Source organism: Ovis aries, chromosome 5 (genome assembly GCF_016772045.2).
Source record: "Ovis aries strain OAR_USU_Benz2616 breed Rambouillet chromosome 5, ARS-UI_Ramb_v3.0, whole genome shotgun sequence".
In the NCBI taxonomy this organism is placed as follows: domain Eukaryota; kingdom Metazoa; phylum Chordata; class Mammalia; order Artiodactyla; family Bovidae; genus Ovis; species Ovis aries.
In genome coordinates this window covers 72,688,888-72,760,358 of record NC_056058.1, presented here as the reverse complement: position 1 = coordinate 72,760,358, position 71,471 = coordinate 72,688,888, and the positions used below count along the sequence as shown (strand labels likewise).

General features: G+C 38.0%; 3 protein-coding genes across 7 annotated transcripts; 1 reads left to right on the top strand and 2 right to left on the bottom strand.

Moving 5' to 3' along the window:
- Nucleotides 1-14,635: 14,635 nt before the first annotated feature.
- Nucleotides 14,636-46,044, bottom strand: LOC443128 (hyaluronan mediated motility receptor). Of its 2 annotated transcripts, none has more exons than XM_012178900.5 (18): nt 45,962-46,044; nt 42,851-42,949; nt 42,284-42,366; nt 39,854-39,901; nt 34,382-34,570; nt 33,254-33,340; nt 33,069-33,169; nt 30,750-30,824; nt 30,441-30,619; nt 29,667-29,815; nt 28,026-28,240; nt 25,698-25,814; nt 20,384-20,530; nt 19,977-20,129; nt 19,790-19,889; nt 18,796-18,972; nt 16,540-16,702; nt 14,636-15,574 (listed from the first exon to the last, which is right to left on the bottom strand). In XM_012178900.5, exons 1-18 carry the CDS (start codon nt 46,005-46,007, stop codon nt 15,555-15,557), a joined length of 2,148 nt encoding a protein of 715 aa, XP_012034290.2. In that variant the 5' UTR covers nt 46,008-46,044; the 3' UTR covers nt 14,636-15,554. The 2 variants fall into 2 exon arrangements, with proteins under 2 accessions (XP_012034290.2, XP_004009096.2); XM_004009047.6 differs by having other exon boundaries at nt 42,284-42,363.
- Nucleotides 46,045-46,358: 314 nt separating this feature from the next.
- On the top strand, nt 46,359-56,903 carry NUDCD2 (NudC domain containing 2). 2 transcript variants are annotated; one of them, XM_027970477.3, is made up of 4 exons: nt 46,359-46,510; nt 48,722-48,770; nt 48,989-49,140; nt 52,182-56,903. In XM_027970477.3, the coding sequence occupies exons 1-4, from the start codon at nt 46,412-46,414 to the stop codon at nt 52,263-52,265; spliced, it is 384 nt and encodes a 127-aa protein (XP_027826278.1). In that variant the 5' UTR covers nt 46,359-46,411; the 3' UTR covers nt 52,266-56,903. The 2 variants fall into 2 exon arrangements, with proteins under 2 accessions (XP_027826278.1, XP_004023346.3); XM_004023297.5 differs by lacking the exon at nt 46,359-46,510 and adding an exon at nt 46,593-46,820.
- A 5,218-nt stretch (nt 56,904-62,121) lies between these two features.
- CCNG1 (cyclin G1) lies at nt 62,122-69,366 on the bottom strand. Of its 3 annotated transcripts, none has more exons than XM_012177580.4 (7): nt 69,154-69,366; nt 67,696-67,959; nt 65,540-65,793; nt 64,912-64,987; nt 64,733-64,831; nt 64,312-64,515; nt 62,122-63,352 (listed from the first exon to the last, which is right to left on the bottom strand). In XM_012177580.4, the coding sequence occupies exons 2-6, from the start codon at nt 67,957-67,959 to the stop codon at nt 64,324-64,326; spliced, it is 885 nt and encodes a 294-aa protein (XP_012032970.1). In that variant the 5' UTR covers nt 69,154-69,366; the 3' UTR covers nt 62,122-63,352; nt 64,312-64,323.
- Between the last annotated feature and the right edge of the window lie 2,105 nt (nt 69,367-71,471).

Genomic DNA, 71,471 nt, shown 5'->3' with positions numbered 1-71,471 from the left:
GGTAAAGTTCTCCAGTGGTTTCTAATTAATTATTTCAAAGGACGGGTAAAAGGCACTTGTGGTAACAATAGGCACATGTTAAAAACCAACAGGTTATTTCCATTAATCTGTCCTGTACCGTTTGAGGAAATGGTGGGTGGAGTAGCTTTAAATTTGGCTTAGCTTTAAGGACTGCTATTTCTGTGATTTCCAGACCTACCAGCCCCATACATCTATGAAACAAAATCAAGTGAAGCCTGGCAATCTTATTTTTAAAGTTTAAAGGGTATTGAATACACTCAGTTAAATTTTGAACCACTGTTCTGGATTAAGGCTTTTTAACAGTTTAACAACAACCAACAAAAAAATTGCCATTCAGGTACTTCCTGGGTGGTCCAGTGATTAAGACTTCAGATTTCCAATGGAGGGGTTAAGAGTTCTTAGCTACAGTTTAGCATGTAGCTCTGATCCTACATGCCTCACTGGTCAAAGGACCAAAACATAAAAACCAGAAGCAATATTGTAACAAATTCAATAAAAGCTTTTTAAAAAATTGCCATTCATGTAGAGCTTTAGAAAAAGACAACTGTTTATATTCTACTCCTATGAAGCACCTGGTAAACTGTCTGAGGCATGTAGAGGGTCTGTAAGTGAGGAAGAATATACAGTTTTTAAAAACTGATGAATTAAAGTTCATCCAATACTTCGGCCACCTGATGCAAAGAGCTGACTCATTTGAAAAGACCCTGATGCTGGAAAAGATTGAGGGCAGGAGGAGAAGGGGACCACAGAGGATGAGATGGTTGGATGTCATCACCTACTCAATGGACATGAGTTTGGGCAGGCTCCGGGAGCTGGTGATGGACAAGGAGGCCTGGTGTGCTGCAGTTCATGGGGTTGCAAAGAGTCGGACACGACTGAGCGACTGAACTGAACTGAAAGTTCATCAAAATTTAAAACTTCTGTTAATCAGAAGACAATATTTAGAAAATAAGTACAACACAGACTGGGGAAAATGATCTTGATACATTTATCTAAAAGTACTTACATTCAGAATACTTAAACTCCAACTGAAAGTTTTTAAAAAATCATTTTTTAAATGGACATAAGTTTTGAACAGATGGTTTACAAAGTAAAGATAACATTTGTTTTGCAGAAAGTTTTACTTTCCTTTTAGGTTCCAAGGATTCACTAATAAAAGAAACCACTCGTTACACACACAATAAATAATCTTAATATTTAATAGATTATCTGACTGAATTTCAATGAGAAGTGAAAGAATCGCTCAGTCATATCTGACTCTTTGGACTGTAGCCCACCAAACTTCTCTGTCCATGGAATTTTCCAGGTAAGAATACTGCAATTAGTAGCCATTCCTTTATCCCAGGGGATCATCCCAACCCAGAGATCGAACCTGGGTCTCCTTCATTGCAGGCAGAATCTTTACCTTCTGAACCACCAGGGAAGCACAGTACTCAGCTACAATACAGTCAGTATGCAATCCAATATATATAATTTCAATAAATGGTTATTAAAAGAAGAGAAATAGAAACAATAGAAGTAACAGCTTACATATCACCAAATTGGGAAGACAACCTATATTCAGACTTGAACAGCACCAGGAAGTCCCCAAATAACAGCAATCTGGAGTCCCAGTTGGAAAAAGGGTCCTGGGTGGTGTGTGCACCCTGTGGGTGAGACTTCAAATTGCACCTTCTGGGAGCTCTTGCTTACAATCCCAGGCTGCAAACTATCATCAGTTGATATGCAAAAATGCAGCTCTGTGTGTTTTTTAACTTTTACAATGGTATTTGTTTCACCTTGTGAGTCATAAGACTTCTTTGTGGGGGGGCAGGCGAAGGGGGAGGGCCATTTGGCCAAGCCCTCAGTGGCTTAAGAAATTTAAATATCTACTCCCTTTCTTATCTAAAGTGCCCCTAGACTAGCTGGTAACAATTGGTGTGCTGGAAACCAGACAGAGTCCAGGCAAGGTCAGAAATTGGTCAGAGGCCTGCTCCCTGACTTCTGAAGCCTGAACAAAACTAATTCCGTTTTAATTTCCCTAACATTATACTGTAACAAGCATTTTGAGCAATTAGAAGGTTCACTCATTCCTGGTGGGATACAGCATTACACAAACACTTCAGAAAACAGGCAGTTTACTATAAACTCAAATAAACACCTACTGCATGACCCCAAATTCCACATCTAGGTGTTTACCCATGAGAAATGAAAGCACCATATTCATAAACTCTTGCACAAGAATATTCATAGCAAGAACTTCCCTGGTGATTCGATGGTGAAGACTCCATTCTTCAAGACTTCCCTGGTGGTCCAGCAGTTGGCACTTCACACCTGCATTTCAGGGGGCATGGGTTCCATCCCTAGTCAGGGAACTAAAATCCCCCATCCCTTGCTGCACAGCCGAAAAAAAAGAATATTCATAGCAGCTTAATTCAAAATAACCTAAAACTGGAAACAACCGAAAAAGCCATCAGTGATGAATGGTTAAACAAATTATGGTATATCCATACTGTGGAATATTACTCAACTAGTCAAAGAAATGAAATATATGAATGCAATGAAATAAAATTTTATATTTTAAGGCAACACAAGAAAAATTAAACATAAAATTCTGTGTCCACTTGGCCTCCTCCCCCCACCTTAATGTGCAGTGTGCGTCTGTATTACATAGTAACCAGAGCTTGTCAAAGATGGGAGTATCTGATCACTGTAAAGATCAATTTTTTTCCCCCTGTCCTCTGTCAGTAGCAATACAGTTCTTTCCCAGTTCTGTAAAGGGTCTAGTAACTTATTGTTTGCTTTCTACGTGCAAACCTGGACTAGATACCTTTGGTGAACTTTATGTAACCATCAGTATGTCATTTAGTTGTATGAGCCTTTTTCTCAATTCTGACTGGCAGAACAGAGTTCTCAAAGCTTTATGAGAATCTGTTTTCCAGGTTATAATCCTCAGTTTGGCTCAAATAAAATTCCCCTTTTTTCCTTAGCTTGTTAAATGAATTACTGAGAAATAAATCTCAACATCATTATACTAAGTGAAAGAAACTAGACACAATATAGTACAATTTCATTTATATGAATTTCTAAAATAGGTGAAACTAATCTACGGTGAAAAAAATTATCTTGCCTTAGAGGCTTCTCAGGTGGCATTAGTGGTAAAGAATCTGCCTGCCTGTGCAGGAAACTAAAAGAAACTGGTGACTTCTCTTGTTGCGGACCATGGGCTCTAGGGAACACGGGCTTCAGTAGTTCTGGCCCATGGGCCCTGTTGCCCCATGGCATGTGGAATCTTCCCAGACCAACGTGTGGAACCCATGTCCCCTGCACTGGCAGGCAGAATCTTAATCTCCGGACTGCTAGAGAAGTACAACAATCCTCTCTTGTCAGTAGTGTGGGACACAGACAGCTTACACACTATTCAAGGTTCAGTTCAGTTGCTCAGTCGTCTCCGACTCTTTGCAACCCCATGAATCACAGCATGTCAGGTTTCCCTGTCCATCACCAACTCCCGGAGTTCATTCAAACTCATGTCCATCCAGTTGGTGATGCCATCCACTCATCTCATCCTCTGTGTTCCCCTTCTCCTCCTGGCCCCAATCCCTCCCAGCGTCAGGGTCTTTTCCAATGAGTCAACTCTTTGCAGGAGGTGGCCAAAGTATTGGGTTTCAGCTTCAGCATCAGACCTTCCAAGGAACACCCAAGACTGATCTTTAGGATGGACTCGTTGAATCTCCCTGCAGTTCAAGGGACTCTCAAGAGTCTTCTCCAACACCACAGTTCAAAAGCATCAATTCTCCAGCGCTCAGCTTTCTTCACAGTCCAATTCTCTCATCCATACATAACCACTGGAAAAACCATAGCCTTGACTAGAGAGACCTTTGTTGGAAAAGTAATATCTTTGCTTTTCAATATGCTATCTAGGTTGGTCATAACTTTCCTTCCAAGGAGTAAGCGTCTTTTACTTTTATGGCTGCAATCACCATCTGCAATGATTTTGGAGCCCCCCAAAATGAAGTCTGACACTGTTTCCACTGTTTCCCCATCTATCTGACATGAAGTGATGGGACCAGATACCATGATCTTCGTTTTCTGAATGTTGAGCTTTAAGCCAACTTTTTAACTCTCCTCTTTCACTTTCATCAAGAGGCTTTTTAGTTCCTCTTCACTTTCTGCCATAAGGCTGGTGTCATCTGCATATCTGAGGTTATTGATATTTCTCCCCGGCAATCTTGATTCCAGCTTGTGCTTCTTCCAGCCCAGTGTTTCTCATAATGTACTCTGCATAGAAGTTAAATAAGCAGGGTGACAATATACAGCCTTGATGTACCCCTTTTCCTATTTGGAACCATGTCCAGTTCTAACTGTTGCTTCCTGATCTGCATATAGGTTTCTCAAGAGGCAGGTCAGGTGGTCTGGTAATCCCATCTCTTTCAGAATTTTCTACAGTTTATTGTGATCCACACAGTCCAAGGCTTTGGCATAGTCAATAAAGCAGAAATAGATGTTTTTCTGGAACGCTCTTGCTTTTTCGATGATCCAGCGGATGTTGGCAAGTTGATCTCTGATTCCTCTGTGTTTTCTAAAACCAGCTTGAACATCTGAAAGTTCATGGTTCATGTACTGCTGAAGCCGGGCTTGGAGAATTTTGAGCATTACTTTACTAGCATGTGAGATGAGTACAACTGTGCAGTAGTTTGAGCATTCATTGGCATTGCCTTTCTTTGGGATTGGAATGAAACCTGACCTTTTCCAGTCCTGTAGCCACTGCTGAATTTTCCAAATTTGTTGGCATATTGAGTGCAGCACTTTCACAGCATCATCTTTCAGGATTTGAAATAGCTCAACTGGAATTCTATCACCTCCACTAGCTTTGTTCGTAGTGATGCTTTCTAAGGCCCACTTGACTTCGCATTCCAGGATGTCTGGCTCTAGGTGAGTGATCACACCATCATGATTATCTGGGTCATGGAGCTCTTTTTTGTACAGTTCTTCTGTGTATTCTCGCCACCTCTTCTTAATGTCTTCTGCTTAGTCCATACCATTTCTGTCCTTTACCAAGCCCATCTTTGCATGAAATGTTCCTTTGGTATCTCTAATTTTCTTGAAGAGATCTCTAGTCTTTCCCATTCTGTTGTTTGCCTCTATTTCTTTGCATTGATTGCTAAGGAAGGCTTTCTTATCTCTTCTTGCTATTCTTTGGAACTCTGCATTCAGATGCTTATATTTTTCCTTTTCTCCTTGGCTTTTCGCTTTTCTTTTCACAGCTATTTATAAGGCCTACTCAGACAGCCATTTTGCTTTTTTGCATTTCTTTTCCATGCTGATGGTCTTGATGTCTGTCTCCTGTACAAGGTCACGAACCTCCCGCTCATAGTTCATCAGGCACTCTATCTATCAGATCTAGTCCCTTAAATCTATTTCTCACTTCCACTGTATAATCATAAGGGATTTGATTTAGGTCATACCTGAATGGTCTAGTGGTTTTCCCTACTTTCTTCAATTTAAGTCTGAATTTGGCAATACAGAGTGATCTGTCGCTCATGATCTGAGCGACAGTCAGCTCCCAGTCTTGTTCTTGCTGACTGTATAGAGCTTCTCCATCTTTGGCTGCAAAGAATATAATCAATCTGATTTCAATGTTGACCATCTGGTGATGTCCATGTGTAGAGTCTTCCCTTGTGTTGTTGGAAGAGGGTGTTTGCTATGACCAGTGCATTCTCTTGGCAAAACTCTATTAGCCTTTGCCCTGCTTCATTCTGTATACCAAGGCCAAATTTCCCTGTTACTCCAGGTGTTTCTTCCTACTTTTGCATTTCAGTCCCCTATAATGATAAGGAGATCTTTTTGGGGTGTTCGTTCTAAAAGGTCTTGTAGATCTTCATAGAACTGTTCAACTTCAGCTTCTTCAGTGTTACTGGTTGGGGCATAGGCTTGGATTACCATGATATTGAATGGCTTGCCTTGGAAATGAACAGAAATCATTCTGTCGTTTTTGAGATTGCATCCAAGTACTGCATTTCGGACTCTTTTGTTGATCATGATGGCTACTCCATTTCTTCTAAGGGATTCCTGCCTGCAGTAGTAGATATAATGGTCATCTGAGTTAAATTCACCCATTCCAGTCCATTTTAGTTCACTGATTCCTGGAATGTTGACATTCACTCTTGCCATCTCCTGTTTGACCACTTCCAATTTGCCTGGATTCATGGACCTGACATTCCAGGTTCCTATGCAATATTCCTCTTTACAGCATTGGACCTTGCTTCTATCACCAGTCACATCCACAGCTGGGTATTGTTTTTGCTTTGGCTCCATCCCTTCATTCTTTCTGGAGTTATTTCTCCACTGATCTCCAGTAGCATATTGGGCGCCTACTGACCTGTGGAGTACCTCTTTCAGTATCCTATCATTTTGCCTTTTCATACTGTTCATGGGGTTCTCAAGGCAAGAACACTGAAGTGGTTTGCCATTCCCTTCTCCAGTGGACCACATTCTGTCAGACCTCTCCACCATGACCCTCCCGTCTTGGGTGGCCCCACATGGCATGGCTTAGTTTCACTGAGTTAGTCAAGGCTGTGGTCCGTGTGATCAGATTGGCTAGTTTTCTGTGATTATGGTGGGCTATTAAAGGAAAAGTGAAGTCGCTCAGTTGTGTCTGACTCTGTGACCCCATGGACTGCAGCCTTCCAGGCTCCTCCGTCCATGGGATTTTCCAGGTAAGAATACTAGAGTGGGTTACCATTTCCTTCTCCAGGGGATCTTCCCGACTCAGGGATCAAACCCAAGTCTCCCACATTGCAGGCAGAAGCTTTACCCTCTAAGCCACCAGGGAAGCCCTAAGGGCTATTATGGAGATACAAGGCCTGAGTGGAGGAGATAGGGCCCAAGCTTCTCGGCACTTGGATTTTTACCTGTAGTCCTCAGCACTCACAGACTCAGTCCTATAAGTTCCAGAGGCTAAAGCTTGGTAAAACCTTGGTTAAAACCTTGAGGCAAAAGCTTAGAGGCTTAAGGAATAGGCCAAAGTATAGTCCATTCTAAAGGAGATCTGTCCTGGGTGTTCACTGGAAGGAGTGATGCTAAAGCTGAAACTCCAATACTTTGGCCACCTCACGCGAAGAGTTGACTCATTGGAAAAGACTCTGATGCTGGGGGGGATTGGGGGCAGGAGGAGAAGGGGACAACAGAGGGTGAGATGGCTGGATGGCATCACTGACTCGATGGACATGAGTTTGGGTGAACTCCAGGAGTTGGTGATGGACAGGGAGGCCTGGCGTGCTGCAATTCATGGGGTCACAAAGAGTCAGACACAACTGAGAGACTGAACTGAAGTGATAGGCCATTCCTTCTAAAGAGACCTTATGCACACCTCCAATACACCCTAGCCTGGTACTCCCTGGATATGCAAACCAATCATACCACAGCTGAATTCTAAAAGGTCTAAACATTTCCCCTTAGACAGTCTTTCCTTTGCAGAAAGCCAGGACTACTACTATAGCTGCTGCTGCTAAGTCGCTTCAGTCGTGTCCAACTCTGTATGACCCCATAGATGGCAGCCCACTAGGCTCCTCTGTCCCTGGGATTCTCCAGGCAAGAACACTGGAGTGGGTTGCCATTTCCTTTTCCAATGCATGAAAGTGAAAAGTGAAAGTGAAGTTGCTCAGTCATGCCCGACTCTTAGCAACCCCATGGACTGCAGCCCACCAGGCTCCTCTGCCCATGGGATTTTCCAGGCAAGAGTACTGGAGTGGGTTCTCCACTACTATGGCTACTACTGTTATTATTATTAGCGACTCTATGAAACACTAACCTCAATGGCCACTCACCCATGTAGTTGGTGTAAACCCCTGCTGGTCTTTATACTATATTCTGTACCTGTTTATCCTTATACTATTTAAACAGTGTTCCTTTTTCTTTAGAGTAGTTAAATCAGTTTGTAATTTTACATTTATGATTGATTGTCTTTCTTGCTATACTGTAATTTTGAAGTTAGGCGTTGTCTTGGTTCTTTCTACAGCCTCTAGCAGATTTAAAAAACCTTGATAGGACTTCCCTGGTGGTCCAGTGGTTAAGAATTAGCCTGGAAATGTGGGGACACAGGTTTGATGCCTGGTCCGGGAAGATTCCACATGCCTCGGGGCAGGCATGCTGGGCCCAGGCACCTCAACTACTGAGCCTGTGTACCACAACTACTGAAGCTCTCTCGCCTGAGAGACCATGTTTCACAAGAGAAGCCACAGCAATCAGAAGCCTGTGTACCACAACTGGAGAAAATCCCACTGAGCAACAAAGATCCAGCACAGCCAAAAGAAAAAAGAAAAAAAAGTTACCTCTTAGAAATTACAGGCACTCTGGAGTGGTGTTAGCAATACCCTGGGAATATACTTTGAAGCTCTTCTAAATATCTATTAAAACTGCTAATAAATGGAATTTGATATTTTATACAGTGATAAAGGTGATGTTAATTATTTCATCCTTGAAGGATTTTATAATGCTGGGGTTGGAGGGGGTTAGGTGTTGGGACTTGATATTCTCAGTCTAAAACCATCATACAAGTGGTAGCATAGATTCCTCCTAATAGCTGTCCCATTGTCTTCACATTTTTGAAAGGGAAGAAATCATTAGCATTTACAAAATGTTTAATGGGCATATTTTTTTCCCTTAAGGGATTTTCTTCCATTAATGATTAAAAAACAAACACATTCTGAACCCCCCAACCTTCCCCCCCAATAAAGTTACAGATCTTCAAAGGTTGAAAACTAGTTTTCTTTGAACAAATCTAAACTAAAAATAATGCATGTAAAAATAAATAGGTCTTACATCAATAAAACTAAAAAAAATCCCCAAAGACCCTCCAAAAAAGGTCTTCAGGTAAATAAAGCCACTTAAAATCAATAGCCCAATTTGAAAAAGGAAAAAACAAACAAACCAGTAACCCAATATTGAGAAAATAATCTCAATATAAAAACTTTAGTTTAAAAATGAATTACTTCTTTCAAAAACTAATTTTATTTATTGACTTTTGGCTGTGCTGGGTCTTCGTTACTGCAAGAGCAACAAAGATATATACAATATATACCGATAAAATCATCACCATAATCAAGATAGTGAATGTATCCATCAGCCACAAAAGTAATATTGTCACCTCTCTTACTCCTGATATTGGTGGTTTCAGTTCAGTTCAGTTCAGTTCATTTCAGTTCAGTTCAGTCGCTCAGTCGTGTCCGACTCTTTGTGACCCCATGAATTGCAGCATGCCAGGCCTCCCTGTCCATCACCATCTCCCCGAGTTCACTCAAACTCACGTCCATCAAGTCCGTGATGCCATCCAGCCATCTCATCCTCGCTCGTCCCCTTCTCCTCCTGCTCCCAATCTCTCCCGGCATCAGAGTCTTTTCCAATGAATCAACTCTTCGCATGAGGTGTCCAAAGTACTGGAGCTTCAGCTTTAGCATCATTCATTCCAAAGAAATCCCAGGGCTGATCTCCTTCAGAATGGACTGGTTGGATCTCCTTGCAGTCCAAGGGACCCTCAAGAGTCTTCTCCAACACCACAGTTCAAACGCATCAATTCTTCGGAGCTCAGCTTTCTTCACAGTCCAACTCTCACATCCATACATGACCACAGGAAAAACCAGAGCCTTGACTAGACGGACCTTAGTCGGCAAAGTAATGTCTCTGCTTTTGAATATGTTATCTAGGTTGGTCATAACTTTTCTTCCAAGGAGTAAGTGTCTTTTAATTTCATGGCTGTAGTCACCATCTGCAGTGATTTTGGAGCCCCCCAAAATAAAAGTCTGACACTGTTTCTACTATGTATTTTTATATTCTTGATTAGCAAGAGGTTTATCAGTTTTATTGGTTTTCTCAATGAAATATTTTTCATTGATCTTTATTTTTGTTTTGTAGCTTACTGATTTCTGCTCTTTTATTATTTTTTCCCCCCTACTTACTTTGGTTTTAAATTGCTCTTTTACTTATTTCTACAGTAAGAGTTCATTGATTTGAAACCTTTCTTTTTTGGAAATAAAGGCCACCAGTGAGGTAATTTTGCTCTAAATCTGCTTTAGCAGCATTCTACAAGCTTTGATATATTGTGTCTTCATTTTTAATCTATTCAAAATAGTTTTTTCCTTTCAGATTTATTCTTTGACCAGTATCTCATTTAGTAGTGTGATAATTGATTTCCAACTATTTATAGATTTTCCAGAGACTTATGTTATTGACTTCTAATTCAATTCCATTGTCAATGGACAACACACTTGGTATGATTGGAACCCATTTAAATACATAGAGACTGTTTTCATGATCCAGTGTATAAATAGTCAATCTTGGCAAATTCTTGTGCTCACTTAAAAAATATTCTGCTCGTGTTAGGGGATATCTGTAAACATCAATTTGATCAAGTTGGTTCAGAATATTTTTTAAATCTTCTATATTCTTTCCAGTTTTCTATTTGTTCTACAATTTATTGAGGGAGGGTATTGATATAGCTATGTAATTAGATTTTTCTATTTCTCCTTGTAAATCTATCAATGTTTTGATTCATATATTTTGAGACTATCGTTGGCTACATAAATGTTTACTTTGGCCTCCTGATGAACTGACTCATTTATCATTATCATATGAAACGTATTCTTGGTAATATTCTTTGCTCGGAAATCTATTATGACTGATATTAATACAGCCACTCTAGTTTCTGTTTTCAATCTGTTAGCATAATCTTGGCACATCGTCTTGTGTGTGTGTGTGTGTGTGGTAAGAACATTTAACAGGAGATTTACCCTCTAGCAAATTTTAAAGTGTAAAATACAGTATTTTAACTATAGGTATGATGTTGAAGAGCAGGTCTCTAGAACTTACCTTACACAACTGAGACTTTATGCCTGTTAACTAGCAACTCATTTCCTCATTCCCATGATGGATGCTTGGATGGCATCATTGACTCAATGGACAAGAGTCTGAGCAAGCTCGGGGAGATGGTGAAGGACAGGGAAGCCTGGCATGCTGCAGTCCTTTGGGTTGCAAAGAGTCGGACATGACTGAGCGACTGAACAGCAACATTTCCTCTGCCACCCAGTCCCTGGCAACCACCACTGTACTCTTTGCTTCAGTGATTCTGAATATTTTAGATACCTCATGTTAAGTGGAATCATGCAGTTTCTGTCCTCTGGTGTTTGATTAAGTTTACTTGGCATAATGTTCTCAAGGTTCATCCATTGTTTGCATGTGGCAGGATTTCCTTCTTGCTAAAGGCTAAGTAATATTCCACTGCAGGTATATTGCCACATTTTGTTCATCCATTCCCACATCTTAAGGTGAGGTAAGGTAAGGTGAAGTCGCTCAGTTGTGTCCAACTCTTTGCGACCCCGTGGACTGTAACCTACTAGGCTTCTCCGTCCATGGGATTCTCCAGGCAAGAATACTGGAGTGGATTGCCATTTCCTTCTCCAGGGGATCTTCCCGACCCAGGGATCGGACCCAGGGATCGAACCCAGGTCTCCCGCATTGGAGGCAGACGCTTTAACCTCTGAGCCACCAGGGAAGCCTGCTGTTGTGAATAACAATGCAATAAACATGGAGGTGTAGGTATCTCTTTGAGATTCCAATTTCAATTATTTGGGATAAATACATATAAGTGAGATTGCTGGACAATGGCTTCCCTGGTGGCTCAGTCGGAAAAGTCTGCCTATAATGCAGGAGACCTGGGTTTGAGCCCTCGGTCGGGAAGATACAACCCACTCCAGTATCCAGCTCCAGAGGAGCCTGGTGGGCTACAGTCCACTGGGTCATAAAGAGTTGGACACAACTGAGTGACTTTCATGGTAGTTTCATTTTTAATTTTTTTTTGAGAAAGTTCCATCATACTTTCCATAGTGTTGCACCATTTTAAATTTCCACCAACAGTGTGTAAGGGTTCTAATTTTTCCACATCCTTGCCAACACTTGTTTGTTAGGCAGGAACATTTTTAGTTGGATGCAGTCCTATTTGTCCATTTTTGTTTTTCTTGACTGACCTTTGGTATTATAACCAAGAAATCATGGCTAAGGCCAATGTCATAGAAGTTTTTTCCATGGTTTGTTACAGTAGTTTTAGTTTACGGTTTTACATTTAAGCCTTTAATCCTTTTTGAGTTGATTTTTGTGTATATTGTAAGGTAAGGTTCCAATTTCATTCTTTTGCATTTGGATATACAATTTTCCCAACGCTATTTGTTGGAGAGACTATTGTTTCCCCATTTCCAAAGGGAATCTGTCTCTGTATTGTTGTTAAATTAGTGTGTTTGTCAGGGGAAGGAGGGACTAGGTCTTCCTATCCCTTTAGCTTGGTGTATCTTTTAACATCCTTGTATTTTTCACCCTGTCATTATACATGAAGTGTATTTTTGTAGGCAGCATATGTAATCTTGCTTTGTAATCTAATTTGATCATTTCTGCATTTTAATTGAAGTAAACAGACCATTTACATTAATGATTGTCAATATGATTAAATTTAATAATACTATTAATTTCTTTTTGACTCATCTGTTGTTTTCCTTTTCCTTTTTTTCTGCCTTTTGAATTGACTATTTCTTTATAATTTCATCTTTGTTGACTTATTGACAAGTGTTTTATTTTAGTGATTGTATTAGGGTTTATAGTATGTATTATTAAGTTACCACAGTCTGTCTTCAAGTAACATTATTCCACTTTACATATAGGATAAAGAACTTGCAATCATATTCTTCCATTTTTCCCCTCCTAGGCTTTGAGCTGTTGCTGTCATTATGTAATTTTAAAGATGTCTAAACTACAGATCATGCTCTTGCTGTTCTTTTCAACAGTTAATTATATTTTAAAGAGACTAGTAAGTTTTTTTTACGTCTGAAAATAATTTTTCATCCTTGCTTCTGAAAACCATTTTTGTCGAGATAGTTTTAGGTTGACAGTTTTTATCACTGCTTTTCAGCAATTGTGATGTTTCATATTTATTGTTTCTAGGGTTCTAGTTTTCCTATTTGGAAACATTTCCATTATTACTTCTTCAAGTGATTTTTCTGTCCCCTCCTTCCATCCTCTGGGAACTCTGATTACATATATTTTAGGCTGCTTGAATTTGTCCCAGAGTACACTGGTGTTCTGCTCATTTTTTGAACCTCATTTTTGTTTCATTTTGGATAGTTCCTATTGCTATGTTTTCAAGTTCACTAGTCTTTTCTTTTGCAATGTCTTCTCTCTGTACTCCCATTGAGTTTTTTTTTTTTTTCTTACATACTGTAATTCTCATCTCTACAAGTTCAATTTGGATTTTTTAAAAATGTTAAACATCTTCACTAAGTTTTGGTATACGTGGCATACACAAAATAGCCATTGTGATGTTCTCTGATAATTCTAACTTCTATGTCAATTCTGGATTGACTGAATATTCTCTTCAGGAGATGATGTTTCCTGCCTCTCTGCATGTTTAGTGATCTTTTGATTGGATGGTAAAACTTACATTCTTGGGTGCTTGACATTTTTATAAACCTATGCAGTTTCTTGAGCTTTGTTCCAAAATTGTAATAATTTTCCTAGAAAGGATCGATCCTCTTGGGTTTTCCTTTTTTAAGATTTGTTAGGTGAGACCAGAGTGCTCACTTTAGGACTAATTATTCCCCAGTACTGAACCCTTCTGCGAATCCTAGTCAGTCTCCTATAAATCATGAGGTTTTCAAGTTAGGCTGGTGGGAACAGGAAGTGTTTCTAGCCTGTGTGAGCTTTGAGCACTGTTACTTTTAATTTCAGGGGATGGTTCTTCCCCAGGCTTCAGGCAGTTTCCTCATTTGCATAACTAGTCAGTATGGAGGTGATTCCTTGAGGGACCCTTTGTATCTCTCTACAATTCTCTCCTGCAATTTTGTCCTTTCAGTACTCTGTCCTGCAGTCTCCAGTACCTTTGGTCTCCCCAGATCTCACTTCGGGCTTTTCAACTCGGTTAGTTGGATGGGCTTTGCCTGGGTTCCCCTTGCATGTATGTTTGCAAACTCTCAAGGCTGCAAACATGGATGAATTGTATGATTCACCTTGACTTTCCCCAAAAAAAGTCTTAGGGATTTTTTTTTTACGTTTAACATCATGAAAATCATTCTTTTGTACATTTTGTCATTCTTGGATAGTTTTAGGGTGCATGTGCGTGCATGCGTGCGTGTGTGTGCACATGTGTGTGTGCACATGTGTGTGCACGTGTGTGTGTGTGTGTGTGTGTGTAGGGTAGGAGGAGGAGCAATAAATCTGATCCATGTTACTTCATCTTGGCTAAAAGCAGAAATCTTGAATGATTCCATTTTATTGGGCAGTTTTTCTAATTTCTACATTTCCTTTGAACTTAACTATGTATTAAGATCTAATAAAATAATTTATTAAGAAAAGTTATCCTGATTAAAATAGTCTCTGTTGGTCCATCAATGGGGAAATATGACAAAAAGGTGGCTTATAATATACCAACTGTGTAGATCAGGTATTTTAGGTGAAGAATGACCACTTTCTAAGTAGTATACTATTAATACCATTAGTGATTCTGGAGACAGTATGGGGAGAGGAGGGCAGAGACAATGAATGCACCTTAAATAGAAGAATTAATATGATTTCATAAAATACAAGTTGTATAATTAGGTCAGTGATTTAACGTGTAATTTTATTTCATGATATATAAATATTAATCAAACACCCAGGAATCAGGCAGATGTCAAGCAGCTAGACAAATTCTCTAAGGAGGTTATGAGCAGGGACTTCCCCAGCAGTCCTGTGGCTATGACTCCATGCTTCCAATGCAGGCAGCATGGGTGTGATTCTCAATCAGGAACTAAGATTCCACACTTGGTGCGTGGTGTGGCAAAAAAGAGGTTACAAGCAGAGTTTCTAAGAAAACATAAACTGCTGTTTATGAGGAGAAAAAAAAGGCAGATTTCCAGACCAAACTGCAGTATAATTTAAGAGGACTGGGATGGGATCTAGAAACCTGCAAATTATTAACCAACTTAGTGGCTTTGGTAAGGGATAACTATGGAAAAAAGCTTGCCTCTATTTCTTATTCGAATTGGATAAATGGATGATGGTGGGACAGAATGAACATTATTAGGAGAATTAAAGTAGTGGCAAGAACAAGCCAAGATATTTTAGCCTAGCATAAGAGGTTCAGACTAGAAAAGGTATTCCACATCAAACTAAAAAAAAACCTAAGGTTTCAGAATAGGGAAATGATAGTATGAGAATGATTTTTAAGATTACTGATTTGATGGGATGAGCGAGCAAAGCTGGAAAGCGTCAGAACATTTAGAATGAGGTAATAAGGGTGAGCATCAAGGAGGAAGTACTGACAATTGTAACTAGAATCTCAGAGAACACTGGTAAAAACGGTCTAACTTCCTTTCACATATGTAAGGACAGGAAGTTAGTATTAAATAAGAGATTTTAAAAATATTATAAACACAATAGCAAGCAAAATAATAATAATAAAAATAGTAAGAACAAAATAATCTTCAACAGGTGTTTCAGATGTTTACTTGCATGATTCTTGAAACTCCACTAAGAGCTCAGGAGCAGTTTGTATTGCCTGGAAGGAGTATTAAAACAGCAGTGTTAGTTTTCTAAATTAAAACTAATGCATCGGTCATTATGAACAAAAAGCAGTTTACCTTCTCTAAGAAAGATGAAGCAATACTTGTATTTTATTTATATTTCTTCATTTGCTGTTTCAGCCAATTTCAGTTTATTGCCAAAGATACAGAGATTGTAGTCAAGAAAGTGAGAAAAATGGACTTCTCCGGTAGTATAGTGGATAGGTATCCACTTGCCAGTGCAGGGGACACGGGTTCAATCCCTGGTCTAGGAAGATTCCATATGCCAAGGAGCAACTAAGCCTGTGTGCCACAACTACTGAGCCTGTGCCCTAGAGCCTGTGTTCCGCAACAAAAGAAGCCACCACAATGAGAAACCCTCACACCGCAGTGAAGAGTAGCCTCCACTCGCCACAACTAGGGAAAGTCCAAGAGCGGCAACAAAGACCCAGTGCAGCCAAAAATAAAGTGAATAAGTAAAATAAAAGAAAAAAGGAAAAATCTACTTCTCCAAAATTACAAATTGGATGTTTAGGTTACAAAATGTCAAGGGTGTAATAGAGGGATTAATTCTGGTAGGGAGTGGGTAAGAGCAAAAAAGGCAGACAAGGGGACTTCCCTAGTGGTCTAGTGGCTAAGACTCCACACACCCTATGCAGGGGCCCTGGGTTCAATCCCTGGTCAGGGAACTAGATTCTACATGCTGCAACTTAAGAGTTTGCATGCCACAACTAAAGATCCTGCGTGTTGCGACTAAGACTACACATGGCCAAACAAACAAATAAGTAAATAATATAAAAAAATAAAGAGAGAAAGAAGTACGATAAGTTTTCAAGAAAGATATAAGATATCAGAAACTGTTAACAGATTTTCACAGTTCATAAAGATAGATAACTTGCACAGTGCTGTGAAAGCAAATCCAAAGGAAGATAACAGTTCTGTATGTTTATTCATTTCTTACCTTCTTTTAATGGAGTTTTGGGAACAAAATTTTCTTTACTTTCATGACAAAAAGCCTTTGAAGGATCAAAGTGTTTGATACCCAGAACTTTATTCAATTCCTCCTGAAGTTTTGCTTCACTTTGTTTTCTTTTAGTAAGCTGAGCACGGAGTTTTAACACCTCCTATTGTAAGAAAAAATACAATCAGTAAATAATTACTGAAGATCATGTTAGCGAAATGTGCTACGAATATTACTGACAATTCCACAGTTGCTCTTTTTTCAAACCTTAATGGCAAAAGCTACTGCATACAGGCTTTCAGACTATAAATTACAAAATGAACAGCTATGACAAAGAAGATAACAAGTCATTTAAATCTTCCTGTCCCTCTATAGGTACAAAGTCGTATTTCTGATAAAAGTAAATGGCCTTAAGGTAAAATAGCAAGTGAAGAAACAATTATTCAAGCAGATCCATAAAAGCGCTTTTTGTTTTTTAAAAAAGGCAATGTCCTGTTGTGTTTGAACTAATCCTGTTCCCTCTCGCCCTAGTACTTGCTTAGCAAAGCAGAGACTCCACACCAGACCTCTGCAGACTGGAGCAGAGGGTTCCCCACAACCCCCATCCCCCCACCCCACGCTCCCAGTCAGAGGCTTCTCCTGAGGAGCAGGATGTCAGCATCTCTCATCTTGCCCCCAGCTCTTCCTTGATCTGAACAACAGCAAATGTGGCTAAGAGGTGTGTGTGGGGGTCTTTTCTTTCAAGAAACCAAGGTGCAGGGTGCTGAAAATGCCCAGACCCTGATCACCCTTTACCTAGCTCATGAGACAATGGTTCCAAGCCAACAGACGCAAAGTGAGAGACCCTCAGATTGCTCATCTCCCTCTCCCCCAAGTCTACTAAACCTCCAGCTACAGGGACAGAGGTGTTTATTCACAGGAAAGCTTGCCATCACCCCCAAATCCAGATCTGAAGCCTTGTCTCAGAAATTCTGCCTAGGAGGAGAACACAGAGCTCCTAATTTATTCCCAGAGCAAGTGACTTCACTTACAACAGAGCTTAGAGAAGTTCAAGCTGAAGGATGCCCTTAAGAACAGTAGAGGCTGTGTGGTGCAAGGGAATGGGAAGTGATTAAAAACTGGGCTAAATTGTAAGCTGCCTAGTTTGTAGAAGAGAAGTGCTGAATAAGACAGGTGGGAGGAGCCCTCCTGGAGCCAGAACAAAGTCAATCACTGACCTAAAACACAGTTCCAACAAACGAACCAGAATCAGATTGTACATTGATTGTACACATTAATCTGTTGAGGAATTTAAGACCTGGGGCAATGTTGAAAATAACAGAGGGATAATCCAGCAACTATGTGTGATCAGGGAGAGAGGGAGGCAGCCTTACCCAAACCAGCATCACCTCAGGGTGACTGTGTACACACCCCAAACTGAACCTCCCTCAGCAGCAACATCAGAGGCACAAACTAGTGGGGAGTGGGGAGGAGGAATACACTGCACTAAACAAGAAAATAACAACATACCTGCAAAGGGATGGCAGTACCCAGAGGTGCTACAACATATTGTCTAAAACATCCATTTTCTAACAGAAAAATTACAAAGTACACAAACAGGAAAGCATGATTTATACACTGGGGAAAAGCAGGCAACAACAACTGCGCAGAGAGTAACCCAGTATCAGATTTATCCAAAAAAGGGTTTAAAGCCATTATAAACATTTGAAGAAGTAAAGGAACTTAAAAAAAAGGGAGTAGACTCAAATTCCTACAATCAGAAATGAAAGAGGGGCCATTGCTGCTGATATTATCAAAATCAAAAGGAATGTAAGGGAATATGGCACACAGTTGTGAACCAACACATCAGAAAACGAAATGGACATATTCCTAGAAAGACGCAAACTACTGAAACTGTCTCAAGAAGAAATAGCCAATCTGAGGTACGACTATATCGCTATAAACTTCCCTGTTAGAACTGCTTTTGCTGCATCCCATAGGTTTTGAGTTGAAATAGTCAATCTAAATAGATCTATTATAACAAGTGAAGAGATTGAATTATTGATCAAAAACCATCCACAGAGAAAAGTCTAGGTCCAGTGCCTTCACCACTAAATCCCACTACACATTCAGTAAAGAATACCAATAATTCACGAAATATTCCATAAATAGAAAGGGTGAAACACTTCCTAACTCATTTTATGAAGTCAGTATTACCATGATAAAATAAAAACCACCCACCCCAATATCAATAAAAGTAAACGTGACTTTACAAACCGATTTGAGATTGCTATTTTCATCTTTCAGTTTCACAACATGCTTGATTTTTTGCTTTAGATTCTGATGACCCAATAATTTAGCATATGAATCTCTTAGATTATTTAGTTGTTCCTGAGCTGCACCATGTTCATTCAACAAAGCCTGTTTCTCTGCTTCAAATGCATCCAGTTGTAGCTGAAAAAGATTTTTTTGTAAAGTTAAGACTTAAAACTATTAAATCCTACTTGACTCATATTAACTACAAGGAAAACTAAAGTGAAAGAAAGTAAAACGGCAAGACAGGATTTCCCTGGCGGTCCAGTGGCTAAGACTGCAGGCTTGCAATGCAGGGGGGCCAGGTTTGATCCCTGGTTGGGGAACTAGATCCCACATGCTGCAATTAAGACCTGTACAGCCAAATAATAAATATCTACACAAGAATCTCAACAACCACCACAACAAAAAAGGCAAAAAACAAAAATAGATTTACTGACTCACGCTTAGGGCTCTCCATAAATTGTCTTTTTTTTTTAAATAAAAAGTTGTTTTTCATTTCAAAGATCAATGAAACAGAAAGAAAGAAACAATGAAAGACCTGCTAGCGGGGCTAATCTGTATTACCACAACACATTATAGCCAATACTGTCTTCTGACTCTAAGTACCCAGATTTGCATTTATCCTTTAAGTGTTAGTTAGAGCAACACTGAGAAAGATCATAACAAAATAAGTGTCAAATATTTACGTAGATTATCAAAAGTTCATATCAGGAGAGCCTTCTAAGGTATTAACTTTTAAGAATCTAGGGGTAATATTTAAGCCTATAAAGCCTATATTAAAAACGTATGCATAATAATGTAGTAACTATAACAAATCTTCTGTAATAGGAAGTTAAACTGGCACTGTAAATGCACAGCAAAATGATCTTTCAGAAGAACCATGTCACTGCCGTGACTGTGACACGGAACAATACGAATTCTCAAATACAAGTAAGTTAAGTCCTAATTGACAGACCTGAAAAGGCTTTGTTTTATTATATAATTCTTCATAGAGGAGACGCCACTTATTCATTTCCTCAGTTAATTCTGCTATTGAGTTTTCTTTTCCAGCTTTTCTGTAAGGGAAAATTACATTAAAAATCACAATATACTAGAAAAAATAACTTGAGACGCGTGGCATTTTAGTTTTCAGCCTAGATTACCTTGCTTCTTCCTCTTCCAGTTGTTTCTTAAAGTCTTCGCTTTGTTGCTTGAGTTGGTTCTGTAAATCAGATATTCTTTTAAGAGAAGAAACTGTAATTTCTTTCATTTCTGCTTCTTTAAGTGCTGATTTGGTCTGCAGATCTAGAAGCATCCTTGGATTTGAGAGAGAACAGTCCATTAAGAAAATTATAGCCATTTAAATTACCTTTTTTTAAAAAAAAGAATCTCAAAGAACTGTTGAGAACTATACTTTTTAAACTGTGTAAATTTACCATTGAAGATCACCCAAAGCAAGCCATGGGACTATAGTTTTCTGCATCACTTAGTAGCTGGCTTGCAGCAACATCCAATTGTCCTAATGGTTCTAAGACCACAGGTGTGGGCAGGTTTTATTTCTCCGACATACCTTGCATATTCTTGATTAGAGTTCTCAGTTGCCAATATTTGATCTCGGACATCCTCTGCACTTTGCTCAGCCTTGGCCAGTTTTTCCTTAAGTGATTCGTTCTGCACCTTAAGATCTTCTAGCTCACTTGCTGTTGATGCTTTATAGCTTATTTTTTAAAAACAAGGTTAAAGGATTTTTCTAACATATGCACAACAAATCTATAGCTGATTGGTTTATATTTTATACACTTTTAGGTAAAACAAACAAAACCTTATCTATTTTCACATTTGCACAAGTAAGAATTCAATGTTTTGAAGTCAAGTTAATACTTAACATGAACTTATATGACATACGCAGTTCCTTTAAAGAAAAGAGTCTGGGGGGTTCATGTTTGGGAACGCATGTAAGAATTAAAGATTTTAAAATTAAAAAAATAAAAAACTAAAAATAAATAAATAAATAAATAAATAATAAAATTCAAGGAAAAAATGAAAAAATAAAATAAAATAAAGAAGAGAGTCAAATGCCTAGTATGGGCGGAATCTATGAACAAAGATGAAAAGAAATCAACTACCAAACATGGAAATTACCTCAAAACAAAAACCCACACAATCCCTCTACCTACTGTCATACTTTATTATCTTGTGGGTGAGAGAAAAAAATGCCTCTTCAGGTTGTTGTAAAATAAAAGGAAAAATAACAACATAATTAACTTTGTTCTAAGTGTTTTAAACGCAAACTACTGAACATGTTAGCTGATAAAACTGGAGAACCTACATTTTGCTTCATGATTCAGAAAAGGCTTTTCTGAGGAATTTACAGTTGAGATGTGATGGATAAGGAGGATTTAGGGAGCCAACTGGGGAAAGTATTTCAGAGGGAAAAGATGTGTATGTGCTTGGAGGCAGGTAGAACACAGTCCATTAAGAGCTGGGACTGGGGCTTGCCTGTTGGCTCAGTGGTAAAGAATCCACCGGTCAATGCAGGAGACATGGGTTCAATCCCCAGTCTGAGGAAGACCCCACATGCTGTGGAGCAACTAAGCCTGTGCACCACAACTACTGAGCCTGTGCTGTTAACTACTGAACTCAAGTGCCCTAGAGGCCACGCTCCTCAACAAGAAAAGCTACCTCATTGATAAGCCCGCGCACCATAGTTAAGAGAGCAGCCCCCACTCACTGCAACTAGAGAAAAGCCCGCACAGCAACAAAAAGCCAGCATAGCCAAAAATAAATAAGTAAAATATTAAGCATTAAAAAAAAAAAAAGAGCTGTGACAGGAGTCTAATGAACAAGAGAGGGAGAAAAAAAGAGCAAGAGATGCAGGAGCAGAAGCAAGAGGCATGAATCCTTGCTGGTGGGGCATAGTGGGCTTACCTGAATGATAAAGGACATACTTCAAAGGTCTCTTAAGTAAGTGTGTAAATTATTCCAGAGATATTCAGAGAACTGACTGAGGAGGGACAGGAATGCTGAACTGGAGGATTAACCAGAGGACAATTATTTTTCAGCCCAGGTGAGTGGTAAAGGAGGCTTGGACCAAGGAGTTGGCAAAAGAAAGATGTGAGATCTCTTTTGGAGGCAGAATGGAAAAATTCAAGAAAGAGACTGAATGTTGGGAGAAAGGGAGAGAAGATGATTGCGATGACTCCAGACTTATGGAAGGAGAAACTCAGAAGATGGAGATGTCACTGACTGTGATCAAGAATGAGAGACGAGAGGGACAAAGGGAGACAAAGATGATCTAGAGTTGTTTTGGTGGGGTTAATACCAGACAGCGGTGAGAGATCTACTTGAAGTTAAGTAGGCAGCTGAATATATGAGTAGGGGACGAAAGGAGGGGTCTGGTTTGAAGAAATAAATTTTAATGCTACTTGCATACTAATGGTGACTGACATCACAGAATGACTAAGGGCACTAGTTTTCAAAGTGGCAAGAAGGAAAATTTCTTTCCAGAGTTGTGAACAGCACTAAAAGTTACATATGTATACGTATATATATATAGTTAGTTGTTCAGTTGCTCAGTAGTGTCCAGCTGTTTGTGACCCCATGGACTGTAGCACACCAGGCTTCCCTGTCCTGCACCATTACCTGGAGCTTGCTCAAACTCATGTCAGTGATGCCATCCAATTATCTTGTCCTCTGTTGTTTCCTTCTCCTACCCTCAATCGTTCCCACATCACAGTCTCTTCTAATGAGCTGGCTCTTCGTATCAGGTGGCCAAAGTATTGGAGCTTCAGCTTCAGCGGCAGTTCTTCCAAAGAATATTCAAGGTTGGTTTCCTTCAGGATTGACTGGTTTGATCTCCTTGCAGTTCAAGAGACTCTCAAGAGTCTTTTCCAACACCAAAGTTCAAAAGCATCAATTCTTCAGTGCTTAGCCTTTTGGTCCAACTCACATATTCATACATGACTACTGGAAAAACCACAGATTTGACTACACGGATCTTTGTTGGCAAAGTAATGTCTCTGCTTTTTAATATGCTGTCTAGGTTTGTCATATGTATATTAATTATATGTATGCTGATATATAAAAATTAAAATATATAGGGACTTCCCCAGTAGGCCAGTGGTTAAGACTCTGTGCTTCCACTGTAGGGGCAATGAGTTTGATCCCTGGTTGGGGAACTAAAATTCCACATGTCGCACAGCATGGCCAAAAATTCAAAACAGAACACAAAACATACACACACACACACACACACACACGTACATATATATACACACACAAACATACACACACATACATATATATACGATATGTATGTCAAAATATATCAGATCAGATGCAGGAACACATCACTGAGATTAGAAGGTACTAGTTAATGAATGGGTATTAGGCAATTGATTATCCATATGGAAAAAGAAATATGAATTTTATCCCTTTATCACTACACATACAGAAATCAGTTCTAGGTGGAAAAATGAAAAGTGCAATTTTGAAATTTAGGAAAAAAAAATAGGTGAATATCTTTATTTAAGTTCTCGGGATAGAAAGTTTTTGTAGGCAAAAGTGTTCACATAAAACTCTATAAGTTTAACAACACTAAAATCAAGAATTGCCATTCATCACAGGAAACCATAAAGAAAATGAAAATATAAGCCACACTCTGTAAGATATCTGCCACCCATATTGCTGATAAAAACCCTACAAATCAACCAAGAAAAGATAATCTTCTAGAGAAATGAATAAAAGTCATATATAAGCTTTTTACCGAAAAGGAAAAATGAATTATCCACAAGAAGAGGTCCTTTTACCTTTAGTATACTGGCAAAATTTATGAAGTCTAACAAGATTCAGAGGGGAGGTAGATCAATGGGAACTCATACATCACTAGTGGGAGTGTAGATTTTCACCTCCCCTTTGTAAAATGATTTGGAATTAAATTTTAAAGTTGAACATTCACTTAAATGTGACTTTAGAGTAATTCTTACAGGTATGTAAGAGGAGACCACAAGAATATTCACAGTACTGTTAATAAAATGAAAGAAATGGGAAACAACCCAAAAGCCCAAAGTGAGAATGGATAAATAGTGGTAGACTGATAAGATCAAATATTCTTTAACAGAGGATGAGACGGTTGGATGGCATCATCGACTCAATGGACATGAGTTTGAGCAAACTCCCAGAGAAAGTGAAGGACAGGGAAGGCTGGCGTGCTGCAGTCCATGAGGTGGCAAAGAGCTGGACATGACTAAGTGACTGAAGAACAATTCTATAACAGTGACCATGAACAAACTATAGACCCAGGCAATATTGAGATTCAACCCTAAAAACACACACAGTGCAGAGTGAAAAGGCAAGTCCCAGGATATGACATATACTACTAGGACACTTTTGGTGAAGTTCTGGAAAGAGAAAAATTAGGTATTAGTCATATGGACATACATTATAAAATTATACACAGGAAAAAAGCTAGGAAGTAACTGATGTAGATTTTGAGATGGTGTTACCTGTTGCAGGGAGGAATGAAGATGGGGACAGTGGAGGATTCATATAGGTAGCAAGCTGTTGAAACTCTTTTGATTTATAGGTTGTCTTCTATGAGCTCATGCATGTTAAATTTACCTTTATGATTTAGGATTTCTGTACACATTGGATCTTTTTATTGACTATACTAAAATAGATAAAAGAAGAGCCCTCTACCCAAAATTATATAAAGAAATACAGTAAGTAAAAATGCTAACATTAATACACTCAGTGTGAGACTGTGTGATGTACTAGTGTTTGTTGTATTATCCTTTGTAATTTGTAACGCCCTCCAAAATAAACTTTTTTTGAAAAAGGGAAAATAAGTAGACTGGATAGGAAGTAGATACATTATAATATCTATCAAGAAGATGGACTAAGAGATTATATTATAAACTATAAATATAAACTGCTATATATGTGAAGTCACTCAGTCATGTCTGACTCTTTGTGACCCTGTGGACTGCAGCCCACCAGGCTCCTCCATCCATGGGATTCTCTAGGCAAGAATACTGGAGTGGGTTGCCGTTTCCTTCTCCAGGGGATCTTCCTGACCCAGGGATCAAACCCAGGTCTCCCGCGTTGCAGGCAGACGCTTTACCCTCTGAGCCACCAGGGAAGCCATATATACAGGATGAATAAACAACAAAGTCCTAGTGTATAGTGCAGGCAACTGTATTCAATATCTTGACATAAACCGTGGTGGAAAAGAATATGTAAAGGAATGTATTTATATGTACAGTAGAAATTAACACACTGTAAATCAATTATACTTCAATAAAATAAAGAAAAAAAGATGGGCTATAAACATGAGGAGGACTGGGGGTGAGAACGGTATTGGGAAGGAAAGGTGCAGAAAGAAGTGGGGGGTGAAGGGAGATGTAAAAAGACGTGTTTTAAAGACAAAGGCACATTAACATGTTCTAACACTGACCGGAAAAATTCTAGAAGAAAGGTTGAAAATTAAGAGATAAGGGATGAATGATGGAAAGAGGTCACTAAAGGTTAAGGAATGAGATACCTCATCTGTAATAGGTGGGAAGAAGATAGGGTGAGCATAGATGCAGGTACATTTATAAGTTCCATAAAGAGGAAATAAAAGCGTTTGGATTCTTCATGAGGAAAACGATGACATCAGGAGAGTCAGACAGATGTGTATGAAATCTGAAGCGGGTACTGGGCAAGGGAAATTACTATATATTCTAAGACTACAGGTAACACGAAATGCCCATTTCCATGGGCATTGTGGAATTTAAAGTAATAACAATTGTTTTATCCATGTAGTTTTGCTGACAGATGTCTCTAGGTGAACATTCCTTGCCTGCTCATGTACATTTGAGAAAGCATCTTCCCCATAAAAATACCTTTCAAATTGAGCAGTAACATCTTCCAGGCTCTGCACTGTACTGTTATGTTTTTCTTGTAAAAGCAAGGTGGCCTGAGTATGAGCAGCATTACTTTCATCCAGTTCGGCTTCTTTCCTAAGAAAAAGGAATGGTTAAAAGATAAGATGCTAACTGCATCTTAATTACCATTTAATATACCATTAGCTTAAGAAAGAGACTAGGATGTACCTTTGACACTGTGAATCATATATTCCACACTGGACAGCTTAGACCTACATTCATGATCTATATCTGCTAGCATGTTTATTTACATGCAGCTTCATTTTACCTTTGCCATTCTTATTTTACTTTTGTTTTCATCCTAATTTACTTACTTTTGTTTTCATACCGTATGTACTTATATAGGTAGTTTAAACACTTTTGGGGGAAGAAAGAAGATTAAAAAGACTCTAAGACAGAATCTTGGCAGCATCCAAGACTGAAGAATGTGAAGGATTATAAGTTAAGAAGCTCTTGGGTTGAATAAAATTTAATTCTTTGAATTCAGATATTTAGGGAACACTAGGTACAGTTAAGGTAACTTCGTTTTAAGAGGTCTTTTGAAAAAATAATTACAAGACTATGTAGATTTATTGTGACTATACCAATAACCCACAAAATAAATTACTAATTATTTAAAGATTCAACAACTTATTTAGGAGGCTATTTTGCCTAGACAGAATGGCTTTTAAGTCATCTTTATAACTATAGACTACAAATCTATACAGATTTTAAATATATGAATATTACATATTTCTACAATGGTGATAAACTTTATTTGACAGGCGTATGAGCTTATAAGAGGTATTTTAAAGAACACATAGAACTAAAACTGTAAGAAGCATTATTTGCTTAAAGGCTAAGTTGGACACTGAAACAAGATACACAATTGTTCAAATTCATTCTGGAATGAGCAAAGGATTTTAAAAATACACACCACAGCTAAAAGCAATTAACTACTACTAAAGGATTTAAAATAAAAATACTTTTTCCTGCTCCCTAGAGGAATCCTGTCAACTTCTAAGTTTTTCTCTTAATCCTGAAATTTCCACACTGGAAAGGACCTTACAAATAATCTCATAAAACTCCTTTATTTTGTATCCAATGAAACAGAAAACAAAAGAAATTAAGACAGTCTTGCTCAGAATCACACATTTAACTAACAGACCTAGTAATAAAATCTTTATCTCCTGACCTTTGAACTGAGTTCTTTGAGTTAGAATAAATGATTATCTCATTTTTCTTTCTGAAATTGACATTATCCACTCAAGTTTCTTAATGTACCTGTCCCCTGAGGCTGGCTGCAGGATGAAAACAATCCCCCTAATTACATATTTTGTTCCCCAAAATGCAGGCATGTATAAAAAATTTGATGTTCTTTAAAATCACTAACCACTAAAAGAAAATAGAAAAGGGATTAATAAAAAAGCACCTAATAAGAGATAGATACATAGTTGTGATATAAGTGATGATTCTGTAAGGTTATGTCTAGTTCTTTGCTAGAAAATGTTTACTGCTGAGATCCCAAGAATTCAACTATTAGTTTACAATTTGAACTCAAGAATCAACTTGGATACTGTAAATAAATGTGATGAAGGGCATATAATGTGAAAACAATATGAAATTAAACAAAGAAAAAAAAAGGCACTGGATCTCAGGCTTTCTACTTTTAATGATACATTTTTTAATTTCTGGATTTTCCCCAGTTCTGGTTGTTTCTTCCCCATTTTGGTTTTTGATTGTTATTTCTGAAGTGTTTGTGGCTCCCTCTTTGAACTTTAAATAAGAAAAGGGCATGGCTTCTCACTTGGGCTGTCATACCTGTCTATCTGTACTTTCCGTGCATGTACTTTACCTCTCTGCGTCTCTTTCTTTTTATTTGTGGACTTCCCTGGTGGTCCAGTGGTTAAGAATCTGCCTGCTAATGTAGGAGACCATAGGTTCAGTCCCTGGTCTGGGAAGATTTCACACGCCGCAGGGCAACTAAGCCTGTGTGCCTCAAGAACTGAGCCTACACTCTGGAGTCTGCCTGGCAGCTACTGAGCCCATGTGTTATAACTACTGAAGCCTGGGTGCCCTAGGGCCCATGAAAGTAGCCCCTGCTCACCACAACTAGAGAAAGCCTGCATGCAGCAATGAAGACCCAGCATAGACAAAAGTAAATAAAATTAAAAAAAAAAAAAAAGAAAATTCCTTATTTGTAAAATAATTCCAACCTCACCACTCACATGATTGGTGTGGGAATCCCAACAGAATGTACTAGAAAATAACCTTTAATTATAAACATGAAGTCCTATTAATACGAACCCTTTCAGCTTTTCTTCGAGCCGTTTTAGTTCTGCAGCTCTAGATTCTGCTTCCTCTTCCAGTTGCTTAAGCAGGTTTTCCGCTTGTTCCTCCTTTTGCTGTAATTTATCCAGCTCGTCCAAGGCCTGCTTTAATTCTCCCTCAAAGAGAGTTCTCTCTTTAATCGTTTCTTCTTGAAAAGAACAGAGCTTCTGCTGAAGACCAGAAGATAATTCCTGCATATTGATAGAAAGCCAGCAAAACCATCTGAAAGGTTTTGACAATTTAATAAATAATTAAATTGAATAATCTGTGAGATTTTACTAAGGACAAAAGAGAAGTACAACTAATCAGTATGGACACTAAACTCGAGAGCCTCTGAGAAACTTGAGAGATTCATATTCATTCTGTCATGGATTATATCCTACCCTTTGTTAAGACTGGGGTAAATGTTATTTCAGTCTTTTTCCTATGCAACACACACTTCTTAGACAACAAAAATTATATTCTACAACTGGCTTTTATCATATATTTTTCTCATATGATACTATATAAAGAGTATTATGATTTCAATGTTATATGGAAATATATAAAGTTATATAAGTAAATAAGAATAAATAAATACAAGTAAATCACCATTGCAAAAAAAATTCTAACATTATGAATAAAGGAAAAATTGCCTTTGACCTACTCCCCATTCCAATCAAAATAACCACTAAATTTTGCATTATAAGCATTATGGTCTTTTTCTATATATTTACATTCTTTTAAAACATAAATTAAATATACTGTGCATAAAAAGGTCATTTAAAATACCATAAAAATAGTTGTTGAGGTCTTTTCAAGTCAGTATATACAGATCTACCTAATTCCTTTGTCACTGCAGATTGCCAACAATATAATATTTCACATTAGTTCACATGAGTACTTGCTTCCTTGACTAATTCTCACCAGTATATCATATTACCAAACGTTTTAACTTGTGCCAGTCTTGGGAGTGGAAAAAAGACACCAAAACATTTCTTTGATTATTATGACAAGTACAGCGTCTTCTCATTTTATAAGCCATTTGAATTTCTACTGCTAAGAATTATCTATTTCCATCCTATGCCCATTAAAAAAACTTTTTTGTTTAATTAAAAAAATTTTTTTGGCAGCACTGAGAGCCATGCAAGATCCCCATTCCCCGACCAGGCATCAAACCTGCGGCCCCTGCAGGGGAAGCTCGGAGTATTAACCACTGGGTCACCAGGATTGATGTTATGATTTTTTAATGAACTTCCTGTGTTTCTCATTGATATGTAAAATGTTCTTTATGTAATCTGGATTTCAAAAAGTCACATTTTGTTTTTTGTCTAATTAGACACTCTTTTACCACAGAACTATAAATGCCTATGTAGTAATCTAACACAAGAATGTGCTGAAAAAAAAATTAAAACAATTTCCCTATATCGTTTCAACCGTTGCTTTAATTTTTCAAATCATGAATAACTGTGGTGACGTCAGTTAAATATGCAGCAAAGACATGATTACTTCCTCAGGATAAGAATCTAAAAGTAGAACTGTTGGATCAAAGGATATATACAATTTAAAGGTTTTCTGAAACACAGGGAAATGTATGACATAAAAGAAGCACTAGGCTTTTTTAATATTGTAAAATACCTTCTCTTGTTGCAGAAGTGAATCCATTTGCAATACTTTTTGTTGTAGCTCTTCATGTTCTTGTTTTTCAAGAATAGACCTCTCTTTTAAGCTTTGTATCTCAGAATTTAGATTTTCGTCCAGTTCTCTGTTCCTATTGATAAGGTCTTCTAGAAAAGGAAAAATATCAACAATGCTGTAGTTAGATACTAATATTACTTTTGAAAAACCCAGATTTCCATGGTGGTTCAGAGCATAAACAATCTGCCCACAATGCAGGTTCAATCCCTGGGTTGGGAAGGTCCCCTGGAGAAGGGAATGGTGATCTACTCCAATATTCTTGCTTAGAGAATTCCATGGACAGAGGAGCCTGGGGAGCTATAGTCCATGGGGTCACAAAGAGTCAGACATGACTGAGTGACTAACACACATACAAACACACAGAGGTCAAGTATTTCCAAAGAGGGAAAAAAAATTCTGAAGTTCCTGTCATTACTACATATAAAATAGTACATATATTATATAATAAAATCTTCAAACCTAGCTCTATGTGTCTACCAATTTTAAATGGCCACCCAATGAGGAGGTCAACTGTGTATATTTCAATCAAGACAAGCAATATATTCAAATAAACAGATAACAAATAGCATAAAAGATAAAAATCCCCATGCATCAAACAGAATTTTTATTATTGTTTATGTAATTATTTAAAGTTGCTATAACATATCAGTACTTTTAAAAACTATCATAGGTAGTATTTATCTAAAGAAAACAGTACTATAAACAGTAGAATACCTTTTTCTTCTTCAAGCACCTGGCATTTAGACTTCATGTCTTCTATTTCTTTAGACAATATAGCAATATTTTCCTCAAGAGACTGCTTAAGGCTTAAAACTTCATGATTCTTCTCTTTCAGATTTTCTTCTAACTGGGCAATATCTAGCTTGTATTTTTCCACTTGATCTGATGCACAACTGCATTAAAACAAATTATGTTGAAGAGCACATCTATTTAAGCAGAGGAAACATTAAATGAAAAGAGATGAAAATGATGCATTCACAACACTTCAATAAAACAAAGTCCAAAAACTACTCTTCATATTACCTTATTTCTTCAATGTATTCTAAGAGCTTTTCTGTTTCAGATTTTTCATCAATCTTTTCCTTCTCTATTGAAACACTAAAAAAAAAAGCATACATTAATATACACAATAATCATACTTACTCTGTACCAGAGTAAGCATCTCTGGTACAGGGTAAGCATTATTCTGTGCAGAGTAAGCTTACTCTACAGAGATGCTTACTCTATGGCAGATACTGTTCTCTCAGGCAGGCTGACTCTAGGTTCTAAACTCCTAACCATTAATTTGTGTGACCGCTCATGTTGACAATTTATGCAAGTAGGAGGCTCAAGTTTGTTGTTGTTTTTTTTAAGTGAGAAAGCTTTCCAAATATATTCTGACAAAAGGCTTATGATGATGAGAGTCTATATACAGTTACAGATCTATAACACTCTGAGTGTATCAGAAATCACCTTTCCTGTAGCTTTCTTAAAATCCCCACCCATCACACATACAAAATAGAATTTTGTGTGCTTCAAAGCCTTTCTTCCAGGCTGCCTTTTATTCAGTTACTTATTGAGAAAGGGGCAAGGGACTTTAGTAGATATCTTATGAAAGGATATATATGAATGGTCAATAAGCACATAAAAGAGATGTTTGACATTAACAGCAACAAACTGAAAACATAGATGATATACTACTTTACATCCTCTAGAAAGGCTGAAATCAGACAGGCTGACAATATCAAGTATCAATGCGTATATGACTGTTAAGTCCATTCAGGCATGTCTGACTCTTTGCAACCCTATGGACTACAGTCCACCAGGCTCTGTCCATGGGATTCTCTAGGCAAGAATACTGGAGTAGGTTGCCATGCCTGCCTCCAGGACAAATATTGGTTAGGATATGGAATGAATGGAACCATCATGTATTGTAAAGTAGGAGTGTAAAACTGTATAAACACGTTGAGCTTTTAAAAAAGCATTACATGGGGACTTCCCTGGTGACCCAGTGGCTAAGACTCCATGCTCCCAATAAAGAAGGCCCAGGTTCAATCCCTGGCCCAGGATAGATCCCACAGGTCACAACTAAAGATCCTGCATGCTGTAACTAAGACACGGCACAGCCAAATACATAAATAAACAATGAAACAAACTACATAGAAAACATTATACATACACAACACTATGACCTTGAAATTCCACTCCTAGATATTTACTCAGAGAAACAAAAACCTATGTCTACAAAAAGGTAAATATAGTAGTCTTACTGACAATAGTCAAAAATTGGAAACCCAAGTACTGATCAATAGGAGAGTAATGAACAAATGGAGGTATATTCATATAGTGGAAAACTACTAAGAAATGAAAGAAACATATAATACACACAACAATATGGATGAATCTTGACTCTGCACTTTCAACGCAAAACGCATGGGTTTGAGACCTGGTCAGGGAACTAAGAGCCTGCAAGATGTACAGCACATCCAGGAAAACAAAAAAAAGAGCCACATATACACATATATGCATGCATGTGATGCTGCTGCTGCTGCTGCTAAGTTGCTTCAGTTGTGTCTGACTCTGTGCGACCCCATAAACGGCAGCCCACCAGACTCCCCCATCCCTGGGATTCTCCAGGCAAGAACACTGGAGTGGGTTGCCATTTCCTTCTCCAATGCATGAAAGTGAAAAGTCAAAGTGAAGTCACTGAGTTGTGTCCAACTCTCAGCGACCCCATGGACTGCAGCCTACCAGGCTCCTCCGTCCATGGGATTTTCCAGGCAAGAGTACTGAGAGTGGGGTGCCATTGCCTTCTCCAGCATGTGATGATAAATGTCCCCCAAAAGGTCAAATTAACTTATGATGATGGAAGTCAGAAAGGGGTTGCAGGGGTTGGGGGTAACTGCGGGGAGGAACAGGGAGCAGAACGGAGCATGAGGGGACTTTGTGAGGGAATGACAGTGTTCTCTACCTTGTTTGGATGGTGGTTACACAGGAGTACACAATTGTCAAGTCATTAAAATGAATACTTACGATCTGTACAGTTTAGTAATTAAAAGAAGTCTAGGACTGTAAACTAATCATAGCTTCCTGTATCAGTGCTTCTCAGTTTTGGTCTCGTTACAGCCTCCATAAGATTACGTGCCTTTCCTCAACACTGATACAGAAGACGTACAAACATAATATATTCATATTTCTTTTCAGCATAAAATGTTGGAGAACGATTAGGGTTCAGCTGTTACTTAGGAAGAGAAATAGGGCAAGTGGAGGCAGGCAATGAGATGAGTATGGAGTAATAACTAGCCAAGAAAGCCAAATACAAAACTGGTTACACAACATAACCTTTTTTCTTTTGTCACTCACAGTTTCCCCTCAAGTTGCACTATTTTCTCCTGAGACTCCACGAGGTTCTTCTGGGTGAGCTGCAGCTTCACCTCCATGCCTTCCTGTTTAGCCATCATGCTCTACACAACAGAAATATCTGTTTTAGGAAATGAGAACTTGTTCAGATCCCCAGTTCCAGAAAACTTACCTAAGGTATTACTCACCCTCATCTTGGTTTCCCTTTTGTTTCTCAGTTTCATCAACTCAAGGCTTAGAATTCTCAAATTCTTCTGGTTATTATCTTCAGAAAACTGAGTATAGCAAACACATAAAAAATTGAAAAATATTTTTTTACTAAAGTTGTGTAAAAATCACTTAAGCACTGAGTATTCTATTATAGGGACTAGTATTTGATTACAACATACTTTGGTAGAGAAAAGTATCCTTAACCCACACTGGGATTACTGGCTTTATACTATTTCTATTCTTATCCCTCCTTTTCCTTCATGTGACTTTCTGGTCTACTTTTGAAATCAGCTTCAGTGGTTGTTTATCTGTATATGCTGGGAAGTCTACTGTGTGGCTCTAAAACAAGATTTTTGCAGAGTTTTGTCTGTAAAAATTGGTTAATTCAAGTGTGTTTGCTTAACAAACTGCATTTGCATTGTCTTGTCTACTTTGAAATATGCAGACTATAGGGTCCATCACAGGCCTAATAAATGATAACCTCCCTAAGTGAAGCTCAGGAATCTGCTGTCTTGCCCGTGCTTAATTCTTACGCATCCTTACTCCCTTTGTAAGCAAAGAGCCCAGCACGTTACAGGCCCTGAATAATAGATTCTTATTAAGCTGAACGGTGATTTACAGCTTCCTCCCACTTCTATAAAAAGCAGGATGACCATATTAAGTCCTTTAAGATCTACTAGTTTATTAATGTTGATAAACACAATTTATCTCCTGAGCATTATTTAGTCCACACATTTATTCATTTTCTACTGCATTCCCAAAGAGATTTAAGACAGAGGCCTGCTATCATGCTATTATTTACTGCAGAGAAAGATCTTTAAAGATACTTCTAGATGTAAATTCTAAAACGTTACTAGTGGTCTTACTAACTGGGAGTGACTTTGAAGGAGGGTGAGAAAATGTCAGATGTTAAAACAAAAAGTAAACGATTGTTTATATTCTCTTCTGTGCCATGTACCATAATTCCTATTGGGAGTGGCTTAATATTTAAAGTACATTGATTGAAGTTAAATGACTAAACTAGGCCTCAAATTCCCAAACAGCTCTATGAGGAAAAAAACATAATTGTTTTTTATTCAATTGTAAAGATTATGAGGTTCAAATACCTTAGATTTTAGGAGCTCATTAGTCTTGGTTAATTCAATAAGCTGTTTTTCCAGTGAAGCATTACTTGCAGAGAGAGATGTTTTTTCCCTGACGGCAGCGTTTAGCTTTGCTTCCACCTTCTCCAACTCAGCTTCCAGATCCTGGATCCGCCTGTCCTGAGCTCCACGCTCCTGCACAAGAATGCGGATCTGGACAGGAACAAGGAGGTGAAATGAACAACTCATGTATTACTGCCAATACAGTTACGAGATGCTGTCCGGTGCTGTGCTTAGTCACTCAGCTGTGTACAACTCCTTGTGACCAAATGGACAGTAGCCCGCCAGGCTCCTCTGTCCATGGGGATTCTCCAAGCAGGAATACTGGAGGGAGTTTCCATGTTCTCCTCCAGTACTAGGTGCTAATGATAATCAAAACATTAAAGTTCTAGAAAAACCTCTGATTGTGATATGATGTTCTTCAACAGTTTTAGCTGTTTGAGCAATCGTATTTACTTTATGACACATCTTGAAAATCTGTTAAGCATTTTAAGAACTGAGAATTCAAACTGCCATAAACTTCTAGGTATAATTATACTGTTTATTTACTTTTAAGGCATTGCTACCTATAAAAGTTCTTCTTTTCTCTAGTTCTAATTATAGGAATTCAAATTACAGCTTAAAATGCTAAATACCTTTATTTCTGGGAAAATAGAACAGGGCTCCTGGGTAGGGTGTGGTAGGCATTAGCAAGCCATAATACCTGATGCAACTAATGGGTAAAAACCAAAACAAAAAACAAATATTTGTCAATAGGAAATGTGGAAGCCAGAAGATAATGAAATGTTTAAAATGTATGGGAAAATCTGCCAATATAAAATTCTATTCCCAATGAAAATAGCCTCTAAATATGAAGGTGATATACAGACATTTTTCAGAAGAAAAAAACAAAAAAGAGCCAAGAATATTTGTCAAGAGTAAAACTGCACAACAAGAAATATTAAAGAAAATTCTTCAGGCTGAAGGAAATGATCTCAGATGTTTATAAAATATGCACTTAAATATAAGGACTGATAGACTGACAATAAAGGTAACAGAAAAGGTTTACCATGTAAACATTAGATAAATGAAAGCTGGCATGGCTATGTTAATAGTCTACAAAGCACACTTAAGGCAAACATTATTACTAGTAACAAAGAAATTTTATAGTCAAAGGTTGTTTCAAGAGAAGACATAATCTTAAATTTTTCATGTACAACCAAGTACTATTGTAACAAATATACAAAGTCAAAACTGACAGAATTGAAAAGAGATTAATCCACAGAGCTGGAAGTCTAAAAATTTCTCAGAACTAACAAACACACAAAAATATCAGCACAAATAATAGATCTGAAACAAACTATTAAATGACTTGAACTAAGTGATGTATATAGACCACTATAACCAACAAGTGCATTTACATTCTTTTCTAGTGCACATAAGACATTTACCACAGTAGGCTTTATGGCTTCCCGGATAGCTCAGCTGGGAAAAAATCCGCCTGCACCTGCAGGAGACCCCAGCTGGATTCCTGGGTCAGGAAGATCCGATGGAGAAGGGATACTCTACCCACTCCAGTATTCCTGGGTTTCCCTTGTGGCTCAGCTGGTAAAGAATCTGCCCACAATGCAGGAGACCTGGGTTTGATCCCTGGGTTGGGAAGATCCCCTGGAGAAGGGAAAAGCTATCCACTCCAGTATTCTGGCCTAGAAAATTCCATGGGCTGAAAAGTCCATGGGGTGGCAAAGAGTCAGACACTTTCACTTCACTTCAAACTAGACTTTTTGCTTGGTATAAAAGTATCAAGAAAGCACAGCTATATTGCTGCTGCTGCTGCTAAGTCACTTCAATCGTGTTCGACTCTATGCAACCCCATAGATGGCAGCCCACCAGGCTCCCCCGTGTCTGGGATTTTCCAGGCAAGAACACTGGAGTGGGTTGCCATTCCCTTCTCCAATGCATGGAAGTGAAAAGTGAAAGTGAAGTCGCTCAGTCATGTCCGACTCTTAGCGACCCCATGGACTGCAGCATACCAGGCTCCTCCACCCATGGGATTTTCCAGGGAAGAGTACTAAAGTGGGGACAGCTATATTAAGTCACATAAAAAGCAATCTCTATTCTTACTGGCTTTGTATTCAAACTTATCTCAGTATTCTAAGCCAATAATAATTAACTAAAAATATATCAAGCACCACTTACATATATGGCTGTGAACTAGATGCTAGGAACTGAATGAGATTTAAGATTCCCAACTGTAAGATCCTTTATTCTTACATTATTGGTTTACGATCAATGTTCACAGCATAGTACTATAAAGCAGAAAAAAGAACATTTAAGACTATCTACATCACACTTTTTCAGTTAAAGAAGTATAAAGAAGGGTTTGTGAACTCAAATGCCTACATGACCAAGTAGACAATATAAAAAGAGCCAGGTGAGGACTGACAGCAAATGCAACGTCTAAAGAAGGCAACCCAGGTAGATGCAATCTATTACTTTTAGAATGGATAAGCAACAATGTCCTATTGTATGGCACAGGGAACTGTATGATCTCCTGGGATAAACCACAATGGAAAAGAATATTGTTTTAAAAAGTGAAAAAAAAAAAAAAAAGAACGTTTATATGTGTAAAACTGAGTCACTTTGCTGTACTGCAGAGATCTGTACAACATTAAGTCAATTACACCTCAATTAAAAAATATAATTTTTTAAAAAAAGAAGGCAACCCTGCACAAGCCTAGTAGATTGTTGCCCTGGAGGGGATTGCAGACATTGTCCTGTCAGATCTTTTTATTCTGCAACAGTAGTCAGAAATCTGAGTTTCTTTTCCATGAAATTTTACTTTTAAATTAAATATTGATATTTAATTCAAATTAGCCAAACAAACGACAAATACTTGGGGGGGTTAAATAATATAGAGCAGTATTTCTAAAAAATTTTTATTCTAAAAGATTAAGTAACTGATACAAATGACTAGTTCTAACTCTGGAACTGCCACTCCCTCATCAGCTATCTCCAGAGACACTTAGTTATTAAATCTCTAAGTATTTACTCCTATATCACAGGCATGCGTCCTCAATAAAATGATGGCTAACGTTATTAAAATAGATACAAAAAAGGATCAGAGAAACAAGGGCAGAGATTTTCAAAGTTATCTTGACATGTTCCTGGCCTAAGCCAACATTTCTTTGGGATTGGAATGAAAAGTAATGCTCAAAATTCTGCAAGCCAGCCTTCAGCAATACGTGAACCATGAACTTCCAGATGTTCAAGCTGGTTCTAGAAAAGGCAGAGGAACCAGAGATCAAATTGCCAACATCTGCTGGATTACGGAAAAAGCAAGAGAGTTCCAGAAAAACATCTATTTCTGCTTTATTGACTATGCCAAAGCCTTTGACTGTGTGGATCACAATAAACTGTGGAAAATTCTGAAAGAGATGGGAATACAGACCACCTGACCTGCCTCTTGAGAAACCTATATGCAGGTCAGGAATCTACAGTTAGAACTGGACATGGAACAACAGACTGGTTCCAAATAGGAAAAGGAGCATGCCAAGGTTGTATATTGTCACCCTGCTTCTTTAACTTATATGCAGAGTACATTATGAGAAACGCTGGGCTGGAAGAAGCACAAGCTGGAATCAAGACTGCCAGGAAAAATATCAATAACCTCAGATATGCAGATGACACCACCCTTATTGCAGAAAGTGAAAAGGAACTAAAAAGCCTCTTAATGAAAGTGAAAGACGAGAGTGGAAAAGTTGGCTTCAAGCTCAACATTCATAAAACGAAGATCATGGCATCTGGTCCCATCACTTCATATGGCAAATAGATGGGGAAACAGTAGAAACAGTGTCAGGCTTTTATTTTGGGGGGCTCCAAAATCACTGCAGATGGTGACTGCAGCCATGAAATTAAAAGACGCTTACTCCTTGGAAGGAAAGTGATGACCAACCTAGATAGCATATTGAAAAGCAGAGACATTATTTTGCCAACAAAGGTCCATCTAGTCAAGGCTATGGTTTTTCCTGTGGTCATGTATGGATGAGAGAGTTGGACTGTGAAGAAAGCTCAGAGCCAAAGAATTGATGCTTTTGAACTGTGGTGTTGGAGAAGACTCTTGAGAGCTCCTTGGACTACAAGGAGATCCAATGAGTCCATTCTGAAGGAGATCAGCCCTGGGTATTCTTTGGAAGGAATGATGCTAAAGCTGAAACTCCAGTACTTTGGCCACCTCATGCGAAGAGTTGACTCCTTGGAAAAGACTCTGATGCTGGGAGGGATTGGGGGCAGGAGGAAAAGGGGACGACAGAGGATGAGATGGGTGGATGGCATCACTGACTCTTTGGATGTGAGCCTGAGTGAACTCCGGGAGATGGTGATGGACAGGGAGGCCTGGCGTGCTGCGATTCATGGGGTTGCAAAGAGTTGGACACGACTGAGCAACTGAAGTGAACTGAACTGAAAGCCAACATTAAATTGTAATCAATGGAAAGTTTAATACGTCTACCAGAAGAGTTGGTCAGTAGTGGAAACGTAGAAAAAAGACTGCCAGAAAAGCAAAGCTGGCAGTGACCTGCCTTGCCCTGCTTACAAAAGTAAACAGGTTTTTTATAAATAGCTAATGTGAAGCTGCTGTATAGCAGAGAGTTCAGCTCAGTGCTCTGTGATCACCTAGAGAGGTAGGATTGGAGGGAACCTCAAGAGGGAGGGGACATGTATATATGTAACTGATTCACTCTGTTGTATGGAAGAAGCTAACACAACATTGTAAAGCAATTATACTCATCCATATACATACACACATATACGTACACATTAAAAAAAAAAAAGTAAGCAGGTTTTTTAGGTTAGTTTTGCTCAAAAAAGATTTCTTCTACGGCAGAAATGCACCGTTCAGTGTGGTAGCCACTCTCCACAAGTGCCTACTGAGCAGGTGAAGTGCGACTAGGGGAACTGCATTCTTATTTAAATAGTCACGTGTGGTGAATGGCTACCGTATTGGACAGTACACACACAGTTGGTCATTTTATCCTTGAGAAAGGATATACTTTAGTGCAGAGATGCATTAAGTTAGCACAACTCCATTGCAATTCAACTAACCTGCTAGGATTTCATGCTTACCAAGCAATTCTCTAGGTAGTTACTGTCTTAACACAGAGATTAGCATGTAGGAATAGTGTATGCTGTGAGGAAAGGTAAATATTTGATCCACATACAAACTAAAATACTGAGTTTTACTTATCAGTTTTTCATGACATAGATGATATTATATCCCTCCGTTAGTATGCTACATTGACAATCAAGGTCTACAATACGGTATCCAAGCCAACGATTGGTTACCCTGTAGGTACCAGTCTGGATGGTACGTATGTTTCATTATCTGACTCCTCAAACAGCAACAGAATCCTTGTCTCTTGACTCTATGTTTTTCAGTAACTTAAATGTATTGCTCACCTCTTTTTCCAACATCTTCAAATCTTTATCATTCTTCTGAGATTCCTTCTATTTAAAAATCAAAGAACAGTGACAATCAGCTTTAAGTACCACAAATATAGCCAATTTTGATTTTTAGTTATCAGGAAAGATTAAGGGTTCCAAAAGATTAATTTCTATTTTAAACATTTCATTAAGTCTAGTAAGTATTTTGTAGGTGAATTATCTAGCCAATGAAAGAAAAGTTTCTTCAAATAAATGAAATATTTCAGGTTTGAATGTTTTTAGCCCAATAAATTAGACTTTTGCTAACAAGTTCAGTGAAAATAACAGGTCTTCTTTTCTAATGTTAAATAATACATTCTGAATATTTAATTATACTGTCTCAGGAAAAAAAAAATGTCTCAAAAAAGAGATATCAACTTAAACCTAGATCCCCAAAACAAAAAATAGTACAAATGCAAAGACATGAAGAAAAACTGAAATAGTACAAACTGATTCTAATCTACTCATTGCCTTTATTCTCAGTAAGATGTGTTTTTTACATATATTTTTATATTCATCAGTCTTTGTAAGATAATGGCCAAAACCAGAATATCTATCTTTTCCATCTACAGATGGAAGAAAAGTCATAAACATCTTGAACAAAATGTATTTTATATATTTCTAACATGGCGGATGGCCTGTCACATGTTTAATTTTCCACCTGATGGCATTTTCTAGGAAGGTCAAGAAAACGAAATAGGCCTGAAGGCCTATTATGTAGGAGTTTTACACAAACTTGTATGTAATTTAGTTTTGGTTTGTGAATTCTATAATTAATTTAAAATTTCAGAACTGTTTTTCCAAGAAATTCAAGTCAAGAAATTTACATCAATTTCCAAGAAAAGGATGCTTATATCAGTGCGGCCCATAAAGATATAATGCAAGCCATGCACATATTTTCAAATTTTCTGATAGCCATATATAAAAGTAAAAGTTTTAATAACATATTTCACTTTACCCAAAATATCAAAAGTATATTTCACCATGCCATTAATATAAAATTATTAGCAAGATATTTTATGGTACTAAGATATTTTTGGTACTAAGTCTTCAAAATTTGCTGTATATTTTATACTTATATTGTTGTTTAGGGGCTAACAGTGTCCTTAAGTAGTCTTTTGCGATTCCATGAACTGTAGTCTGCCAGGCTCCTCTGTCCGTGGGATTTCCCAGGAAAGAATACTGTAGTGGGTTGCATTTCCTTCTCCAGGGGATCTTACTGATCCAGGAATTGAACCTGTGTCTTTACCACGAAGCTAATAGGAAAGCCCAGTTTATACTTATGGTACATCTCAATTCAACTGCTAAATTTTCAAAAGAAATATCTAACTATATGTATTTATTTAAAAAATATTTACTTTATTTGGCTGTGCCAAATCTTAGTTGTGGCACTCAGGGTCTTTAGTGGTGGCTAATTTTATTATTATTTAATTTTAATTAATTGTGTAGTTAGAAACTGATACTTGATTCTGTTGATATTTCTAATAACTATATTTAGACTTCACAAAACATAGAGATGAAAAAGTAGATCCACATATCCAAGTTATTCCAAAAACACGTAAGAAGTACAACATTTGAATTGAGTATCAGTTTTTAATGACACATTAATTAAAATTAAATAATGCTAAAAATCTAATTTTTCATTTCCAAGTGCTGAGTAGCTACATGTGGTTTACCACTTTCATACTGGACAACCACAGTTTTGCTTTTTTTGTTTTTTTTTATAGAATAAGAGATTTAGGTAATTGCCAAATGAATGAACAAGAATAAGCTTAACTTATAGCTTTGGTTTTCTAACCAAAGAGCTTGGGAAGTCTTTCCCAACTCTGAATCTTTTTCACATTAAAATACCAAGTTGTACAACTCCTTAAGAAAGTACAGCTTGCTTTATGAACTAACGGAAACAGTAACAGTACACCCCGGCACAAGTCCTAACAGAAAGATATTAAGGATTTAATCTCCCACTCCGTGGCAGTTTCTGAGTGGCAAATCCCTTGTAGACATTAGAATGGTTTTTTCTTTTCCTTCATCAATGTTTACCCTCCCCTTACTTTGTAAAGTCAAATGATGACAACTCAAAAAATCAAAGCATTACATAATTTTTAAGGGCTCACTAGGTATTATAAAGCTTATCCATCTATAGAAATGACTGAGAAGTGGAGACCACTTTGTAATTCTGAACTAAGGGTACATTTAAACACAATATATTTATTAATGACATAGGCTGATAAGTAAAACTTTCTAGAGTTCCAATGATAATGTTTTACTCATTTACGGATTTATTGATTACCTTAATTTATAAACTGAACTCATTCTAGTCAAATATAATACCTTTCAGAAATGTTTTCATGATACAGTTGATGAGCCAGCTAGAAATGAACCAGCTAGAATATAAGGGCATCTCACCTTTAATCCTGAAGTCTTGACTTTTCTTGCTGAAACAGGCAAGGTAGTATCTTTGTCAACGTTAAGATTTTGTTGTGATTCTGCTATAAAATGAATTGTACAGATGATGTTTGGTGCTTACATGTTTGAAGCACAGACAAAATACCAATTCCCAAATTCCTTATAGAAACTATTAGTGAAGCAATATAAAATTATTCTTTTCTTGATTGTACATTTTCAAGTAATTAGTTGCACAAATGACACATTTCTTTACACATTTTAACATTTTCTTGATTTTCCTAATATTCCCTCTAATATTCTCTGAGAAGATTAACGTAATTATCAAAAGGAAAACTGCATGTCTATGTGAGTGTCTTGCTTAATTTTTCTGGTTATATGACAGTGTAGTGATGAAAGTGTTATTCAGAAGTCGACCCTTTTGTAAATCTATCAATTAATAAAATTTAAATATAGTTGTAGTGTCACATTTTTAGAAATGTTATAGCATCTTTAAATTTAAATAATGTTATCCGTAACTTCAAAATTTACAAGATCATATAACCATTATTCTATTTTGGGATCCATTACCTTTTTGCTTTTTAAACCTTTGTGACTTCTGAAAGGATACCGGTCCTTTCAATACTTCTGAAGTTTTAACATCATAAGCACCTGGGGATGGTGCACATCCTAGAAGAAAAATAAAACATTAAAATCTTATCTAATGTGACTTACATGTTAACATGTTTTATATACATCATATAAAATCATTTATATGTGGAATCTAAAAATTAATACAGAATGAATCCATATGCAAAGCAGAAACAGATTCACAGACACAAAAACAAACTTACGGTTACAAAAGGGCAGGAGGGAGAGGGATAAATTATAAGCATGGGATTAATACATACAAACTACTAGACATAAAACAGATAAACAACAAGAATTTACTGTACAGTACAGGGAATTATATCCACTAACTTATAATAACCTATAATAAAAAATAATCCAGAAAAATATAATTGAGTCACTTTTCTGTACACGTAAAACACAATACTGTAAATCAACTATATTTCAATTAAAAAATGTAACAGTAAAGTGAGTAACATAAATGTAAAAATACCATTAATCAATTTCTTTTCTAATTAAAAAAATGACATAAAGTAACTTACTCACAAAACAGAAACAAATTTCAAAAACAAACATGTACCAAAGGGGAAATGTGGACAGGAGGGATAAATTAGAAGCTTGGGATTAACATACACATACTGCTATATATAAAACAGATCTGCAACAAAGACCTATTATATAGCACAGGAAACTCTACTCAATATTCTGTAATACTCTATATAGGAAAAGAATCTGAACGCCTACGAATATATGTTTAATTGAATCACTATGCTGTTCACCTGAAACTAACACAGCATTGTAAATCAATTATTTTCTAATACATTTTTTTAAATGCTTCGTTTTCAAATGTAAAATTAGTACATTTGATATTATAAAGTAGGCCTCTCTGTGAAGAACAGTATCATTATCTTCCCAATGATCTTTATTTCAGTTGGGTCAAAGGAACACAGACAACTTAGCAAAACAACAAAGACAGTCTTGGGATGGACATGTCCAGTCTTGAGATGAACATGTCAGAACAAGCAACACAGCTGTTAGTAAGAATTGAATTAAGAAATAGAATATCTGGAATCAAATCTACTCAAAGAGAGTCACTGAGATTTTAGAAATGATGCTACTAAGAATGTCTAGCCCTGAAGATTTAGCTTGGAATAAAAATTTAGTGATGATCCATCTGTGTCTAATATCAGTACATTAGGAAATCTATAAAGCCATGTTATGCAAAGCACAAACTACACAGACTGTACTTCTATGTTCCAGCAATGTATAACCTCATGTAACTAGAGTCTCAAATCAAAGGTATTTCCATGTACTTATGCAAAGATGATTTGAGATCTGGCTCTTAATTACTTTAGATCTCAGTCTGGATGTCACCTCTTCCATTTTCTCCAAATGCCTACATCAAGCTAGAATCTCCATTCCACAGCAGCTTGCGTGCACTGTTCCTATTGCAGAACTTCCTGCAGGTTTGTAATGGCCTATACTAATGTACTTATCCAACTCCCCTTAGACAAAACTGCCTGAAGTTAGGGACAGTCTCAGTCACGTCCCTACCCTCAGTTATTTAGCTCAGGGTAGAGTTTGGTAGTGTGGCAGAGAAAACAGAAAGTCACTGGGGTTGTAGGATTGGGAACAGAGTTTTGTATAGTAATCAGTTAGATTAGGGTTCAAATCTAGATTTGTCTGCCAATCAATAGATAACAGTATGGGCCAGGTACTTTGTAGCCATAGGGAGATGATCATGGATAAGAACATTATACTCTCTCCTTTTCCAATCTAACTGTAAGACCCTTAGAAAGTTATTTCTATTTGAGACTGTTCTTCATTCATGAAATAGGGCTAAAAAAATACTATCTACCTCGTACTTTGGTTGTTTGGATTACCGGAGTAACATAAAAATCACTGCAGTGCCTCATACACACACTAAGCATCAAATAAATGGTCACTTATTATTAATAAAGCTGTGAGCCTAAAGTTTTATGTAATTGTCAAAACCAGTTCAATATATTATAAAGCAAACAAATCTCCTAAAAGGACACAATGACAGAACTCAGAGTAGTTCTTTGAATGTCTGAGAAATTATACGGTCCTTAAGTCTTTAGTTAAAAAATAAGCTTGTGTTGATCCAATTCTTCACTGGCCTTCCTTTGTGAGCAGGGTGATGCTCATTTCCCTTTGTATTTGACAGAAATTAAGATGTAATGAGAGACTTAAAAAGTGTACATTATAATGGATAAATCATGAGCTGTGATGTTAAGTTCTGTCACTTGCAGGCTGCTCAGTAGTTACAACCCCCCTTAGTTTTCTCATCTGTAAAATGAGAACAATTGTATGTGCCTCCCCTGGCTGTTGGAAAGAAGAAACCAGACCTAGTAGGGAAGACCTTAGCACAGTCCCTGAATGCAGTTAGCATCCACTAACTGTGCTCAGGAACACAGGATGGATTCATATTCATGCAGGCCTGGTTTCAGGCCCCTGTTCTGCCAGTTCGGTTGTATAACAGTGAGCAAATATAAGTCTCCATTCTTTTATGGATAAAATAATAAATATTACGGATTTGGGGGAATTTCTCCCTTTACTTCATCTATAGTGTTTTCAATAAGTGCTACTGCCATAATTTTATACCTATAAACTGCCTTTACCAATCTTTCTTCTTTTACGCCTGAATGGGACATTCAAAAGAAATTCCAAGTCCACACCAAAAGCAATAGTAAAATACATGTATGTGTATATACACACACATGTACAAGTGAGGACTCCGGACTTGATCAACAGCTACCAATGCTTCCTAATTCCTATTCCCTTTCCTTGGCTTTAGCTTCTCCACAGCGCTAATTGTATATTGGCTGCATTCTCCAACTGAATTAAACTCCAAGGAACAGAGACTGCTTCGCTCACTGTTATATCCTTAACGTCAGTAGTAAAAGCTTAGCATGTGTTTCAGGAAAATGGATCAATTTAACGAGCCCCATCCCAGCCGTAAAAATAGATTTGCCTCTGATGAAGGGAACCCAAGAAGGACAAGGGGCGTGAGAGCATATCCTGTCCCCCAGCACCTTTCCCCGTACGCACCAGAAGGGTCATTGAATCGTTTCAGGGGCGCCTTAGGGAAGGACATGCTGACGACCAGCTCCGCAAAACCGAAGGTCTCTACTGGTCTGCGGCTACTATCCTGCGGGTAGTTTAGGCCTGTTGGCTTCAAATTCAAATCGCCCCGCTTAACCCCCGCCCACCGACGTCAGCCAATCGGAACGCCAAAGATCAAAGAGCTTGCATCCTCGGCTCTCGCTGCGTTCAATTACATGACCTGTTTAGGCCACCATCCAATAGGAGGCTAGTACTGTCTCCTCTCGCTCACTGGCCCAATCAGTCCTGGCGTTACTCAATTGTAACTACGTATTAGCCGCGTTTGCGCAAGCGCAGTTTACACCAGCGAGTTTCCCGTCGCTTTTGATGTCATATTGGTGGCAGTGTAATGAATTCTAACTTCTCTGCGTCCACCCCTCTTCCATCGTTCCTTGGATGCGAACTTTTCTGGATTTCAGTTCCTTAAACCTGGGTCCTGCCAGCCTCGTCAATGGCCAACTGAAAGGGAAACGCGCACACAAGCGGAGACCGCAGGTTACATTTCTGCGCATGTTCAGTGACCCGAGCAGAGACAGCCGGGGTGTGGCCCAAGGCGGGGATTCCGGGCGTGAACTCTGCTTGCTCGCTGCCGCCGCTTCTGGGAGGCGACTGGAGTATGTCAGCCCCGTTTGAGGAGCGCAGTGGGGTGGTTCCGTGCGGAACGCCGTGGGGCCAGTGGTACCAGACCTTGGAGGAGGTGTTCATTGAAGTTCAGGTGCCACCAGGCACTCGCGCCCAGGATATCCAGTGCGGCCTGCAGAGCCGGCATGTGGCGCTGGCCGTGGGTGGCCGCGAGATCCTCAAGGTAGCGGCTAGGTCGGGGCTTGTGCTCAGTTTCTTCCCGGCCTCCCCAAATTCCCGAGTCCTCAAGTTCATGGTTTCCGTGGAAAGATTGCTGGAAGGCCGTTCGGCCTCTCTGCCTGGCCGAGGGATGAATAAGATTGCCCTGATTTGGGCCTGGTCAGAGCCCCTGACCTCAGGGCCGTTCGGTGTTTGAGATTGGAATGAGTAGCCCATTTACCTTGTTTTGTTTGTAAGCCAAATGAAACTTCTCTGCGCGTCTTCACTGAGAACTGCCTAACTAGATCGTTGAAGGAAAACAAATATTTTTGACATCTGTACCTCCAGGCACTGGTCTTGGTGCTGGGACGACCGTGGTGAACGAGCCAGATACTGTTCCCTTACGCAGGGAGGCATAATTAAATTAATAAATGTATAGGAGGTTATAGGAAATGAAAAACAAAAATAAAGATGTTGGGTTGAGGATTCGGAGGTGATGTCCGTTGATTTATTTTCTCATCTAAAATTGGAAAAATTCTGTAAGTTTGTAGAGTGTTTAAGCAGGTGGTCAAGAAGTTGTGAAGAAAGTAATGGATATCCCGCTTTTATTCTTATCAGTACCCTTTGGGTCTGGGACCCATTTCTTCCTTGTTAAAATGTATAGTTAATTCAGTTAACTTGAAGTTAGATTTCTTCTTCAGATTAGAAGCCCAAGATATTTGATGGCAATGTGTAATGGTGAAGGGAGACTGCTTGAGAGTATAAGTGGCTTGGCCCTTTTCCTAGTTGTAACCTTGGGCGAGAGATTATTCATTGTCTAAGCCTTCATCCCCAAAGTGGGATAATTATAGTACCTTTCTCATAGGTATCTATAGGTACCTTTCGCATGGTATCTATGAATGAAGAGCTTGGAGTAGGTAATAACTGATATGTAATAAGCTTGCACTACATGTTTTTATTATTATCTTAATATGAAAGTGTTTTGAGTGTCTCAGAAAAGGAAGATTTATGTGAAAGACACTGATTGATGTCAGCTTGGCCCTTGATGACCTTTCTGAATAGTTGTGCTATTCATAATTTACTGAATGGTGATTTCAAATTACATCTCAAATTTTCTTTAGTAATTGCAGTAACCTAGGGATTTGGCAATAACTCCGCCTCTAGGATTTTAGGTACATTTATATTCAGTACATTTATATTAAGTAGTATTCACACACCCTCCCACCCCCTGTATTGACATATGAAAAGACGGTTTTCTTTTTTTAATGTGACATGTTACATTCCCTAAAGCTAAAATTTGGTAAGTAGCAACAAATCAAATTGGCTTTGAGCAGGTGCAATCTCTTTTAAACTTACGTTTTAGTTAGTTCTTTCTTAAAACAAGAGTTTCTGAAAAGTCAGTCACAACTCATCTGACATCATACGTATATACGGATGTGTGTGCTTTAATTTTTTTTTTCTTTTAGTGCTAAACTGCCTTACAAAGAGATTGAACCAGTTTTTTTTTTGTTTATATTAAGATATCGTTTTTCCTTAATATCTGTAGGAGAGCTCTTTTTGTAGTTTATTATAATTAGTAAAGTTACCACACTTCAGATGAAACATCACATTTGACCAATCAGTAGTATTTTTTCATCTTCTAAAAATTAAGGAGCCCTGATCTTTTTGTAGAGCGCTCTGTGTTCTTTACTGTAGTATATACTCCCATTGTGTAAACTAGGTTCTGTTTGACTCGCGAGGCAGGAACTTAGTGTTGGCCACCTATCAATATGTTGAAATTGTAGAAAATTTGTTCTCCCTACTCTAAACAAATTAAGTAGTTATATGTAGATTAGGTAGGAAATAAGGGAAGTCTTAAATCATGAAAACTTTATGAAAATTAATGAAATTTCTTTATTTTTAGTACCTCATATGTTTATTTTTCAGGGCAAACTCTTTGACTCTACAATAGCTGATGAGGGAACATGGACTCTGGGTAAGGTTAATCTATTACATTTCTTAGGATTTCTTTAAAAGTTAATTTCGTCTTGGAAATTAGTATGTTTCCTCCTGCTGTAGATTTGCAACTTTGTAAGCTATAGTAAAAGGAATGTATTGAAAACAATTGTATGTCAACATTTCCTAATTAGGTTTCTGAAAGTATAAATTAATGATGAACTTTGATTTCTTTGTGATTTTTGTTTGTTTGTTTAGAGGATAGAAAAATGGTCCGTATTGTTCTTACAAAGACGAAGAGAGATGCAGCAAATTGTTGGACTTCTCTTCTAGAATCTGATTATGCAGCTGATCCTTGGGTGCAAGACCAAATGCAGAGAAAACTTACATTAGAGAGATTCCAGAAAGAAGTAAGTCAGATCAACTGATGAATATGTGTAGTTAAACATCTTAAACTCATAGAATAATTATTCCGTGAAATCAAAACTCAAACGTCATTTTAAAAAATTACTAACATTCTTCAGAGAAATTTTTTCAGTTTAATGGTTAGAGAACTGACTGGCCTTTCAATATAGGGATTTAACCCTCACCACCCCACCCCTGCTGCCCCAGAGGAATTTATCTGTACCACTGTGATATCTAAGTTTAAATTTATTTAGTTTGCATCAGTGTAGTTCATGAATAAACTGATAAAAATTCTGTCAGTACATACGTCGTGTAAAAAAGTGAAAGGCCCTTTAGTATCTCCCATTCTGTATCTCTGACTCATTCTCATCTCAATACATTGAATGTATTGTTTTGTTTTTTTTAATATAAGTGGAGGATCACACAGTATGTATCATCATGTTGCTTTTTCATTTAATAATATGTCTTAGGTCTCTTTCCCTACTAGTACATGTGGATAAAATTCATTCCTTTTAATTGCTTTAGAGTATTTCCTAGTTTGAGTGTATTGTTTTTGCTTAGCTGTTCCTCTTCGATGAGATTTAGATTTCTCTGTGTCTATTTCAAACAAAGTTTGTGCTTTCATCTCTGAAAATACTCAAATTTTCTTTTAAGATAGCTATCTAGGAGAATTATTGGATCAAGGCACTGTTAAAGTTTTGATAGATAATTTCTATATAAATGATGATGATTCCCAAATGTATGTCTCTTGCCTAGACTTTTTACCGAATGTTGAAACTGCGTATCCAGCTGTTTACTTAACATCTTGGCTGTTTAAACAGACATATCCAACTCAACATATCCAAGTGAACTTCCTAATTTCCCTCACACATTAGTTGTATCTCTGGCCTTCTCGTCTCACCTGATAGAAGCTGGTTGTTCAGATGGAAAAACACTGGGGAATCATCCTCCACTCTTCTCTTTGTCCCACACCCTGCTTGTAAGGAACCTTACTGTCATGGCCTTCTAGGTCTGTTTAGAATTTGACTGCACGTCACCACCATTCTGCCACCACTCTCACCTGGACCACCTCTAAAGTCTTGCTTAGGTTAGTCTAATGACCTTCCCCCAACCCCGTTTTTTTTAGCTTGAGCTGGGTCTTCATTGCTGCATAGCCGCGTTCTTTAGTTTCAGAAAGCAGGGGCTATTCTCTGGTTGCAGTGCACTGGCTTTTCATTGCGGTGGCTGCTCTTGTTGCAGAGCACAGGCTCTAGATGCGCACGGTTCAGTTGTTGCAGCACAGGAGCTCATTAGTTGTGACTTGCAGGCCATAGAGTGTGTGGGCTTCAGTAGCTGTGGCCCATGGCCTCAGTAGTTGCGGCTTCCTGGCTCTAGAGCATGGGCTCAACTGCTCCTTGGCATGTGGAATCTTCTTGGACCAGGGATTGAACTCGTGAACCCTGCATTGGCAGGCAGATTTTTGTCAGTGCCACCAGGAAAGTGCTTCTTAATGACCTTTTAATTGTTCTCGTTACTTCTACCCTTGCCAGGCTGCAGTCTTGTGAAAATAGCAGCTAGAGCAGTCCTTTTAAAATGTCAATCAGACAGTATTACTTCTCAGAACTCTTTCATTCAAGTAAAAGACAAAAGTCTTCTACAAGGCCCAGACTGATCTGGTCCTCCCTGACGTCTCTGATCTCCTGTCCTGCTGCTGCCCCCTCATTCTGCTCTAGCCATGCTGGCATTTTTGCCTTTTATTAGACATGCCTGACCATTCGTTCTCTGTCCTTTTGACTGCAGTGCTCTTCTCCCAAAGTTGACCTGATTTGCTCACTGTTTTCCAGCAATTTCTCAATGAAGCATATTTTGATGATCCTATTTAAATATTCTAATTTCCTCATTTTCCTTACTTTACCCTACATCTTTTTTCTTTTCTATAACACTTACCGACTTTTAATACACTGCATCTTGGGGCTGACAAACTGTAGCCAGGAGTCAAATCCAGCCCCCTGCCTGCTTTTGAAGGAAACGTTTTACTGGAACACAGCTATGCTCATTTGTTTGTGTATTGTCTTTATATAGCAGCAGCAGAATTAAGTCTCAGCCATGCCCAAGACTACATGGCCTTCAATGCCTAAAGTATTGATATTTACTACTTGGCTCTTTACAAAAAAGTGTGCTGGCCCCTGCACCAGGTAGCTTAGGGTTTATTATTTGCCCTCCTGTTAGAATATCCACAGAACAGGGATCTTTGTCTATTTCGTTCACTCTTAAATTCTGTATGCCTTTCATGGTGTCTTCTAAACAGTAGCAACTTAATATATGTTTGTTGAATAAATGGAATGCCCCTAAAATGACTGAAGCCAGAGGTAGTATTTACTCTATAAGACTGTTATGATAATTGAATATTTTAGTGTATATATACCTCTTAGACGGAGAAGGCAATGGCACCCCACTCCAGTACTCTTGCCTGGAAAATCCCATGGATGGAGGAGCCTGGTAGGCTGTAGTCCATGGGGTCGCTGAGGGTCGGACACGACTGAGCGACTGCACTTTCACTTTTCAGTTTCATGCATTGGAGAAGGAAATGGCAACCCACTCCAGTGTTCTTGACTGGAGAATCCCAGGGATGGGGGAGCCTGGTGAGCTGCCGTCTACGGGGTCGCACAGAGTCGGACACGACTGAAGCGACTTAGCAGCAGCAGCAGCAGCATACCTCTTAGAACCCTGCCTGGCCTATAATAAAGCTCTCAAAAAATGCTAATTATTAAAATCTGTTTACACACTGAGGGTAAAGAATATGTTTGCCCATACACTTGTGAACATTATAATATGCATACTAATCTTCTAAATATTTGTAATTATGAAAATGGAAAAAAATCTCATAGTTGTAGGTTCTATTTTGGCAATTACAGTGAAATTGGATATCTTTTCATGTTTATTGGCCATTTATTAATATATCTCCTTTTTGGTCAGTTTCCAGTTTATGTCTTTTTACCATTTTCTTTTTGGCTTATTTATATTTTTCCTTTTAATTTTATCTGAATTTTTTTTCCATGTCTTTTAGAATCCTGGTTTTGACTTCAGTGGAGCAGAAATCTCAGGAAACTACACTAAGGGTGGACCAGATTTCTCGAATCTTGAGAAATAACTGACTTTCTTGCTGCATTTTGTGGATCCTAGCAGATGCTGCCAACTTAATCAGAGGAACAGATTATGTGGTAGAAGAAAAATGTGGAGACCTAGTTAACAAATTGCAAAATACATTTAAATATGGTTCTAAAAATTGCATTCAAATATGATTTACATAGGAAACATCTTAAATACTGTGGGAACTATTCTATTGATACATGGTAACTTTTCTTTTGGACTTGTTTTTGCTCAGCATGATGTTTTATATGCTGCACTTTACTAATTTCATATTTAGCCTGTATTTTTAATACAAAAAGTTTTAGAGTATAGATCATGTAAAATGACAGGGTGCCTTCAGGGAAAATTAAGTTTTTCTTTCAATAACTGTGATGTAGGAATAACGTTCAATAAATTTTTCTAAATAGGAATTGTGTACCCCTTTGTCTAAGTGTACCAGTTCACACGAGGAAATTGTATTACTGAAGAAAATTTTCAGAAAGGAAAAAATAATTCATGAATATATTCTGAGTAAGTTAATTTTAAGAGTTACTGACAGTTTTTGAATTAGTATATTATTCTTTGAGAGATACCTTTATGTCAAGAAATTGAAAAGTAGCTAAAAATGTATCAACAAGAATAGACTAATGCAAAAGAGAAGCACTGAAGCAAATTTGGTTATTGGTGAATCCTTTGTTAGGGACAAGAAACACAGTCAATGAGTATAACTCAGTGATATCTTGTTGATCTTCATTGATCCACGCATATAGGTAAGAATTGTCTTGAAATTTTCTTTGATCCTTTTTATGTCCTTTCTAACTTTAAATATTTTGAATAGTCTTGAATGTATAGAGAAGTTACAAGTAAAGCACACAGAATTGTTTTCTTCCTGATTCTTCAGGTTTCTGTGTAAGTTGATAACATGATGCCCCATCACCTCTGAGTACTTTAGTGTGTATTTCCTTCAAAAGACATGCTCCTACATAGCTTCAAATACAACCATTAAAATCAGGAAATTAGCACTGACACAGTTCAGTTCAGTCGCTCAGTCGTGTCAGACTCTTTGCGACCCCATGAATCGCAGCACGCCAGGCCTCCCTGTCCATCACCATCTCCCAGAGTTCACTCAGACTCATGTCCATCGAGTCCGTGATGCCACCTAGCCATCTCATCCTCGGTCGTCCCCTTCTCCTACTGCCCCCAATCCCTCGCAGCATCAGAGTCTTTTCCAAGGAGTCAGTCTTCGCATGAGGTGGCCAAAGTACTGGAGTTTCAGCTTTAGCATCATTCCCTCCAAAGAAATCCCAGGGTTGATCTCCTTCAGAATGGACTGGTTGGATCTCCTTGGAGTCCAAGGGACTCTCAAGAGTCTTCTCCAACACCACAGTTCAAAAGCATCAATTCTTTGGCACTCAGCCTTCTTCACAGTCCAACTCTCACATCCATACATGACCACAGGAAAAACCATAGCCTTGACTAGATGGACCTTAGTCGGCAAAGTAATGTCCCTGCTTTTGAATATGCTGTCTAGGTTGGTCATAACTTTTCTTCCAAGGAGTAAGCGTCTTTTAATTTCATGGCTGCAGTCACCATCTGTGGTGATTTTGGAGCCCCCAAAAATAAAGTCTGACACTGTTTCCAGTTTCCCTGTCTATTTCCCATGAAGTGATGGGACTGGATACCATGATCTTCGTTTACTGAATGTTGAGCTTGAAGCCAACTTTTTCACTCCTCTCACTTTCATCAAGAGGCTTTTAGCTCCTCTTCACTTTCTGCCATAAGGGTGGTGTCATCTGCATATCTGAGGTTATTGATATTTCTCTGAGCAATCTTGATTTGAGCTTGTGTTTCTTCCAGTCCAGCATTTCTCATGATGTACTCTGCATAGAAGTTAAATAAGCAGGGTGACAATATGCAGCCTTGATGTACACCTTTTCCTATTTGGAACCAGTCTGTTGTTCCATGTCCAGTTCTAACTGTTGCTTCCTGACCTGCATACAGATTTCTCAAGAGGCAGGTCAGGTGGTCTGGTAATCCCATCTCTTTCAGAATTTTCCACAGTTTATTGTGATCCACACTGTCAAAGGCTTTGGCATAGTCAATAAAGCAGAAATAGATGTTTTTCTGGAACTCTCTTGCTTTTTCCGTAATCCAGCGGATGTTGGCAATTTGATCTCTGGTTCTTCTGCCTTTTCTAAAACCAGCTTGACCATCTGGAAGTTCACGGTTCACGTATTGCTGAAGCCTGGCTTGGAGAATTTGAGCATTACTTTACTAGCATGTGAGATGAGTGCAATTGTGCGGTAGTTTGAGCATTCTTTGGCGTTGCCTTTCTTTGGGATTGGAATGAAAACTGACTTTTTCCAGTCCTGTGGCCACTGCTGAGTTTTCCAAATTTGTTGGCATATTGAGTGCAGCACTTTCACAGCATCATCTTTCAGGATTTGAAATAGCTCAACTGGAATTCCATCACCTCCACTAGCCTTGTTCGTAGTGACGCTTGCTAAGGCCCACTTGACTTCACATTCCAGGATGTCTGGCTCTAGGTGAGTGATCACATCATCATCATTATCTGGGTCGTGAAGATATTTTTTGTACAGTTCTTCTGTGTATTCTTGCCACCTCTTCTTAATGTCTTCTGCTTCTGTTAGGTCCATACCATTTCTGTCCTTTATCGAGCCTATCTTTGCATTAAATGTTCCCTTGGTATCTCTAATTTTCTTGAAGAGATCTCTAGTCTTTCCCATTCTGTTGTTTTCCTCGATTTCTTTGCATTGATCGCTGAAGAAGGCTTTCTTATCTCTTCTTGCTATTCTTTGGAACTCTGCAATCAGATGCTTTTATCTTTCCTTTTCTCCTTTGCTTTTTGCCTCTCTCCTTTTCACAGCTATTTGTAAAATGACCACCTAATTCTGGATGTTTATTCCATTCAAGTTTGTTTATTCCATTCAAGTTTGCTTATTGTCCCAGTAATGTTCTTTATAGCAAAAGGATCCAGTCAGAATCATGCCTTACTTTTATTTTTGTGGTTGTGCTGCACCACTTGTGGGATCTTAGTTCCCTGACTAGGGATTGAACCCAGGCTCCCAGCAGTGAAAGTAATGAATCCTAACCACTGGACTGCCATGGAATTCCCCATTTCTCACCTTTGGATAACAGCGGTCTTTAGTATGCTTCAGACTGGAAAAAGTCTTCATATTAACCTTGACTTTTATAGCCGTGACACTTTAGAAGATCACAGGCTAGTTTTGTACAACATCTATTATCGTGTGTTTTGTCAGATATTTCTACACGATGAGAATCAGGTTATGAATCTTTGACAGACCGTTGCAGAAGAGAAGTGATACTGTGTTCTTACTGCATCCTATCACAAGTTACTGGTTACAGTTCACCCTTTTTCTGGTAGTGTTTACTGTTGGCCTGCCATATTGGTGGTTTTCAAACTCTCAACCAACCAAGGATAGAAAATAGTAAAAAAAAAAAAAAAAAGTGCAGAAGCTTCCAAATAGCAAAACTTGGATTTGCCTTGCAACAAAAAACTAGTTTCATAGCATTTATGTTGTGTTTATAACTATTTACATAGTATTTACATTGTATTTTATTAGGTTTTAGAACTCTAGAGGTGATTTACAGTATCAGGGAGGATGTGGGTAGATTATATGCAGGTTATATGCAAACATTATGTCATATTATTGAGCATCTGTGGATTTTGATGTCTGAGGGGATTGCTGGCTCCAGTGCCCTGCGGAAGCTGAGGGACAGCTATACTTAGATCATTGATGAAGTGGTGTCTGTCCATCTTCTCCACTACAAAGCCATTCTTTCATGCTTATGACTAAGTATATTTTGTGTGATGTAGTTTCAAAATACTACCTTGTTTCTCATCAAGCTTTAAATTTATATGTCATATAATACACACTCAGTATTTCCACTTTATTCATTGGGTAAAAATCTATTATTCCTATTACTTTGATCCTCAAATTTTTTCTAGATTTGGCCAGTGGAAATTTCTTGTAGATGGCTTTTATGTTCTTTTGACATGTTCCCATTATTATTTGAGCAATTTCTTATTCTCTGGCATAAGATATTCCAGGCTTATTATGCTTTCCCTACCCTTGGCCAAGAATCAGCCATTTTTCTGGAGTCCTGGTTCTCTAGTGAAGAATGGAGTTTAGAAACCAGGATCTGTTAGCAGTTGCTGTTTGTGTGTTTATTATGCATATGTTTACATCTATACATTTATGTCTACGTATATATTGAAAACCATGATTTCACACTTAAACATTGATTTCTGATGCCATGGTGTTCATTTTGCTCTCTCCCATGGTACAAAACTTCCAACAGTGAGATACCTGATTCTTGTTATCCTTAATATATTTGGTTCCCCATTCTAGGTCATCTTCCCATGTGAATGCCTTTCTCAATCTGCTCAGCCTCCGACACCCTGTGCTAAGCAGAGGTACCTGTCTCACTTGCTTGGTTTCTGATGCCCCACTTGTCCACTGCAGCCCAGGCACACCCTTTGGCAAGATACCTGTGTTGTTCATTTTGCCCAATAACGTAAAGGATGAATGGGGAAGAGATTTTTTTTTAATTGGTTTATCTTTTTGACATTAAAACTTTTTTTTAATATATTTTGAATAAACATAAGTAAAATAAACTTGTTTGTAGTTTTGTGAATTTTAACTTACATAGATATATGCGTGAAAGTGAAGTCGCTCAGTCATGTCCGACTCTTTACGACTCTGTGGACTGTAGCCTACGAGGCTCCTCCGTCCATGGGATTTTCCAGGCAAGAGTACTGGAGTGCTCTGCCATTTCCTTCTCCAGATCTTCCCAACCCAGGGATTAAACCCAGGTCTCCCGCACTGTAGGCAGATGTTTTACCGTCTGAGCCACCAGGGAAGTCTAGATATATGTGTGAACACCTCCAAAATCAGGAAACTGAACAGTTCAATCACCACAGAATCTTCATGTTCTCTTTATAGTCACACCCTACTCCTAGCCTCAAACCCTGGAGTCCACTGATTTTAGTCTCCGCCTCTGTATTTTGTTTTTTTTAAGAATTTCATTGAATAGAATTATATGTAATCCTTTTTAAAAGATAGCTTTGAGAGATAATTCACATCCCATATACTTTATTCATATAAAGTTTGTAATTTCTCAGTGGTTTTTAGTATAGTCACGTATTCAACTATAACCATAGTCAACTTTGATTTTCATCACCTCAAAAAAACCAAACCCATACTTTTTTCTCTTATATTTTGGCTGTGCTGTCTTCATTGTGGTTGCCCTGTGGCATGTGATTTCATAGTTCCCTGCCTGGGATTGAACCCAGGCCCCTGCACTGGAAGGCAGATTCTTAACCACTGGACCACCAGGGAAATCTCTGAAACCTGTGTTTTCTTAACTATCACCCTCCACACATATACCCAACCCCCTCAAGCAATCACTAGTTATTTTTCACCTCAGATTTCTGTTATGGATATTTCATATACATGGAGTCATAATGTGGTTTTTAGTTTCTGGTTTCTTTAACTTACATAAGGTTTTAGAAGTTCATCCATGTTCTAGAATGTCAGCGCTTCATTCTTTTTGTCTGGCTGGATGATATTCCATTGTATGATTACCACATATTTACCCATTTGTCAGTTGATGGACATCTGGGAGGTTTCCACCGTTTGGCTACTGTGAATATGCTATAAACATTCAACTACAAGTTTTTATGTACATCTATATTTCCTTACAGAGGAGTATAATCTCAAGTTTTTAAAAAAACTTTACATTTAATCATTTGAGGAGGATTGTTTGTTTTCCAATCATATTTGATTGTTTTCCAAAGCAGCTACACCATTTTACATTCCCACCAGCAGCATGAGTTTCAGTTTCTCCACATCTTTGCTAATACTTGTTATGTGATTTTTTGATCTTGGCCATCCTAGTGAATGTGAAGTGGTAATGCAAAATTATGTTGAACATCTTATCTAGTACTGATTGACCATTTGTGTATCTTTCTTGAAAAAAATGTCTATTCAGATCCTTTGCCCATTTTTAATGGGTTATCTGCCTCTTTAATATTGAAGGGTAAGAGTTCTTATATATATTCTGGAGACAAGTCCTTTATCATATGATTTGCATACATTTTCTTTTTGTATGATTTTCACTTTCTCAGCAGTGCCTTTTGAAGCCTGAATGCTCTGTTTTGATGTAGTCTAATTCATCATGCTTCTGGTGTCATGTCTAAGAATTTTGAAATCCCAGGTTACGAGGATTTTCTTTCCAATGTTTTCTTCTAAAAATTTTATATTTTTATCTTTTATATTTAGATCTGTGACCTTTTTTTTTGGAGAAGCAGTGAAATATAGGTGGAGTTTCATTTTTTAGCATACAGAGGTCCAGTTGTTTCAAAATCATTTGTAGAAAAGGGTATTCATTCTCCATTGAATTGTAAAATCAATTGTTATTTATATGGGTCTGTTTTTGGTCTCTGTTCTATTCCATGGATCTGTGTGTCTTTCCCTTCACCAATACAACACTGCCTTGACAATGATAGCTTTAAATTAAGTCTTAAAATTGGGTAGCATGATTCCTTCAGCTTTTTCAGAATTGGTTTGGCTGTGTTAATTTTCTTTGCTTTTTCATGTAGAATCAGCTAGTCTATCTACAACAAAAAGTCCTGAAATCTCCACTGGAGTAGCAGATCTTCTGATCCATGAACATGGGGCATCTCTTCATTTAGCCCCTCTGATTTAGACCATCAACATTTTATGGTTTTCTGCTTCTAGAACCTTTACATCTTATATTTATTCCTAAGTGTTCATTTTCTGGAGATGTTATTTCCTTTTGAAACTTTTTGATCCTGTGACTTCCATAGTTGTCTCCTTGGAAATTTTTGCATAAACCACAAACAGGAAAGTTTTTGCCTGTTCTAGTTTGTAGGTCTTTTGTTTCCTTTTCTTGTTTCATTGCACTTGCTAGAAAAAAAGAGGTGGTGGAAATGGCCATTCCTGTCTTATTCTAGATGTTAGTCTTGAAAGCATTCTAACTATTATGTTAACTGTATGCTTTCATTGATGACCTTTATCAGATTGAGGAAATTCTCATCTATTAATTGTTAGGTGATTTTTCTCATGAGTTGACTGGAATTCTCTCAAATGCTTTTTTCTCTATCAGTTGATCCTCTTTTTTTTCCTTTAGACTCTTAGTATGATGGATTATATTGATTTTCTAATTTTGAACCAGCTTCTCTCTTCCATCAAATCTGGTCATGTTGTATTGTGCAGTTTTATATATCTGGACTCATTTGTTAAGGTTTTTTTTGGGAGGGGATATAGTTGAGGTATTCATTTGGGATATTGGTCAATAGCTTTTATAAAATTTAAAAAAGTATTATCTTTATCTTGGTTTGGTATCAAGTTATTGCTGGTCTTATAAAATGAATTGGTAAGTGATTCTTCTCCTGGGAGAGATTTATAGAATTTGCATTATGTATTCCTTAAATGATTTGGGATTTGCTAGTAATATTTTAAACAATGGACTCAGTTTCTTAAAATAATATAACTTACTCAGGATATATAACAATTTAGTTTTCATAGTTCATGCCTTTCAAGGAATTGATTCATCTATTCTGTGCCTAGAGATGTTTGTGGTATTAAAAAATGTAGTTTCCTTTTCCTTTTCTTTCCTAAAGTTTGTCTTGCTAGAAATTTACCTGTTGCTCTTTTCAAACCCCAATTTTTTAATTTTAATTAGCACTATTGTTTCAGTTTCATACACTTTTTTACACATCCTTCTTCAGACTTTCTTCCTTCTGCTTGCTTTGTGTTTATTTTGCTCTTTTTCTCGTTTCTTAAAATAGAAATTGACTGGTTTTGAGACCTTTTTTAACAAAAGTGATTGATACTATGATTACTAACCACTACTTTAGCTGCATTCCATGTATTTCGATATTTTCATTCAGAAAGTTCAAAATACATTCTTTTTAGACTTTCCCTTACAGGCATGGATTATTCATAGATGTTTCTTATTCAACTTCCAAATGTGTGGAGATTGTCCTGTTAACTGTCTTCTAGTTTTATGGTCAGGGAACACATTTTGTATGATTTTAGTTCATTTCTTAGTTTGTTTATGACCCAGGATATATTCTCTCTTGGTGACTATGCCAGGTTCACTTGAAAAGAATGCTTATTCTATTTGGGGATGAATTTTAAATAAAGTAGATCCATATGGTTGTTGGCATTTTTCAGTCCTTCTACATCCTTGTTGTTTTCTAGTACTATACATTACTGAGTGGAGTCTTTTAAGTCTGCAACTGAAGCTCTGTCCATATGACCTTTCACTGCTGTTAGTTTTTATTACTTCTTGTATTTTTAAGCTCTGATGTTAGGTGCATACATATTTAAGGCTCATATCTTGGTGAATTGATTCTTTTATCATTTTTTAATATCCTTTATTCCTATTAACTTTGATACAATTTCACATAAGTCCATCTCATCTATTTTGGGAAGTAATGTGCAGAGTGTTCAGGAACATAGCCTGAGTGACAGTTGCCCGGATTTGAATCTCACATCCAAGTACAGGTATGTGACCTTGGGCTTATCTCTTACCTGCTCTGTTGTTCTGGTTTATTTGTAAATGGGATAACCTCATTCAGTTTAGAGAAAAACATGAAATGATTCATCTAAAATATCTGACAATAGTACCTGACATTAAAAACTATCACTGCTAACCACAAATGTTAGATCAGAAATATCTAGTTTTTAAAAATTATGCCACATAATTTAAAATGCATAGAAGGTTAAAGTGCCTATTTTAAAAAACAGCACTTATGAAAACAGGGATTATTCAATATATCTAACCTGAGTTAAATACAAAAGGAACCTTCTAAGTTTTTCTTTATTCAGTAATTCCTTACAGTATCTACTTTTTAGCTTGTTAGTTACATGAACAGTTCAAAATCTTATATTAATAATTAACAAGCAGTCTAACCAGGCTAATACAATACTTGGCGGTTGCCTGTCATTACCAACCACCTGCTGGAATCCTGTTTAATTAGGTAAGAGGGTCACCCAGAACTACAGATGGGCTGAATCTGAGGGTGATTTAGTATTAAGAACAGTCTTAACAGTGATGGGGTAGTCCATGTGGTGATGGTGGTACAGAACCCACCTGCCAGCGCAGGAGACATAAGATTATGACACAGATTGGATCCCTGGGTCGGGAAGATGCCCTGGAGGAAGGCATGGAAACCCACTCCCGTGTTCTTGCCTGAGGAATTTCATGGACAGAGGAGCCTGGCAGGCTATAGTCCATAGGGTCACAGAGTCAGACATGACTGAAGTGACTTAGCACGCCCATACAATGGAACCTAAATAATAAAAGTGACCAACAATGCATAAGCAAGTTTTTAATGCATATTAAGCATATTTAATCATCATCCTTGTGTTTATCTTTAAAAAACCACTAGAAAGCAAAGTGTCAGTTAGGTAATAGCTATACTATCATAATTTTTTTTCCTTACCATGCATCTTGTTGCTCTTCAGTCTCTAAGTTATGTCTCACTCTTTGTGACCTCATGGACTGTAGTCCACCAGGCTCCTTTGTCCAGGGGATTTCCCAGGCAAGAATACAATTTCCCAAGTTGCCATTTCCTTCTCTAGGGCATATTCCCAGACCAGGGATCAAACCTATGTCTCCTGCATTGGCAGAAGGATTCTTCACCAGTTAGCCACCAGGGAAGCCCACCATGCATCTTACTTTAGTGTTAGATTTAAATAAAGTGAGTGGAGACAGCTTTTTATTGTGGTGCTATTATCACATTGCCAAAATAGTGAATTACATTAGAAGAGAAACAAATAGAAAACCACCTGGCAAAGGAATGCGTTTCAGTAACTTTATTGAAAGGTATATCCCTTAATACCAAAACATAATGGGAGTTGGTTAGGTTATCTCTGTCAATTCAAAATTAACACTGATGTATTCAAAATATTGAAATTTATCAGTATTTTGGGAAAACTGTAAAGTTATCCATAAAACATGGTTTACCAAAGTATAAGATACACTGTGGTTCTTTGGTTCATTTTCTAATGCCTCTATAACCATAAAATGATGTCAATTGGGTACAGCCATCCTGGATGGGTTCAGGCTACACACTGCACTGAGTAACTCTCTGCAACACTTTAACTTCATAGATCTCCAAACACTACACCTCAGCAACCTTGTAATTATCAAGATGCCTACTTACCTTTCTTAATACTTCTTTTTGGCACACAATAGGGGCAATTAATGTAAGTATAGTCTCTTCCTTTAAGCAAAATTCTAAGTTAGAACCAAGTTTTATAAAAACAGTCCTCAGTAAAAAGTGATGGAGTGTTAAAAAGTTTTTAGAGTGACGCTAATTTGTTTTGAGTTACTAGTACAGTAAAAACTAATTTTCTTGATGGAACTAGACTGAGGCAGTAAATTTTGTATAAAACTTTTAAAATCATGGATACAAACATCACTTGTTTTCTAGAAAATATTAAAGATAACACGCCAAAATTAACAAGTTGGTAGTTTTGCTTTACATAAATGCCCTCAAATTTAAATGTGATTTCTATGTAGCAGTAAGGTCCACATCTCTGGGTTAATAATTACTTGCATCATAGGTGCCAAGAAACTATTCTCACTGTCTAGAATAGTGACCCTTATTGTGCATTGAAAAGTACATTTGTGAAATGGTGGTTTTGATGTAAACCTCATAATTTAAAGTTTAAATTTAAGTAGGTTACCCTTTTTAAACACCACCTAAATACAATATATTGACCCAATATAGAAACTTGGATCAATGTTAGCAATGAAGATTCACAGTTTACCTTTCCAGGCTTGTCATTTGCATTTCACATTTATACTGTTACTTTGATTTGTAGGTTTCATAGGTGATTTCACATTTGAGTAATTCCACTATACGGTAATGTAATGTTAATCAGTTTTCCCAAACCTGAGAACACCAATGCTAATCTAGTTGTGATGTTTTGAGGCTTCACAGCTTAAATCCGTTATAATATTATGGAATCCACAGCTCAGGATTGTGGAGAAAGGCTTCAGAAGTTTGTTGTTGCTGTAATCATCCTATTTGACAAACAAAAAAAATCAAATTATCAGAAGTCTGCCAAACACAAATTTTACTACCTGTTAAAATATCTAAGATTCATAATCATGTCTTATGTAGATGTGTTCTATGTTCACATTTACTTTTGAGTAGGAAGAAAGTTAAATCACCACCATGAGTTAAACTTAGATGGTAAGAAAGTCTATCATATATTCCTGAGGAGGTTTACATTTTTTTTGCATGTAAATACTTTCCACTGTTCAGCTCTTAGAGCAATGATACACAACTATAGTGCTGAGACACCCTGGCAGTTTCCAAAGACCCAGTGTAGAAACCACCTGTCCTAACTTATTTTTCTTTAAGTATAACACCCAAGTTCATACTGATTTTACTAATAAGCTAATAGTCTCAAGTTAGTTCAATGTATGGTTCAAAATTTTGGTCCTGTTCCTTTACTCAGGCTTGTATAACTTTAAATGAACTAAACCTAGAGTCTACATATAGCAAAATGATGTGCAATTAGAAAAAAACAAAACAGTGTTTTAGTGCTACTTTTAAAGTTTACATTATTAAGGAGGACGTGGCTTTGTAAGCTAATTTAATGAAATGGCTAATGTATATATCAAAGTTTAGATAATTCCTTATTCTTGAGATGTTGTACTAATACCTTGAATGTAGTGTGCTTAGTCACTAATTTGGGTCAAACTCTTTTTGACCCCATGGACTGTAGCCCACCAGGCTCCTATGTCCATGGGATTTTCCTGGCAAGAAGACTGGGGTGGACTGCCATTTCCTTCTCCACAAATGCAGTAAATGCCCTCAAATATTAGCTGACTAGATCAGTGAAGTCATTCTCCCCTTTGCTATTCCAACTCCATTTCGTTTATTTTGAAAATAATTCAGATTTATATTCTTGAATTGCATAAGAAAATTATATAGCATTAGAAAATTTTCTCTAACATGGAGGATAACTACGAACCAAATTTACCAGTTAAGGGACCATTTCGGGAATTGTTGGAAGGTGGGTTATCCTGTAGTAACTATGCCTTAGTTGCCGTGCAGTACGCCCAGAAACAATCCATTTCAACTTCTGAACATTTGGTTTGGCACACTTGTTCGATGAATATTCAGCTAAACACTTGGATACAAGCTCTTGCCAGAAAGTCAAATCTCTGCCACTGATCTGTACATAAATTAAAAAAAAATGTTATCAGTCCTATAGTTTTCATTATAGTAATGATTACAATCTTATTAACATGTCTTTCCTTGTCAAAAAAATTTAAGGGTAAGTTACTTAAGTTTCAAGCAAACACATGACATCTTACTTTACTTTAGGAACAAGCGGTTTAGTTTTGTTTTTTACAGCTGTGAATAGGATTTAGGCTATGACCTTGACATACCTTGGAATGTTTCTGAAGACGTTCTACTCCTTCTGTTAACTCTATATACTTCTGTGCTTGGATCTCCAATGCGATGATAGACAATGCCAACACAGATGGCTAGAAGAGATAAATTTTAAAGTAAATGATGAATATGAAAATAGGTATGTAAACAGATTTAATCTTTATAAAATATTTACCTTTGCTTTAGAAAATATGATCCTGCAGTAGCATGCCTTAAGTTGGGCTTCTAGTCTTTCAAAATTAAGGCTACTCCTTTAAAGAGAAAATGAAATTTTATGTAGGTAATTTTACAGAGTCAAAAGAAATTTTTAGAAAAGTCAATTTTAAAGTGAAGTTTATGCACACTTATCATAGAAAAATGAATTATCTGAAGAATTTTCCTTCCTCCAGAGACATTAACTTCTTAAGGATATCATAGATGAATTTTAAATAATTTGCGCCAAAAAAGAAAAATTTATTCTACAACTACCAAGGTTTCTTTTCATTTTAATAAATCTGTTTTTGAATTGAAAGTCTCTTTTTCCATAAATTCGTGTTAGATGCTTGCCTATTAGGTTCTGTAAGTTAACTAGCCTATAAATGGAAAATGTAATGTTAAAAAATTTACCATCTTAAGAATTCAATGACTCCAAGATGCTACTTTTGACTGAATGTCTCCTCACTTTTGCTGGAGAGTAAAGTGAAACTCAAGGGGCTTAGCTGTCATTTTACTTGATTGAAATTCTCCCAACATACTGATTTTATGTAACATCCAGACAATATTCTGGTTTCTACATCCCTTTGTTGAAAACAAAGCTCACATACCTTTCATGTGGCACGTTCTCTTGAAGGAGTGAATAATAGAGCTGTAGAAACTGAAAGGCAGTAGTAGCTCTGACTTTCCAACACACCTTCTCCAATACAATCTTCTCCATTCTCATCAAGTCTGAAACCGTGAACCTGTACTGGCTTATTCGGATCAAGTCAGTTGCCAGTGGGACATTCCTTTCCTCTTCTGTTGATTTTACAGCCAAATAGAAGCAGCTTAGTCCAACACACCCAAGGTGCTTGGGCTGTACCTAAAAAGACAATAAGTCCATCTCTACTTTATTTCATTTAAAAAAAAAAAACAAAGTATAATCAAACTCAGACCCATCACTTTGAAAAATGTATTTGTGAGGTGAATTTCTCAGTGGCAAAGGACTTAGCAAGATTCACTGATGCCTCAACTGCAGGCTGTTAGCCATATGCACCCACTTGGAACCAATTTCTGAGTAAATCGAGTAAGTTTCAGTGTACTGTTTGGCTTCAGCACGTAAAAATTCTTAGTTCTTTTGGTTTTTTAAAATCAAGGAAGAATGATAAGCAGTAAATTACTTGGTCAAAAACTTATATGAGGATTGAAATATCTTACAGCTTATACACAAAGTTTCTTTTCAGAATGTTGTGTTTTTCCAGGCTGTTTTCTCTGTAGTAATACTTGTGAAATGTTTTTAAACTGTGACATATACTGTTCATTCTACCTGTGAAGCTCTATCCACTACCAAGTTTTTAAATTTATCCATCATTTTCTGAATGTCCACAATCAAAATTCTATCCAGTTCATTTAGAAAACTTAATTTTGGCTGTGCTGGGCCTTCCTTGCTGTGCGGGCTCTCTCTAGCTGCGGAGAATGGGGCCTGTTCTTCACTGTGGTGTGTGGGCTTCCCCTTGTGGTGGCTTCTCTTGTTGCGGTGCACGGGCTCCAGGGTGTGCGGCTTCTGGGGTCTAGACCACAGGCTCAGCAGCTCTGGCACAGGAGCTTGGTTGTCTGGCCACGTGTGAGATCTTACCAGACCAGGCGTTGAACCCCAATCTCCTGCACTGGCAGGTGGATTTTTTACCACTGAGCCACCAGGGAAGCCCTCTATCCACTTTAAGTTGTAGCTCAACTGAAGCTTTTAAAAGCTTTTACCAATATTTGGGCTCTCCTCTTCTTAGAACCGCTTCAGCAATATATTTATATTTCTTTTGAAGTATAATGTAATTCTTTTCTTATTATTCCTTGTACTAATGATAGTTATAAGTGCAAACATTACTCCTACCAAGATTATAATATACTTAAGTAACAGATGCATGTCATTCACCTATGACACATTTAGAATTAAAGGTAGTGCCTACACATGGTGTCTAAAAGAGTTATTTAATTAGACTGTTGAACAAGTTTCTTGAACCATTCAACAAACATTGAGTTCTTTCCCTATATGTTGCATTCTGTTAGGTACTTTGAATAAAACATGAGTTTCATTTTAAGTGTCACATTATCTACCAACAATCATGGACACAGAGAAGTCAGATATATTTTTAATAATTAAACTCTGAAAGCTACACAGATGTCCTGCTTAGCCAATACAGGGTAACAACTGTATATCTCCTCCTTCAGAAGATACTCTCTACTATATGCAAACGTAGGCTGGAAATGCCAAGCATAGGCATGACTTAGGTAAATGTAAGGCTAAACCAGTTGGAACTTTATTATATATGAACAAAGATCAAGAAATATACTCTATTGACCAGGTGGTAGACAGCATGAACAGAAAGGAAAAAAAAAAAAACCCTCTAATTTTTAACCCACAATCTAGCATTCTGCCTTTAACACATTTCTTTAAAAACAACAGTAAACAAATGAAAATACCCAAACTATCAAACAAGACTTTTAAAAACAGCCAGCTCTCCTACTGGGAGGCTTTGCAATGATTTGATATTAGACTATTATTCAATGTCAGAAGTTTAATAGCTGATGCATTACTCTTGATTAAAAGGAAGAATATTCATCATGCTATAGTACACAGAATTACCACAACGTTTTGGTTACTTGCTGAAGACAAACCAAAAAAAAAAATGGTCAAGTTATAAATACCAGCCCAAAGCTGGCAATACCATCTCGAAAACACATTGAGCAAAATCACGAAATACTCAGGGTAATGCAGCTTTAAACATACCTTCATTTTAGACAGGAATCTGTCCAGTAAATTCACAGCTAGAGAAAATGTCTCCGTGTCAAAGCCAAAGAACTGAGTTAGACTAAGAAGATCTTTTACTTCAAAGTCCCTCAGTCTCGCAGTCATTCTAAGGCCATTATCATGTGCAGATTCAATTAGTCTCAAGCCGCAGACCTTTGGCTGACATCTCAACTCCTGTTCCAACAGGGCATTCAGCTGGTGTAGCAGTTTCTGAGAGTCAGTTGCTGTCAGTACCTCTATCATCTATATATAGAACAAAGCCCAGAAAGGAGTGAAAGAACAGCCCTTCCTGTCCTGCCAGGTGCCTTATAACACAAGCCTCCCCTCTCTCAATGCTGTTAGTGAATCTCAGTCATTGCCAAGGGCCATCTGTTATTCTCCCCCTCCCCAACCAGTTGGTTACATCCATCCTAAATTGTGACTTCCTACACGGCCTTTTCCAAAAAAAAAAAAAGCTAATCTTCATGCCCAAACTTTGAAATTAGAGGGTAGTATGTATTCTGTCGCTTAGTAACAATGTTGGCTATTCAAGTTAGTCAATTTTTCTTAGTCCTCAGTTCCTAATATGTTAATAGGTTATTAGCCATTTCATAGACTTATGTAAAATAAAGGTAAAGAATCTGCTTGCTATGCAAGAGAAACGAGTTCGATCCCTGTGTTGGGAAGATCCTGTGGAGAAGGGTATGGCTACCCACTCCAGTATTCTTGCCTGGCGAATTCCATAGGGTCGCAAAGAATCGGACACAACTGAGTGGCTAACACGTTCAGTTTCAGGTACACAGGTATCTAGCACATATAATAGGTGCCTAATAAACACTTGGACAATATTAATAAGCTTATTTATAGTCCGTAAAACGAGGCAATATCTGCTTCTTTAAATGGCTGTTAGATTAAACGAGATGATTCAACTAACGAGTTTAGCATAGTGCTAGGCACTTGTTAACTTTTATTAATGTTATGAAAGGAAACTCAGGTGTTAAGAGCACACGCAGTGGGGACAGGAGGCTAATCCATCCTGCAAGAGGAACCTGGGAGTTTCATTAATTTAGGGCAATACTGAACGCCTACTATGCCCCAGGCACAGGATACATGGACAGTCCCAGCCCCCAACAACCGAAAGGCAAGAAGCAGAGCATCTCCAGGGTTGAGCGACGGAAGAGGTGGACAGATGTGGAATCACAATCTCCATGGAACCAACTTTTTCGCCCCCGGGCTGGTGCCTGGGACCACGCCAACTTGACATTAAGACGCCTAGGGAGGTCTAATCTGGCCCCGCCCCTCCAGGCTCGGACTAGCCTGAACTTGTTGCTCGGTCTAGAGTTAACCAAGGAAAAGGGCGCGAGACGAACCCTCCACCCCGGCCCCTTACCCCCACCCCGCGCCCCCAACCCTGCTCCGTAGCTGCACCCTGCAGTCAACCCCGAAATCCCAGCTCACCTTGATCGCGACTGCAGCTCCTCAGCGGTAACCACCCTCCCCGGGCCTGCTCTCACCTCACCCCACGATATTAGATCCGAGAGGCCTATGAGGCGAGAGGACTCGCGGGCAAGAGGGGACAGGCCCGGGGAGGGGGAGCCGTCTTGGGTGGGGGTCTCTGCAGCGCCGCAGAGACGACACTGCCCTTCTCTGGGTCAGTTCGGAGCCGAAGGGGCCGCGCCTGGCCTTCCGAGTAATATATTGGAGGGCGGGGCATTCTCGCTGAGATGGGCGGGGGGAAGTGGGAAGTATTTCCCCGCTAATTGGTGTAAGTCTTTTGATGGATGGCTCCCGCTGTCCAAAGAGGGCTGGTCAGTAGGAGGAAGATGTCCGGCCAATCAGCACACGTTTTTCATTATCCCCCGGAGTCAAATTCTCCGCCCCTTGAGACCACGCCCCTGCCTCTAAGCGTCTCTCATTGGAGGATTTTCCCAAGTGTTTTCGATGAAGAGGGGGAGTTAACCGCTGCGTTCACTAACCCAGGCCCGGGTAAGGCCTCCGCTGGCAAAAGGATTGGCCAGAATATCGTTCCAGAATGTACTGGGAGTTTTCATTCAGTTCCGTTTAGTAGAGTGGTTCTGCTGTCTTTCTAAAAACACAGTGGCTAGTTCTAACAAAGAAGTGAAACCCCTATTTTTCATTACAGATGGAGAGGTGGTGGGTTTTCTGTGGTGGGGTTTATGACGTTTCTAGAAGTTTCCCCATGTGCGCTTTGAAAATCACTGGTTCCTTGCCTTATTTTGCTTTTTGTAAAATTTAATCAAAGAGTGGAGTTGGGCTACATAGATTCTTGGTCTTCCTGAATTTCCTGAATTTGAATTGTGAACGAATTAGAAAAGTTGGTAGTTCTTTAGTGGCTTAAAACGAAAGGTATGTGGTTGACCCTTAAGAGGAATGAGCAGACCGAAATGATTGCAGTGATTAAAAATCTGAGTCCACAGATCCCGTGTGTGAAGCGATATTATTCTTTTTATTTGCTGACCATGAACTTAATCTCTGCTTGTGAGCCTCTGCCGGATAAGTGGGAAAATAATTAGTTTGAAGCGTTCTTGGACTCCTTCCCTCCTTTTTCCCCTATTCTCACAAATGCGAAGGATCTGCATTAAAAAGGGGTTGAGGATTGGAGAAGGAGGAGTTGGTTATTTCTCACGGACTGTATGTATGATGTCTCTGTTCTCATGGCCTCTTCCTGGTTAGTGGCTACCTGGGTTTTGAAAAAATGAGAATCTGAAAGGACCTCTCTGTTTTTTGCCCTGCAAGGTGCTGCCCCGAGGCAAAAGACAGGCAAATGACGAAGAAACAAGCCTTGAAACGGGGCAGAGTTATGAGGAGAAAAGGGTAGGGAAAACCGGGGAGAAACAGTTAATGCCTCAAAAATATTATCGCTAAAGCATCACTGGGTCTGTTTGTCAAAGCTCCTTTTGTCAAAGGTCCGACCAAGGAATGGTCCTTGGTCCTCCTTGAAAATGAACTCATGAAATTAGTATAAAAGGGCAATTTAAAGCATTTTAAAAATTCTTTTTACAGTAATGCGTGAGTTTACAAATGTACATATTTCTCCTTTAGTAACAAAGGAACCAATTAGGAACCAAATTAGGAATATAAGTATATACATATGCACTCTTTCACTATTTATTGAAGACATATTGTATGCCAGTGGAGGATGGTGTATACTAGTTCCTGTCCTTGTGGGAAGTGTAGTTTTGTGGATAATATAAACCGATTTGTTTTGAAGTCACAGATTACTAACTAGGTTTTAGACTTTTAGCAGCTTTTTAATTACATTGAGTTTCCATCGTCGTTTCTTAAAAAAATAGGAACTAAATACACTTTATTCATAGTGTTATCGGGAGGATTAAATAATACCAAGTACATAAAGAGGTAGGCATTATGCCCAGAGCACAGTAAGTACTTGATAAATAATATCCTTTATTGCTAACATTTTTTTTTTTGCTTAAAGATGTATTTAATTCTGTTTTATCTATTTTAGACTTAGTCTTCTAGAATCAGAGTGTTAGAATTATTTGTTATTGTTGTTGTTTAGTCGCTAAGTCATGTCTGACTCTTTGCAAATCCTGGACTGTAGCCCACCAGGCTCCTCTGTCCATGGGATTCTCTTGGCAAGAATACTGGAGTGGGTTGCCATTTCCTTCTCCAGTAGAATTGTTTACTTAACACTAATAAAAGTATCTCAAGTGCATGTATTAATTTCTGTGCCTTTTATACTTAAAATTTTCACATCAGCTTTAGGTAATATATCACTGTTTATGTAATAAAAA

What these genes read in the sequence shown, in the direction of transcription:
- LOC443128 (XM_012178900.5), bottom strand. Translation starts at nt 46,007, where the DNA reads ATGTCCTTCCCTAAGGCGCCCCTGAAACGATTCAATGACCCTTCTG. An exon ending in AAAGGGAAACCAAGATGAGG is followed by an intron (nt 33,170 to 33,253) that starts GTGAGTAATACC and finishes TCTGTTGTGTAG; the next exon opens with AGCATGATGGCTAAACAGGA. An exon ending in ATAAAACAAAGCCTTTTCAG is followed by an intron (nt 18,973 to 19,789) that starts GTCTGTCAATTA and finishes AATCTTTTTCAG; the next exon opens with CTACAACTGGATGCATTTGA.
- NUDCD2 (XM_004023297.5), top strand. Translation starts at nt 46,632, where the DNA reads ATGTCAGCCCCGTTTGAGGAGCGCAGTGGGGTGGTTCCGTGCGGAACG. An exon ending in GTGGCCGCGAGATCCTCAAG is followed by an intron (nt 46,821 to 48,721) that starts GTAGCGGCTAGG and finishes TTTATTTTTCAG; the next exon opens with GGCAAACTCTTTGACTCTAC. An exon ending in TGAGGGAACATGGACTCTGG is followed by an intron (nt 48,771 to 48,988) that starts GTAAGGTTAATC and finishes TTGTTTGTTTAG; the next exon opens with AGGATAGAAAAATGGTCCGT.
- CCNG1 (XM_012177580.4), bottom strand. Translation starts at nt 67,959, where the DNA reads ATGATAGAGGTACTGACAGCAACTGACTCTCAGAAACTGCTACACCAG. An exon ending in TCATATTTTCTAAAGCAAAG is followed by an intron (nt 64,832 to 64,911) that starts GTAAATATTTTA and finishes TATCTCTTCTAG; the next exon opens with CCATCTGTGTTGGCATTGTC. An exon ending in GTCTTCAGAAACATTCCAAG is followed by an intron (nt 64,516 to 64,732) that starts GTATGTCAAGGT and finishes ATTTATGTACAG; the next exon opens with ATCAGTGGCAGAGATTTGAC.